At 37.2% G+C, this 72,089-nt stretch overlaps 2 protein-coding genes across 2 annotated transcripts; both read left to right on the forward strand.

The window, feature by feature from the left end:
• Positions 1-6,180: 6,180 nt before the first annotated feature.
• On the forward strand, positions 6,181-20,287 carry LOC145767329 (growth hormone-regulated TBC protein 1-like). The gene is made up of 9 exons (XM_082579131.1): positions 6,181-6,306; positions 10,543-10,703; positions 11,030-11,076; positions 14,065-14,149; positions 14,428-14,588; positions 14,820-14,980; positions 15,630-15,738; positions 17,448-17,633; positions 17,803-20,287. Exons 1-9 carry the CDS (start codon positions 6,224-6,226, stop codon positions 17,923-17,925), a joined length of 1,116 nt encoding a protein of 371 aa, XP_082435257.1. The 5' UTR covers positions 6,181-6,223; the 3' UTR covers positions 17,926-20,287.
• A 21,713-nt stretch (positions 20,288-42,000) lies between these two features.
• LOC145767180 (uncharacterized) lies at positions 42,001-59,031 on the forward strand. The gene is made up of 9 exons (XM_082578952.1): positions 42,001-42,253; positions 43,720-43,850; positions 44,304-44,433; positions 44,754-44,838; positions 50,579-50,728; positions 52,435-52,493; positions 53,053-53,205; positions 53,660-53,763; positions 53,981-59,031. Exons 1-9 carry the CDS (start codon positions 42,035-42,037, stop codon positions 56,244-56,246), a joined length of 3,297 nt encoding a protein of 1,098 aa, XP_082435078.1. The 5' UTR covers positions 42,001-42,034; the 3' UTR covers positions 56,247-59,031.
• Positions 59,032-72,089: the final 13,058 nt, after the last annotated feature.

The raw sequence follows: 72,089 nt of genomic DNA on the forward strand, positions 1-72,089 counted from the left end.
AAAAAATGACGCATAGCGTTTGACGCTTAAAATCGGAAAAATAGTTGACGGCGCTATCACTTCCGTCAACTAAAAAATAAACTGACGGCGCTAGCCTTAGCGTCAACAAAAAGTTGACGCCGTCAAATTTACGGCGTCAACGTACAACACTGGCTGAAGCTTTCCATTTAGCTGTTCATTCTTTAACTCGGATAAAACTAGGATCTAACTTAAACAAAAATTAAGTCTTAAAAATTGCCCACCTAGTTTTAAACTAGAGAGGCAAAGAAAGGGCTAGGGGGGCAAGCAAAGGGACTAGGTGGGCAATTGCCCACCTAGTTTATATATGAAAAGATGCTATGAGGCTACGTGCTTTTTTTGAAGGCTGATCTGACATAATTTTTGGCTGAATATACTAAAACTTAAGCGAATGGCTGATTATGCTATCACAGTTTTATAGCGGCAATAACTTACTGCTTTCCTCAGTCTGTTTTATAGGATCTACCAGAAATTCTACACGTTTTGAGGTGTGTTGAGCATCACACCATATCAACCTAATTATTTCACTCAATGGTTTATGATTCACAATAAGTAGATGTAGGCTAATGGGCCATTCCCAACAATATAAAGTAGGCACAAGGTGTAAGATGAAAAGTTCACTGACAATGCAACCTCTACGACACCACGACAATGCAGTTTGTTAACAATTTTGACTTCGTAAACAATGTTGACAAGTCAAAAAATAATCGCCCTAATTATTACAAATAGATTTTTTATGTTTTTTGCAGGATTTTCAGGGGTCAATGAGAGCCGCAAGAAGGCTAGCTTGGAGCAGCATGCGGCTCTAAGAGCCGCGGTTGGGAATCACTGAGATAGGCAAAACCCTATATTGGGAGCATCAGAAAGAAAAACCCTACAAGGGCACTTGGTCACGCAGGCTATCCCTCCAAAAAAAACACGTAGCCTACATTTTCTACATTTTGCAAAATTTTCTCTCTTGTGTTACTCGCTCAATTCGATGTTGTTAACCTAACTGGTGACATTGGAAACGCATCAGCAGTGAACTTAAAGAATAGTATAGGTGTTAGATTTTCAACAGGTCTTTGAAAAGCCTGCCTTTCGTTTTACTGCATTACTCCCGTTAATTTGTGTATTCGCCACCTAGCGTCGTTTCCCCTTCATTGTCATTGTTATCGCTGATTTGCAAATGGCAACAGTCACCATGAGATTGTCTATGGCAGTGGTTCCCAACTCATGGGTCGCGACCTAAGATAATTTTTTTGGGTCGCTTGTTTTTCAGGAATATTGTATCTTGGGCGAAAAAAATAACAATGAAAAAAATTTAAAACGTGATGAGATCGATCACAAAACTGGAAAATATAAACACAAGTCATGAAGCGTTTCATGTCGAGACATCGGAAAGCTTTGTAGCATGATCATAGTGCAAGTAGTTTTAACAATTTTCGCTTTTATTATTATTATTAAATGTAAACCCAACAAAAATTTCAGTCTCAAACATAAATTAACTTGACAAAGTTACGGGATATATATTGTAACTTGCACTATAGGCTATGTCACGAACGCTGTGTCGCACAAACTATGACAAAGTTTTCCACACGTTGGACCACGCATAGTCTGGTGTGATAAAACGCATCAAAGACAAAGCCCCAAGTGCTGTATGGACTTATTGCTTTTTCCACAGAGAGGCTTTTGCTGCAAAAAAGCTGTCTCAAGAGCTGCACGAAGTGTTGAATGATGTGAAGTGTGTAAACTTCATCAAAACATGTCCACTAAATCCGCATTTGTTTTCGTCTTTGTGGATTCTGATTATTATCAAGCATTGCCGTTGCACACAGAAGTGCGATAGTTGTCACGAGGTCGTGTCCTGAAGCGAGTTTGTAATTTGCGAGAGGAGATTGCTGTCTTCCTGAGGCAACAGAACTGTGTGAGATAAGCCGAGAAGTTTTTGCAAGAAGATTTCAAGGCAAAAGTACCAGCTCAGTGGCCGAGTGGTTTCGCCTTCGGCTCTGGTGCTGGTAGATCTGAGATCGATTCCAGGTCGGGTCAAACCGAAGACTTTAAAAATGGTACCGATTGTGTTCTATCCTGCATAGCGCAGTGAGAATGAGTCGGGTAATAATGTGATAACATCGTAAACCTGATATAAATTAAAAATGAGCCCTGTCGCTAAAAGACCTTAGCTGTTGTAAAGCGACAATAAATAAAAAACCATAACATTATTATCAAGGCAAAAGTTGCTTGCCTTGCCGATATAATTGACTCTCTGAATTCTCTAAATTTATATATGCAAGGCAACGGTTTTACGGTAATTGATCGCGCCGCAAAAGTTTTCGTTTTCGCTGCTAGTTTGCCAGCTAGCCGAACTTGTTAGCTACTGTAGTTTGTGAATGAAAATTGATTGAGTGATGTTTATGCTTTGTTAGCTGCTTCTCTGTCATGTATTTCTACAGGACTTAAGTTTGACAACTGCTATGGTAGCCTAATATTTACGTGTAGGTTGAATTCCATATTTGTAGCTTGCTAGGCTATCTCTCAAAGTTCAACTTACTGGTGAGCCTATTTGTGATGTAGGCTAATAATGTTTTATGTAGCTGAATGTTGACTTTCTACCGTGAACAAACGTAACGTAGTAGCCTATCTCTGGTGTGCGTAAATTGTTGTTAGGCTAATACTTCAAACTTAAATATTGCAGAGTCAATCACTATAGAATCCAGGGGCGCCGGAACGATTTTTGACTGGGGGTGCAAGATTACGAAAAAAAGGCACTTTTGCTTACTAAAAGGCCAATTTTTTTTCAAGTTTTAAGATAAGATATTGCGATAATGCTAATCTATCAGCTCACTATGCATTGAGTAATGATAGCCTACAAGTGTCCGGTATAAAAAGAAGGCCATCACGGTATGTTATAATGATGTAACCTACTGTCAAGCCTTAAAGCAGCCTGCGGCCATGGCCGCTAAGTAGTGCTTGAATGACCGCCGGTGCTACCTCCTCAATCGGCCAAGTTTGGCCGCCGGTCTCTTCTATCCAATTATTTAATTTCACAATAGAATGATCGTGGATTAACTGTCGAAAATGTACTGTAGTATCAAAGAGTGACGCAAAATTAGGTCAGCGCGTCATAATCGCCACTGTTGTATTGTGCGGAAATATTTGTTATTGATGGAATATATCCATCTGCGATCACCAGCGCTGTAAGTCTTGTTTGTAATTCCCGACGTTTATTTTAACAAAGTCTTAATTCAAAGTGCTAATTTAGGCTACATCGGCTGGCAATATTGTCGTTTTTATGTCGATTCGATGTTGTCGGACATTGAATCGTTGTTAAAAAGGAGAACTAAGTTAGTTGACATCCGAGGTGAAAACAGTTTTTGATCATATTTTGCAAAAATTATGCTTCTTTTAGTACCGGTAATGTCCTTCACATCATTGAAATATTTATTTTATTATCTTGTCGTCATCGTCAACACATGTCGAACGTTGTTTTTCGTTGCTAAAAAGAATTCTAGGGGAGTGGTGAACTTCTTTAAAATCAGCCACATTGGAGACACTCGTGCGAGTGTCGTTAGATGGTCCCGCAGTAGGCCTACTGGATTACAATCCGATAAAGTAGTTATTGCGTGGTGCAACGATTCTATTGTAGGACGTCGCCCAGGCCCAGACTTCAACAACGCTAAGTGATCATTTTAGCATTGTTGCAAGTTTAATTCTATTTCCTTGTGCTATCGTTATTTTTATTTTGTATTTTGGCCTCCAAGCACGCAGATTTGGCCGCCGAGAAGGAGCTCCCGGTAGGCCACGATGGCTGTCGAAAAATAAACGAGTGTTAAGGCCTGTTAACTGTGTTGCAAAATTTTGTGCCGTACATATTATTTTGAGGTAAAGATGAAAGATTATAATTAGGCTAAAAGCGAATAACAGAAATTGTTATATTGCAAAATGTGCAGTAGCTTACATGACTTTAAAAGGGCACCAATGCCCCCCCTGCCCCTCCATCTGCAGAAAAATTGAGGGCAGGGGAGCATCCGCCCCCCCTGCCCCCCCGCTTCCGGCGCCCCTGATAGAATCCTTTGCGTACAAGTGCATCATTTGGCATTATTGATCCGGTCATACTACCGGTACGTTTATTATTCTGAATTGTATGATTGATTGATTTGTGTCGTGAATTGTGGATTCATGTTATGTTTACTACTGAATTATTGACCAATAATTTGTCAGCCTAATGGAAATTAATTCTTGTCAACCGATCTTAACTAGGCCATGTGAACTGCCACGTTTCTTTGTTTTTAATATTGGTCTAGCGTTATGGTTGCACGGTAGCCTACGTAATAATTGTGAAAGGTAACATCGCGAATTTATTTATTCAGTGCGTCATTGGCCAACTTGTGTACCGTACAGTGGATTGAGAACTGTTAGTCAACAAATTTGATACGTTTATCAGTTCGACTGTTGTGCTTGGTGAATTGTGACTAGTGTCTTATGTTGTGTTATTTTTTGACAGAAAAACCGTATAAACTTCATTGCTGCGAAGTAGTCATTGGAAACCGAGTGATTTCTTCAAGTTGGCGTGCTTTAACAGTTGCTCAGTTCTGCCGGGTGGATTAGGAAAATCGTGACGTCACCGGCGCAATTAACTAGTACCGTACCTGTTGTGTTCGCGTCGCACACAACAGTAGGCCTACTGATGAGTTTTTAGCCCCCTCAAAAACCGAGATACGACAGGCTACTAATAAAATATTCGGAAGTAAACTCTTTTGTTTATAACTATCAATAAATTAAATTGATTTACTTTAGGTAAGCTATGAGGATCATGTGCCTTGTAGGCTATAATTTGATGTGGACTATAAGCTGTAGCCTACTAGTTAGGACCACTAATTAGGCTACTTTGTAGCCTACAGTGCCAGTTAAAAAAAATGTCTCTATAATATATATATATAGAGAGAGAGAAACCTTTTATTTTGTCTGCTGCGAAAAATAGTATACGGTACAAATATAAACCGGTAGGCTACAAGTATATTCCACAACAGACAGGAAGCAGCGAAAGACTATATTAGTCATCGAGTCAGCTGCTTCCCGTGTTTTTAATGTGACAAATGTAGGCTAAAGCATCGGCATTACGTTGCAAACAAAATAAGCATAAGTTCTGCAAAAATGTAAACAAAAAAGTGGATTCCTGTAGTTTCATTGTAACATCAAAAAATATCATGCCCTACAAAAGTAAGTTAGTATGAGAAAAAAAAACACCTATGCAAAAATAACAACTGTTAACTGCTAGCATAAAGGACGAAGCAAAAACACTAAAAGTAGGCCTATCTTTATAAATTCATACTTTAACAAATCAGTCAGTTTATAGGCCGACTTGAGTACAGTTGATAAGATTGCAGTCGTTAATAAGTAGTACGTAGCACAGGTTTGTGAGTAGTAAGCCTATACGTATAGTAGCCTACTAACAATGTTCAATCCGAAATAATCGTCAATGTTGTGACAATAAAAACAGTCACGGACCTATAGTAAGTAAACTTAAATTCCAAAGTCATCTTGATCTTATTGACTTTCAAGATCACACAAAAAAGTGATCTTCCAGATCACGCCCATCTCTGACTATACATACTGTAGTTTTTGTTTATCAAGTCTGTTTTCTATAATTTTTTTTTTTTGTAGTTTAGTTGTGTTGCTCTGGAGAATTTGGCAACTCTGGTTAGCGTCAGGGATACAAAATTTCTGTTGGGGAATGGGGATGGGGAGATTTCACTAAAAAGAGACATGTTGTCGTAGAGATAATGAGCTTTAAACAAGCGAAGATATTTCTAGACATACGGCAAGCTTTTAATCCAAGCTGTTTCAACTAACAAATCAATGAAAAAAAAGAGTAATTTTCTGGCTAAAGTTAGTTTTGCGTTGCATTTCATGACTTTGTGTTACTGCATTAGGCTGCAGTAAAGTACGGTACTGCCTAATGCAGTAACGATGCTTATCAGAATGCATCTTTTTTGATGACAGATTTTGTATGAGGATCGTAAAAACTTGGCTGCCTGGTTTTCAGAAAAATAAAGGAGTTTAGAGGCCTGTAATAATAGGCTATAATATTTGAAGTATGCGTTGGCCATTATAAAGGTAGTCAGGTTTAGTGATATAACAATACTTAACTAACTTTTGTCTATTCTTTATAAGAAGCCCGGATAAGAAATTTTATGAGTTGTAAAAAGTAACTTGTAGATTTGTAATGGCTGAAACTTCAAAGAATTCAAATGATTTGCATTCGAAGTATAATCGCACTTCCCAAGAAAAAACTGTGGGAAATATGAGGTATGGTATGATGACATTAAACACAGCTTTCTCTTGATTATATACCGGTATATGAGCAATTTCATAGAGATTTTATTGACAGCTTCTATTTAGTGTCACTTAAAATTAAGACACTCCAGACTGAAAAAAAGATACAAGAATGATCATGAGATTTGTATCACTTGTTCAAGTAGTGCTTTTCAGTCCAGAGTGTCGTTACAGTTATAATATAGTGCATAGTCAGATTTATTATTTATGAAAACATGCATTTTACCAATTTAAGACCCAAGGAATTCATTTTTGCACTTTAAATTATGCTAAGATGAACATTTCAAATGGTAATTTAGGTTTAAAGTTTTTCTTATTTTATTTTTGATACGCTAACTTTGGGGGAATATTTAAGAGCGTTAGGAAAAAGGTGCAAAAAAAATTTTTTTTTTTTTGAACAAAGCAATTGAAGTATAATACTTTTACTAAATTTGGTTGATGTAAGTTTTGCATAAACCAAAATATTCAACTTAGAAAATATCAACCCATATGATCAAAAACATGAATATAATTGAAACATAACTGATGCTTTGTCACAATATTCGTAGGGTTCCGCCATATTCTCGTGCGTTTCTTTATGAATTTTTGATGTGTCAAATTACCAATGTTTTATTAGTCAGCTGATATCACACAGCTAGTCTGATCAAAATTTTGTGACACTTGTGCCCTAAATGGTGTATTAACGTCTCACGCAGTGGTACACACTCAGTATGTGTGTGTACACAACACCAGAACACTATCTTACTATGTAATGCTACTAATATGACTCAAAATTACAAAGATTTTATGTCCATGATTGTATTATATGTAACACAGAAAATAAGATGTGCATGGTGCATAGATGTGAAAGTTGTCCTGGAAGAGAAGTTTTACACCAATTTTTAACAGAAAAGCTAGGAGGTGAATCTGAAGATGACATTGTTTAATGTTTATACACAATGGCAGTTCACTGATCGATCAACTCTAAAAACCTTAGTTTCTTCATCATCTTTCACAGACATTCTAACACAAGCAGTGGACAAGCTTACAGCACACTCTTTCATAGCTAAGTATCTGTCAGAACGCAAACAAACACTAAACTTTGAAAGCTGTACATTGCTATTTTGGATTTTGCAGAAAATTACAGGTTTGTTGTTCAAGATGAAGTGCAATCATTCCACTGAAATCAAAGTCAATCTCAATACATCCAGTGGCATTTCATTACAAGAATTCTGAAGATAAATTTGTCCAACAGTAGTATTAGTAGTAGTAGTCCAGTTTTAATCCGGTGATGTCCCCATTACCGAGGGTGGCTGGATCCAACAATCCATGTGTTTTATTTCAGATGATTTGTGCCATGATACAGCATGATTTGTCTACAAAGTTTTTCAACAAATTACAACTTTTGTACATCTTCAACTAAACGAAAAAATAAGGAAAATCGAATATTTTGCTGATGGATATGCAGCTCAGTACAAAAAACTACAAAAACCTGCTTAACCTCTGTTACGGTATCATAAAACTGATTTTTGAATGGATTGCTCCTAGACTTTTTTTGCCACCAGTCATGGTAAGTCTCCTTGTGATGGAATAGGAGGCACAGTGAAACGATTGGCCACTATGAGCAAGTTTTCAAAGACCTTACACAAACCAAATTCTCGATTTTGATGCATTAATGAAATTCTGTAAAGAGTATATACATAAAAGGCATACAGTTTTTTGACATTCAAAGCAATGAACTTCAAAGAATTCGACACAATAGAAAGGTATGTTCAAGGCTCCACTGTACATGGTACACAATCTTTTCATTATTTTGAACCAAAATCTTCTCACATATCTTATCACTTAGTGATGATAAAGAATTTACTAGAATACACAAATTCTTTGAAACTACTGCCTCTCTTTGACTATGTTGCATTCACATATGATTTATATTGATGGCTTGGCATGGTGCAAGAAGTTTTTAGGGACGAAGGAGATGTCAACATCAAGTTCAAGGCACCTCATGGACCATCTCAATATATCTATTGGCCGAGGGATGATTTCTGCTGTGTTCCTTCTGATCATATTTTATGTGTTGTTTTATCTCCTAGCCCTGTAACAATATCTGGACGCCACTATGTAATCAAAAAAGAAGACTTGAAGAAAATTGAACAAACCTTTAATGACCTTTTGTAGAATGTAGATACTTGTGTAGTGTGTACTGTGAAAACTGATTCTTAATTACCCAATCAGAAAATTGGCTTAATCAACCACTTAAAAAACTGCTATTGATGCATCCAACCTTAAAAGTTGATGAAGTGATTTGTGTTTGTGTTGTTTGTATTGAGATCTCTTACAATGTTTATGGTAGGGTACATATAAGTTTACTGAGTTTGTCATTCTGTTCTAGTTTAAGACAAAGGAATAAAATAAAGCAGAACTAAGGCAATAGGGATACACTGTCCTCAAATACACTTGCAAAAGATGTTCAAAGAGCATTTGATGTGCTCTAAGTCCTATGTTTTAACTTTATATATAGCCATTTCTTCATAACAATTTTAGTTAAATTACTGGTGTTTTTTAAGTTGATTATTTTGGTTTATGCAAAACTTACATCAACCAAATTTGGTAAAAGTATTATACTTCAATTGCTTTGTTCAAAGAAAAAAAAATTTTTTTTTGCACCTTTTTCCCAACGCTCCGAAATATTCCCCCAAAGTTAGCGTATCAAAACTAAAATAAGAAAAACTTTAAACCTAAATTACCATTTGAAATGTTCATCTTAGCATAATTTAAAGTGCAAAAATGAATTCCTTGGGTCTTAAATTGGTAAAGTGCATGTTTTCATTATGAAAATCGTTCAAGGTAAAGAGCTATTGCCAAAAAATGAAGGCGCGAAATGAAAAAATGGCTGTGCTCAGCTCCCAAAATCCTACTAGTGGCCGAAAATTCAAAGTGCTCTATCTCGGCCCCCAATGAAGATATCTCAAATTTTTTTTTTGCTATTGTCATCATTTTTTAGTATGTATAAAATATGTCAAAATAAGCAAAATCTGTGACTAGTGGTTACAAGAGGTGTTTGATTATAAATGGAATGCCCCCATAGAGTAATCTATGCTCTAACCCTAACCCTCGCTGATCGCAGTTTCTGCAAATATTTTTCCGCAGTTTCCGCTAACCCTAACCCTCGAGTTTGTTTGCGGAAACTCCGATCAGCGAGTTCGGCTTTGTGCTATTAAACTGCGATCAGCAACTTTGGCTTTTTTTAATTTTTTTCTCTCGATCTTTTCAGAGTACAAACTGAGGGTACGAACTGTTCAGGGTACGAACTAGGTTGCACCCATTTCTGATGAGGACACACGTACGTGTAGAAAACGTTTGGGATGTGTTGTCAAAGCTATTTACAAATTTAGACACAAAATTGTTGATAACCAAACTTGAAACATCTGTACTGTAGTGTATAACTGTATATGCTGCAATGAAGAAGCAAAACCATTGAGTACGGTAACATAAACATAGAAAACAAATACAAGCATAACTAAGAACTGAATATTTTAATAAAAACTTATAATACTTTGAACATATTCAGTCGCAAACCAACTCGATTCAACTGTTAAACTACACTAGCCCATACTAGTACAGACAACAATGCTATTCCTGCCTAGGTCATCTCCCAGTTAGTTTTAAAACTTAACAAAAACATTAGGTGCCATTTTTTGATTGAGACTTCACATAAAATATGTCACATTTTGTATTTATGGTTGTTTATGACAATATTTGGAGAACATTATAGATACAAGAAATACTGTTCAAATCTGTCTGCATTTTCAGTGTTGCAAACATAGCTTCTTAAAATTCACCATATGATTTCATGACTGGTACTGCTTCCATGCTGGCTCAAGGCAGGTTGGAAGAGAGTGATTGATTTGTGTAGAGAGTGATTGATTTGTGTCACTGTCATTAAGAGATTGTCTTTCCATTTTGTCTGGCCTCTGCCTTTCGACCAACCTGGCTTGGGTGACCCTTTCAGAAACAGGTGCTCTCATCAGTACAGCTCTAGAAGTCACTGAAACAGCCTCAAACACAACACTGAGCTCTACAGCTTTGACTACACTGGGTAAGCTAGGCTAGTTCAAAACCATGACTCATGAGGGCAGATAACCTTTGTTGATGCACAGTCTGTTTCAAGCAAAGATGGTGAGTGGTGACTGACTATAAACTATCACTAATTGAAGAAATTGTTTTTAGCCAGATTGATCCATATGGATTTGAAAGGACAGCTAATTTTGATTACAAAATGTATGAAGATTTTCAATCTGAGTATATATCAGTTTTGGCACGTCGCACAATGAGATGGGAAAAAGCCATGAAGAATGGTCTAAAACATAAAATAAAACCGGATAGAAAAAGTAAGTGCATGAGAACATCACAAATTTTGTGTAGAAGGTTCATCTCGAACTCAAATTTTAAAAAAATTGTCACTACAGTCAGTACAGTGGACTGATCAGACTTATACAAAATATTGAATTTTGCTTAATCAGAATTACTTTAAACACCAACAGAACAAAATAAACCGAAATTGCTGTTATTTTATCATTATAATAGTGAAAGGGCTGGAACCACTTATTTACGTGTACATGAATGGCCATTGCTTATGAAACTATGCAATGTGCATATCGTATTCACATTATAATAACTATTTAAATAAACTTAAACTTCTTACGTTTAATTGCAGCTAAACGTTTTTGTCGAAAAGGAATACCAGAAAGCTACAGACCTAAAGTAAGACATTTCAATGAGCAAGAAAGTGGTTGCAGTGTATAAAACACAAGATATATTTTTCACTTGTTTACAAAAAAAAGTATTTGTTTTACAAACTACTTAAAATTTTGTAATGAATATTTATGGTTATATTTTATTTTGATTAGAGAAGTACCGATATATCGGTATCGGTGATATCGGCCATTTTTTGAGTATCGGTATCGGCAAAATTTGGCCGATACTAAACACGTAAAAAAAGGCGTTTGCTGCGGATTTTCTACAAAAGCAAAGATATAATTTTTTTAAAGTAGTAACTAACGTCACATTGATGTAGAAAAATAACAACCTGTTCAAATTTTTGATACGTCGCACTCCCATGACTTCTTGTGCGCACGTTTTAACATTGGTTCCTTGCAGTGATTCTTTCACTTAAACAAAACGTTTTGTTTCAGCAGTTTTGCGTTGTTCGATTCTTAAGTTGTGTAAGGAGACTCAATTTCTCCAATATTTATCATTTGTGTTTCTTTTTTACTCTCAGCAGAATAGGCCTAACTTGTAACAGTTTTTCATCCATGCAACGTCATGAATTAAATTATATCTCAAATTGGCATAATGACGTGACATCATTTAAACGTAACAGAAATAGCAACAGCAAGTATCACTATAGATAAAAAACACAAAAATGTGACGCAAATCGGCATCATCAAAAGACGTAGATGTTTTCTTTGACTTGTCAGCAGCAAGTGGTGATAACTGTGGCTGTGGGAGTTCGTTGCGCAATGTGCAGCCTACTTACTCTGACATTGTTTAAGCTTGATGAGTTTATTACAACAAAAGGTGGAAATTAAATCACAAACTGATAGAACCAGCTCACTAAAAACAACCAAGCTACATGGGTTTTTTAAGCGTTTAGCAACGTAAAAACGATGCAAAATTATACATTTTTGGTACCTGGGTAGTCTTGACCTGGCAAAAGCTTCTCAACCAAACGACAAGCGCCCTTAGAGGTAGGAACTTTAACATACTGATATCCAGTGATGTACGCGCATACAAAAAATATTGACGCCGTCAGCGTAAACGCAAACGTTCCAAAAAACATACGCCGTATGCGTCAACGTAACTTGTAAAAAAAGTTGGCGGCGTCAGCGCATACACTAGCGTAAACTAATTTTGTTTGCTAGGTGCCAAACATTGTCACGGTATAAACCACTCGAAACAAACAAGTTATATTTTGAATTTACACGAAGAAACACAAGCATCTGAAAGTGTTCATCTGACATTTTGCTGTGTTTTGGTTCCAATATGTCTTTGCCCATTGAAAACATTCTTTCAACTGCAGCTCTGGAAGGTATTGGCGTGTTGTATCAAAAAAAAGACATTAAAAAGTATGCGTTGACGCTATGCGCTAAAAAACCGCGAAAACTTTACGGCGTAGCCTCAAGCGCAAACTATACAAAAAATGTGGCCGCAAGCGTTAGCGTAAACAAAAAGTCTACGCCGCAGGTCTGCGGCGTAGAATTTGCGGCGTATACGTACATCTCTGCTGATATCCAATTGAACGAACCATCAGATGTTAGGTTGTCCGTCCAATTGTGACCATTTCAGCATTCAGCCAGAGAGTTGATTATTACTTTAAATTTTTTTTGGTAATTACACAACAAACAAGAGCAATAGCAGTAGTGGGAAGTTGCATTTTTCTTTTGTTCCGAGAAACGCAACCTTGATGACGTCATGAACAGCGAAGCTTCTGATTGGTTGAGGGTTCGTGGTTCAATGGGATATCAGTATGTTAAAGTGCCTATCGCCCTTAGGTTGCACATTACTTGTCGAATAGTTTTTGTACGACTACACAAATGACTTGGTTTACATTTTACATCTTATTATCAATTATGATAGCCTATTTGGAGAGTTTGCGCAAACCCTTCATTAATTTTTCAGAAACCCCAATTATGATGTAATGTTTCTTCCCTTATACCCCAGTCCTCAATCACGGTGGCCTTTCATTACTAAAACCTACTATTATGACCCAACATTGAGTTGGGATTGGATTCTTGAATCTTCAAGTGCCAAGGACTTCCAAATCCGTCCATTGTCACTCATAATGACGTAATATTGCCACTTTAGCACCTAATTTTGCCCATTTGAAGTTCCCCTTGCTGCTCTATAAATTTCCAAAGTTGGTTGGTTTTGTGGCATATTTTGTTATTTATTGATTGTAAGCGTCAAACTTGAACACAACTAATTTTGAATTTTGGGGATTTTTTGGTTTTAGACTAATTTGTCACTGTGTCAGTCGCGGTGGTGCCACGGCTTGTGTTTTAGCACAAGATCTTGTGGTTTTACTTTTGATCTTGTGCTTTAAGTTTTACCTTATTTGCATAAAACTTATTTGCATAAAACATAAAACTTATTTGCATAAAATGAATTGGCATATTATGCCAATTCAAAGCTTTTTTTAATAGTTTTTATGCAAATAAGGTAAAGCTTAGCATTTGATATAATTACTTGCAAATACCAAAATTGCTTCTTTTTGTAACACTAAAGTATCGGCCAAAATATCGATATCAGCCTAAAAAAGTGATATCGGTATCGGCCAAAATATTGGTATCGGTACATCGTACATTTCTAATTTTGATGTATATATTGGCTGTGTTTTCAAATTTATTAGTGAAAATATGAAGACTGTTTTTCGAAAAAAAGTGTCTTTGTTTCATAATGTTTGCTTAGTGTTCTTCCATTCTGTTTTGGTATTTGCTTGACATAGCCTCAAACACAAGTTCACTGATGTAGAAGCGAATGCCAGATGCTCTGTTCAGCAAGCACATGCTGTTTTTTACATTGCTTTTATGTTGCCAGCCAATAAAATATTACCTTAGTGACATTGAAACTATATAAAAACCACAACCGGCATTCTCTGGGAGGTTAATGAGCTGGTTGCTTTTGATGGATTATATTGTTATTGGCAAAATTCAACAACGTTTTATTTATTTTATGTTTATTCTTGTTTAGGCTTGGATGGACATCAGCGGTGCTCGGAAGAAAATGGAGAGAAATTCTGGGCATTATCAAAACTTATTGTCGAAACCAAATCAAGGTCATTGTTTTGCAAATTTCTAATTCAGTTGCACTGTTATACAATTTCTCCCACTTTTGAACTACGGTACATATCTGTAATGTGATCAAATTCATGATCACATATATATATGTTTTGATTTATGAACATATGGCATTGTTTTAAAGTGAAAACGTGTGCAGTCCCTAATGGTGTAGTGGTTTGCAAAAGATGATGTTTGGGTAATTACTTCAAGTTGTCACCGTTACAAGTTTAATGAAAGGCCAGAACAGTGTCAGAAAACTGTTTTCATATCACAGATGCTGAGGTTGAAGCAACGCTTCAAGAGACAATTCAAACTGACCTCGATCGGACCTTTCCTGACAATATTCACTTTCAAAATCAGCCTGAGAAAAAATCAAATCTTAGAAATGTACTTGTCGCGTACGGGAGACATAACCCTTCGGTCTGCTACTGTCAAGTAAGTGCACTGCATCGGCGCTCATTGACAATCGACCGTTCTTTGTTGTGATTTCATGGTTAGTGTGACCGGCATATGTGACCTCTCAGCTTTGTAATCATACAAAGCATAGTTACTCCAGTTTGCAAGCATATTAGAGCTGAACATGCGTACAATTTTATTTTCAAAGTATCGGTGCGGATTTTTTTGTGATTATTGTTTTCTTAGCTAGCATTAATTTTTATCATGCAGGGCATGAACTACATTGCTGCATTATTGTTACTTGTTGTGAAAGAAGAAGAATGTTGCTTTTGGTTAATGATCGCTCTGCTTGATGAAATACTTCCTTCCTACTATTCCACCACCATGGCAGCTCTACGAGCGGAAATTGGTGTACTCACTGATCTCGTCAGGTGTGGTGCAATTTTTATTGCATTAGAAATATTCAAAACAGCGGTCTGCAAAATCAGTTGCTGTTTCTTGTTTGCATGTAAGACAATTGCATCCATTTTAAACCCAACTCTGGTATCATAATCCAATCCAAGACATATTTGAGAATCCTTCCTTTTTTAACTTGCAGCTTTATTTTGATCCATTTATCTTTACTTATTTCAAATTATACAGTGACGTATATGAACAATTTTCGTTCAAAATCATGCCTTTTAAGAGAAGCTTTATTAGTAAATTGTCAGGTGCAAAATAGTTACGTCTATAGTTTTGTTTTCATGTTTAAAGCATTCTCGATAGTAGATTTTACATGTTTAACATATACCAGTGTGGCGTTTGTGAAGGTCATCTGCCAGCGATGGTATAACTTATGACTGTAATCATGACGATTATTTCCCTCATCATTGCACATGATCAGGGAATTGTGTCCTGACAGCTCGTGACAAGCCGTTATTACCACAGCGAACCCGTAGTATTAGGTTGAGTCAGATCGCTCTATGTACACTTATGAAATAAGGATTGATGATACTACTACTAAAAGCGAAACTCAATCCATTACCAGTACATGGCAGTTACTATTGAGCTTGTCGTTATCGTCATTATGATGTGTTGTAGAAAAAAGTACCCACTTGTACAAGAAAAGTTTGACAACACTGGAACTTCGTGGAAGTTGATTGCTTCAAAATGGTTTATCTGCCTGTTTATTGACGTATTACCAACCGAAGTAAGTGATGCCAGATGCTATTTCAATTGCCGAGTAGTTTTAGAAGAATGTTTTTTCTTCGTTTTAGGTGCGGCACTAACTGCTGATAGTGATACTGTACTACTATTGTTAAAGTTAAGCATCAGCTCTTTTATCCATATTTGGTGTTGATTATTTTGCATACTGATGTGTTATGTCAGCCTTTTAAAATTATAAAGCACTGACTTGTATTATAAACTAGTTTCATAATTACAGTGCTGTTTCTTCATTACAAGCCAGTCATGCCGCTGCTGGCAGATGGCCTCCGCATATCTTTCCACATCATTCTGTCTTTCGCTGTTCTCATCCAGGTGATGTCAATCTTTTCTTCAATGTTATCCCGCCATCTTTTTTTCGGTCTTCCTCTGACTCTTTTTGTATATCTTGGTGTCTGTCACATTGTCACAATCAATAGGTATAGCTAGGGTTGCCATACCGTCCTTATTTCTAAGATTTGTCTTCACTTTGAAGGGCCATGTCGTAGACAATTTTTTGTCCTTATTTCTGATTTGAGTCCTCATTTTTTCTTATTTTCAACAACTACAAAAATGTTATCTTGTTTGTTCAAAAACGTTGATTTCAGTCCGTATGAAAATTTAATATTTTGTTTGTCTTTATTTTGGGGTCTATATGGATGGCAGCCCTGGGTAGGCTATAGCCCACGCGGTAGGCTACATTATGTGTTGACCAAGCGTACTGTTTTAATTGTATAATTCTTACAAAATGTTATTATCGGTTACTGTCCTATAGCGACCTTTGATTGCAAAATCGTTATTATGAAATGTACTTCTAGAAGACTCTGCATACAAGACTAGAAGGTTCCCCTTGGAACTTAATTGAGCAATTTGTCAGGCAGTATGACGTCACAATGATGTTTACTGGTAGTAAAGCTTAACCAGAGCAATGAGTTTTTATGACGTATCATTATCGTACTTTCGCAAAGTTACTGGTCAAAACAAACCGGCTATAAATATTGGCGTAATTATTACTAGCCTATTGAGATTGAGAATTGAATTTGAGTAGATGAGAGTTGGTGCTATTAGAAGGTGTGATCGAGATTAGAGTTGTATGGGAAGCTGTGAATGAAGCACGTTGAGGTCGATTGTAAGAGTTACAGGTGTTGGAATGTTTTGCTGTTTACTGTTATTTTGATTATTTGTTGGAAGTGCTGAACCATTCGAGTCCTTCAAGAATTTTCATTTATCATCTCACAAGTAGAACTATTTCACCATTTATTTGACTGTTTTACGTTTGATATCTCAATAAACTACGTCATTAATCTTTCCCAAATCTCTTTCCTGGTAAGAGATAGAAAGAACCGTGACAGTGTCCAATCTGTGATTATTTTGGCCCATCTGTTGTCTGTCCTTCTTGTTACATGTCCCGCCGCATTGCCTCTTCAGATTTGTTGCTGTTTCAATGACATCTTTGAATGTGTTTTGTTTCTGTTAACTTCATTTCTAATCTTGTCTTTTCTATTTGTGTTTAATTATAAGCTGTTTGCTGTTTACACTATTATTAGTTCTTCGTTTTTAACAGTTAATAACGTTATTTCGCATGTGGTATTTCCTTTTACATGCAACTGTTTGGCGGAATTTAAACCGTAATTTGGTACCGAAGGCTTGTAATTTTTGCTAAATTTTTCAAAAACTCAAAATACAGTTTGTCTTAAGTTAAACTTTTTTTTTCAGACTGTTCTCCGTATTTGGGACTGTTTGTTTTTTGAAGGCTCCAAGATTTTGTTTAGAGTTGCACTGACCATTATCCACGAAAAGGCAGAGGCTGTAGCGTCTTGTGGGGCCATGTACGACATGGTTGAACTTTTTAAGAAAGTTCCAACGGATAAATATGTCTTGGAGTGCCATGAGTTTCTACAGGTATGTTGTTGGTTATTACCAATTCGACATCATTGAGTTTTTATGATTCTAATACAGTATTATTTCTAAAAAAAAAATTATTGTTCTTCATCTAATGCCATGGGAGCTTAGCAAAGGCATCTGATGAAGTTTTTGTGCAACATTTCATGACTCTAATTTGTCTATGCAGAACTGCTTCACATTGCCCAACCCACTGCCAAGTAGTGAAATAGCACAGCTGCGAGAACGAAATATGGGGTTTGTCGCAGAAGAGGATGAAGCTTACAGAAAAGCGAAGGCTGCCAGAAAGTGATCACGGATATTCTTTATCTCCAAAAAAAAAAACTCCCATACCATCTTTGAAGTTTTACGTTTTTTCGTTACTTTGTCTAGTGTTTCAATGAGATTTTATAAATTATGTTTAATTTACCGTTCTATTTGTTGTTCTTTAATTAATTATTTCATATTTTACTCAAATTTGCATTATGTAACCTGAAGAAGGTGCTTGCATGCGGAGGATGTGTTTTTCGTATCTTATGTTTTCTTTAACTTTTTAGAAGAAAGCAGCATTAATTTAACTCAAATGTGCAAAATGTAATGTTTTAATTGAAGTATATTTTCACATATTTGCTTCATATAAGTAAATATTGTTGTGGTGGCTATCGGCAAGATATAAGATACCACTTGAAATCAGGTTACCATCGTTGGCCACCACAAGAACGACTTGCTTCACTCAGTGTTTTTTTCTTTAATTTTAAACGAGTTTCATGAAGGCATTGATTTCCAAACAGTATCAAAAATTCATACATTTAAGAGTTTCATGCCCATTTTTCACTGTAAGAAGTTTAGGGGTCTTTAACCAAAAAAGAATCATTGACTCACACGTTTAGATAAGTCTTATTTTAAAAGTTTCAATTTTTTTGTGTTCCGACAATTTGCATGCTTGTCATACTTTGGATATATTTTTGATTATATTGTACACATCATCTTCAACCCAGCAAAGCTTCAACGAAACACGCGAGATTAGAATTTGGATTCATTGGAGATTCGTTCATGATCCAATTAATTTCTTTTTTTGCCACTTTTTCCTCACATAGTGGTCCTGACAGCCCCCCTAAGGGCGTCCTAGAATATTTGAAAAGTCGGATTGGTAAAGCTGAGTTTTTTTAGACATAGGAATTTTTTTCAGTCGTATCTGAGCGGATTTTCTTCCTCAAATAAAATACTTGCACAATGGTGATTTAAAATTTTAAACTATATAAAGCGCAATCAACGACAGAGCTTTGTTGCCAGTCAACACTTTCCCACTTTGATTCATCATACTCAAACGAAACCGATAGTTTTTCAAGTACTGTGTCGAATTTTTGGAAACTGAACTCTGTTTTTTTACTTTGTTTATTTTTTTTGCTTTTCTTTCCCATTTTCAACATCTGTTATACTGCACCTTGTTCGTCACCTCTCACTGGTTTTACGAAACATGACCGTGAGATTTTGCATCGGGATGTTCAACAGACCAACAGTTTCAACGAAAAAGAGGAATCAGTTGTTGTATTTGAGTGGAGTTTTTTCACATTATTTAGCACTATGCAAAAAAAGCTTTAAAGCAAAGTTTACAATTACATTAGTACATAATTACCCAAATATCACCTCTTAGAAAAGTTTAAAATCACATTAGTACATAAATACCCAAATATCACCTCTTAGAAAAGTTTAAAATCACATTAGTACATAATTACCCAAATATCACCTTTTAGAAAAGTTTACAATTACATTAATACAAAATTACCCAAATATCACCTCTTAGAAAAGTTTACAATTACATTAATACATAATTACCCAAATATCACCTCTTAGAAAAGTTTACAATTACATTAATACAAAATTACCCAAATATCACCTCTTAGAAAAGTTTACAATTACATTAATACATAATTACCCAAATATCACCTCTTAGAAAAGTTTACAAATACATTAATACAAAATTACCCAAATATCACCTCTTAGAAAAGTTTACAATTACATTAATACATAATTACCCAAATATCACCACTTAGAAAAGTTTACAATTACATTAATACATAATTACCCAAATATCACCACTTAGAAAAGTTTACAATTACATTAATACATAATTACCCAAATATCACCACTTAGAAAAGTTTACAATTACATTAATACAAAATTACCCAAATATCACCACTTTGAAAAGTTTACAATTACATTAATACAAAATTACCCAAATATCACCACTTAGAAAATTCTTATACGGGTTAAGTTGAGCTGTGCATGAACACCCTTACCTGCCGACATTATCACAACATTTTGTTGCTGAAATGTGGGAAATTGAAAAGAGAGCTAGCATGTATTGCACTTCATTAAATTTGGTTTACTAGCACTCTGTACTGTGTGTTTACGACTATCTTACTTGAATTTGAACTGTGATGTTTTTAATCAACAGCGAACTACATGCCGCTGTAGTTTAATCATACAATTAATTTTATTTGCAATATCAGCTTGTGGAACTTGTTCGTGGTTTCGAAGTTTTTGACTCTCAGTTGACATTACATTGTAATGTCTTAAAAAGTTGCAAGCTTTTAGTGGTTCATGTAAAAGTATTGTTTTGCATTTTATTGTTTAGTTCAATGACGTTCAATTAAAAATGATTGTTTGGCCATCATTGCTTCTTTCATTTGTTCCGCTTCACAGTCACGTTCGTTTCATTTGAAACCGGGCATTACTATAGAAGAATGTTTTTAAACTGTCGCAGGTTTCTTTATCACTTTAGTACGTTCATAATAACAGAGCATTATGAATGTACACTAGTCCCAACTAGCGAAAAACTACCATTGTTTCAACGTTGATTCTACATAGAATAGCAATTTTTGCTAGCTGAGACGGGTCTACAATATCTTGCCAGCAGATTGACTGTCATTGGTTGTTACGAGATGTCGCGTAATTTTTCTTTGGTTGTCAATAAAACTAATTTGTATATCCACTATGCAACCCAACAGTCGTCTGTTCGATGCCCGCCGACAGTGCACACCCGTTTTAACAAAAATGTTATCAATCTTTTTGGAGAACAGAAAGGCGAACTTCATCCTCAAGCTAATAGGCTAGGGTAGCAACACACGATACGAAAATAACTACATCAAGAAAGTAGTCTATCTCAGTAAGCAAACAATTTTGAGCAACGTTTAGCCAGTCAGCTGAAAGTTTAATAATTAAGTTGTGATAGGCCTAACGTGCTCTCAAAATTTTTTTTTTTTTAAACTCATTGGTTACCGTACTTCACTTGTTAAAGGCATACTAAATGAAAATTTCAAACCGGAATTAAGCATTAAAATGAATATACTGAACATTCAAGAATACATTTCAAAAACAATTACCGAAAAAAAAATGTTTTCAATGGCGCTGGCAAAGTCCAGTGTTTCATTTATTTTCATTTTTTTCAAAATGACCAAAACGTGCAAACACTGCTCGAGAATACGCAATAAACGACAGCAATAACAAAAGCCACGTTACCACATCTGATGTTTTGAGCAAACTGTCTGCTGTTTTGATGTTGAAATGTGCTGTTTTGATGTACATACATACATAGCCTACAGTCAAATCGCCCGCAGTAACAATTATTGCGTGATCGGTTGATTGCTAGTCTTTTGTTACGTAGACTGTACAGTCGCACGCTTCGTTGCTCAGGCCCAATCTCTCATTGAAAGCTCTGACAAAAGCACGCGCACAATGGTGGTCAGACCGCAATGGGGCAAAATTTTATTGAAAATTGTTTTATGGTAGCATGTTAACCACAAAGAACGTGGAAAATCGCCAAGTCAGGTTTTTCCTTTACTATCCCTTTAAGTACGTTGCTACATTTTCTAACACTTTCAACCAAAGTGACTCTGAGATAGGCAATTTCCGGCACGCATTTCAGTTCTGGCCAATGTTTTCATACTTGAGTAGCCTATCCTCATTTTATGCCACACACAATTGAACTTCCGCTTCTGGCTTTTATTGTCTGTGAACAACTCTATGTATTGAGTAACGTTCTGACTCAAAGCTGTTTTATCCATTCACGATGTAAACGAACTCGTGTGGTATCCTATGTTGAGTTCTTTCTATCGGCACCAGGCTTGAGGATAGGACAGCCTATTTATCATATGCTGCCAGCGGCGGGCATTGTGAGAAGGTTGTTATAGGCCACTAACGAGCCTCGACGCTGTAACTATAAATAACCACAGTGTCAAAACATGTAAGTTAGGTAGACTCGATTTTATCCTCACTAACGGGTATGACCGATTCTTTTATATTTCTTCTCCATCCCGCTCTCTCCATTGCATCTTCCTTCAATCCGACCTTGTCTGCATCATTCTTCACCCGTTCTTTTTGGACCTCCCTGTTTCCTTTTACCATCAAAGTCAATGCCTTTCTCAGAAAAATTCTTTCTTCCCTCCTCGCCGATCCATCTTAACTCATTTGCCCTAGCAAGTTGGTCTTCCTCATGGGCTCCGTTAGAGGGGGGCTGCGGGGGTGATTACCCCCACCAGTCGGAGTAACCAATGCAAACCACACATGCAACATTTGCTGCAAAAGCTTCGAAGAAATTTTGGCATAATTACCAAGATTAGACCCTGTCTAAATTTGTCAAATTTGATCTGCTTATACCATTCTTTAATTGAAAGTAACCTGAGGTATTGCATTACGACTTGGAAATATGGCAACGAAGGACTTATACAAAAACTTCAAAAAATCTGTGACAAATTTTATCGTATTTTTCGTCCCAACAATGATAGTTGTAGCAAGATCCCGATATCAATTGAGCAATTGTTCAAACTGGAAATTGGTGTTTTCGTGTTTAAATTTCACAACAATTTACTACCAGATTGCTTCACCAACCTTTTTAAATATGTCAAAGAGGTTGGTTTGGTTTTGGTTTTGAATCTTTATCCTCGGACTGACAAAGCCTTGATAGGTTATTCCTGGTACTTGTTCGCATACTTGTAGAGGCACTTGACGCAGGGCCGGTTACCGAGATTGGCAGAGTGAAGTTTTCCGATTGTTGAAGTCTTGTTGCCGAGAAATTATTCCATTCACTAGATGCCGCTGAATGGAGAGCAGTCCTGAAATGCGTTGCTCAAACGCACACCCCGAGAGTCGAACCAGCGCCGTGTGATCTTGAGCCGGGCGCGTAACCACTGAGCTATCACAGCTTGTCTACAAGAAACCATGATAATGATTCTCTAAACATTCCATACTTCTCAAAAACGCTTAGGCCTACTCAACATTCAATAGAATTCACAGGTGCGAAAACATGGAACGAATTTCCTTCTTCAATTAGAAAGACTGATACAAAGTCACTTTTTATTCACAAACTAAAACAACATTTAAGCAAAACGGACACGCAATAGTATAGATTGAATAGAAAGATAACGTAGAAAGGCTTCTTGTGAAGATTTTAGTAGAAATCCGAAATTATTTACAAGACTAGGCTTACCTAACAATACCGGTAATATCGATTGCTTGTGCTGTACTTTTCTGTTTGTAGATATTAACCGCAAACGCAATACTCCATAATCAACACGACACGTTGCAAAAGGGGATGAGAGCTTCATCAACACCATGAGGTCATCATCATCCATCATCAACATCATCATCTACCAGCTCATCCATTTCATCATCCACCAGGACAAGAAACAATAACTTAAACTGGATATCAAACCTCAATCGTCTTAGGCTACTGTGTGATGTGCAGTCTAACCGTAGAAAGAGCTCAACACCTGCTCTCCTGGGCCACATTGAAACGGGCTTTTGCCTGAGGATGGGTTTCTTTTATGTCCGGTTTTCTTTCTCCATCCTATTATTATGACTGATCATCCACATCAATATTGGAACTGGCAAATTCAATCCACAACACTTTTCATTGGGCTGTCATTCATTACTACATGTGTGCATCTCTCTGTTTTTGTTTTATTTTTTGCTATCTGTTTTTTGGGTTTTGTGGCCGTGCTAACTACTGATATATAGCCTACTACATAAGTTTTCATTCAGGCACGTTTTAAACCTTTCAAGGTTTTGCCACCTTTTCCCGTTCGTTAACGTGCTGGTAGGTTTATATCGATTTTTGTAGTTGGTATCTTTTTCGTCCCGGACGCGTTAATGACGAAAAATAAAATGATTGATTGATTGATTAAAGCTGTTGCTCATGCCATGCAACAACAAAAGTGAATGTAAGTAGGACGAGGTACCGGTCCGCTAGTAGCATAGCCGTACGAGTCAGGGGGGGCAGCCGCCCCCCCTGTTGTTTCAAAACATCGCGAATTCGGGCAAAATCTTGCAATTATTAGGGCAAAAATTGCTATATGAAAAGCTACAAAATTGCATGAATTAAGAAAAACTATAAATTAATATCTTTTACCTATCAAACTAAGTACAGCCTCTTATTTGCACAAGAAATGTGCCGCAAAATCTTCATTTGGCCACACAATATTGATGTATTGTATTGCATGGTGATCAAACTGTAGTAAGAAATGCATTTAACCAACAGCATCATGCCAATTTGGGCAGCCACCAAAATATGTTTCTAATACTTTTGTGAAACTGCCCAAATCAAAACGCAAAATTTGCTATATATATAGCTAATTTTATTAATTTTCACAAATGCATCGTGTTGATTTGGGCAGCTCAAAACATGAAATTATTTGATAAAACTGATTAGTCTGTTTATGCAACTGCCCAAATTAGCGTGAGGCAGTTTCCCCAAAATGAACAAATTCATTAATTTAAGGCAGTGGCTTTTTTGTGAACAACCACAGTAATGTAGGTTATATATGATATCGGTCATATAGTGTTTCAGATTGAAAGACTGGAGCCGGTTAAATAGTGTTTCAGATTAAAAGACCAGAGCTGGTTAAATAGTGTTTCAGATTAAAAGACCGGAGCCGGTTAAATAGTGTTTCAGATTAAAAGGCCGGCGCCGGTCAAATAGCCATTGCCTTAATTTTTCCCATTTACATAACTGTATCGTTTAGATTTGGGCAACAAAAAAATATGAAATTATCTGATCATAGTCTATTTATAAAACTGCCCAATTGGCATGATACAGTTGCCTCGCATCAAAATTTACAAAGTCTTTAATTTTTTTCATAATAGCCTATCCATAAATGCATCATCTTGATTTGGGCGACTACAAAATATGAATTTATATAAATCTGGTGAACACTTTTATAAAACAATTCGGGTGGAGAGGTTACAGTACTTTTTCAACCATAAACAGACATAGCTATTACCAGGGCCTCCAAGAGCCCTGCCGGGCCCCGGTGCAGATCTTGCTGCCGGGCCCCCCAGCGCAACATGTCGCGTGATATCTCACAAATCACAAGCAAAATTTGCGGTGCGCGTTAATCCACAAGGCCAATGAATACATGGTGTTCCGCACAGTGTTTTTATTTTAAAACCAGACCTATTTAAAAATACTACAAAGAATACATTAGGTTAAAGTATTACCACTCCACTATTTCACAAAGAATGCAGTATTGTAGTGGTGTTTATGACTTTAAATTCACAGATACACACTAGTTATACAAAGATAAAAGGCTGTGGCTATAGTTACACTATGTAGTGTAACTATAGCCTCAATAGCGTTGCCAAATAAAGAATTCTGCTTTAATTTGAGGAAACGTTTATAGCTGTTGAAAACAAAAACTTGTATTTTGGAAAAAATGTTTAGTCATGGTCAAAGATCAAAACCCTAACCTTATTCCTAACTCTAACCCTTACCCCTTCCTAACTTTAATCCTAACTCTGGCAACACCTGATTGTAACCATGGCAAAAAGTGGATAAAAATAGCCACTTTGAAGATAAAAATGGCAACACTATCCGACATGGCTGACATACAAGTAGCATTGCATATGTGTGCATACACCTTTACATAAACATACCGTACAATATCATTTCTGACCTTAAAATCAGCAGAGACTAGGAGACCAAACTTGGATGAATGCATTGCTATTGTTCATGACATCAAGAAATACCAACTTTATTTCAGGATCAATAGGCAGCTTCTTATTTTTACTCCTTTAGTTTTCTTTGCTTGTTTGAGTGAAACTGCATTCACGCATGATGGAGGGTCACTTTCTCTTCATTTCTACAGCAAGTGGTCAGGAGAAACCAAAGTTGAATATATTTCTATTTTTAAGTCCTATCAATATAAATGCACCTACATCTATCACTATACTATGTATCGAGACCTTTACAAATACCCTGCATAATGACAGAATGGCTGTTTTGAGTCAATATTGACACTGTTCCTGAAATTCAAGAGTAAGATTGGCTTGGCCTGGCTGGAGAAGACTGCTAAAAAATAAATAGTGAAAACAAACGAAAAGGAAAACTTCTTCGAAACAAATGTTTGTTTATATACTAATCATTAGTTTTGAAAATCAACACCTTTCTGCAGTGCTGGAAAAAGTAAGCTGCATTGCAATTAGGACACTTCTGATTCTGTCTATAGTTGAAAGAAACTGCACTTCAACAGAAGTATAGATCTATGATTTTTACTCAAAAAATCACACTTCCACTAATCTTTTAACTTTTTTTCGAATTTTGTTAGACTGTTATGACATTTGGCCCTGCTACAAGGACAAAATTATTTTCCTGCATTGCCTCCATGAAACTTGCTTGCATTCCAATATAGCAAAATCATTCAACAAGTCCTAAAAACTCAAAAATACTGTAACTGTCTCAGGCTATATTAGACAAGTTCCATGATTTCAGTACATGTAATTAGTATCATATCCAAAACAAAAAATACTTGAGCATTTCTGTACTGAAAAAGTGACAGTAACGACTTCTTGCTAAGTATTTTAACAATATTTCAATACTTTTTACTATTTTCTGAACTCTTAAAATATTACGCTAAACAAGATTATATATACAACTAAAATTGTACCAGTTCAACATGATCAGCCTACACATAACAGTCACTGCTTGCTTGTGTCATAAATTGACAAGATGTCAGCAAATGCATAGAATACCTTCTGTATGACTGTAACCTAACCTGATCAATCAATTGCTTATTAAAACATGCCGTACACGTACCTAAATATTCACATTAAAACACCCAGACTAACACTGAAATTAAAACACTAACACTGAAATAAACTAAAATATTCATTCATACCCATGAGGGGGCCCAATCGAAATATGAAAATACCGCTAATATAAAAAAAATAGGCTATATTATGCAAAATCGACCTGAGCATGCAAATTAAAACATTTTGTCGGGCCCTTTGAACTAAAAAAATTAAAAATTTTGTAGTTTTGAAAAAGGGCCTACCCATGAGGGGCCCAATCGAAATATGAAACTACCGGTAATATAAAAAACAATATTTTATGCAAAATCGACCTGAGCATGCAAATTTAAAGATTTTGTCGGGCCCTTTGAACTAAAAAAACTGAAAATGCTGTAGTTTTGAAAAAGGGCATACCCATGAGGGGGCCCAATTAAAATATGAAACCACAACCGGTAATATAAAAAACAATAATTTATGCAAAATCGACCTGAGCACGCACATTTTAACATTTTGTCGGGCCCCCTGAACTCAAAACATTAAAAATTCTGTAGTTTTAAAAAAGGGCATACCCATGAGGGGGCCCTATCAACATACGGAACTAATATAAAAACAATATTTTATGCAAAATCGTTGAAATCAACTTTAACGCGTGAATTTAGATATTTTGTCGGGCCCCCTTGAACTCACCGGGCCCCGGTGCAATGCACCGGTTGTCCCCCCCTCTTGTGGGCCCTGGCTATTACCGGTAGCTAAGCAACACCACAACATTTAACAAAAAAATGTTACAGCCTAGATCTGTTAAAAGTAATGTTAAGGTGTAGCTTAGCTTTGTTTGGTTGAGAGCTTCATCATGATTCATGAACACCATCATGACATCATCATCCACCATCATCTCATCCATTCCATCACCCACCAGGACAAGAAACAATAACTTAAACTGGATATCAAACCTCAATCGTCTTAGGCTACTGTGTGATGTGCAGTCTAACCATAGAAAGAGCTCAACACCTGCTCTCCTAGGCCACATTGAAACGGGCTTTTGCCTGAGGATGGGTTTCTTTTATGTCTGGTTTTCTTTCTCCATCCTATTATTATTATTATGACTGCTCATCCACACAGGCCCGTAGCCAGCCGGGGGCCAGGGGGGGCCTCGCCCCCCCTTAAAAAAATTTCGCCCCCCCTGGAAAAATTCCAACATTCTCGAGCAACAGCTACAATTGTAATGATTTTGCCCATCTTTCCCGTTACAGAGCTCCAACCTAGGCCCAATTAACTACAATTGTTTTGTTTAGTTAACAGCTAAGATGATTAAACAATTTCGCCCCCCCCCCACCCCCTCCTTTGGCAACCTCAACATGTTCAATTCAACCAAGGCCAACACGTGTTAGGTTGGTAGAAAAATTGTCAGAAACTGTGCAAAATAAAAATGTTTTGAGAAAGAATGATAACCTAACAAAGAGGGAATGGTTTTCCAGCAGGCCTACAAACCGGTACAAATTAGGCTATTTGATATCAGCTGTCGCTATTCTCGGTACCATATTCTAAGGGTCAGTGATAACCAATTTGTGCACTGATAAACCAAATTTGTGCAGAGATAAATCGCAAAATGTGCAGTGGTAAAGCAAGTGGTTTTTGTAGACAACGCATACAAAATATAAACCGTAATCTTTTAAGCAGTGTTTATTTTTTCTCTTCAATCAGTGTAAATAAATTTTGTTTCTAGTTTTCTAATCTGTAAAGTGTTCAACCTTGCAGCAGATATTGCTACATTTGGATCTAGCACTGCCGTTTGTGAGTGTGGATTCTCAGTGTTAACAAGGGTTGACGCTCCCACTAGACGGAGCAAGTTAAAAATCAAAACAGGCAAACTTGGTGCTTATGGCCTTTGTACATTCTGTATCGAAATCTATCGATTTAGACTTGTTTGTGAGACGGTTTGCATCCAAACATCCGCGACTGCAATAGACTAGCTCACGGGTGTATAGGCGGAATGTAATCATATCTATCAAAGTCCTCGGCACTAGCTTCTTCGAGCCAGTTAAAGTTTTTGCTCATAACCAGTGGCGTAGCCAAAGGGGGGGGGGGGGGGGTCTTTTTATGTCTCTAAAACAAAGTTTGCCTAACTTTAAACGAAACTGCAAAGAGCGAGTTTTGCCATTACCAAACATTCAAATATCTTAGCCTGGAATTAGCAACAAGAAAACATAGAGACTTGTAGCTTTATTTCCGAAAAATGCCGAAGAAAACATGATCTTATCCTTTTGCTATGCCACCGGACAGCACCATTTTACAGGAATATTCATACCCACATTTTTGTTGAAAATACTCTCAGAATGCACCAAATTTAAAGTAATTTTTCAAAATTTTCTGGGGGAAGCCCCCCAGACCCTCCGCCGCTGGGTGTCGCGATAAGCGAAACTTGCCGTCAACCCCACCTCCTTTCAAAATTCCTGGCTACGCTACTGCTCATAACAAGTAGCCTAACGCTATTTATACAACAAGTCAACAATTGCTGTGTTATGTTGGTCATTGTAATATGGTTGCCGTGATTTAACTAGCGGATAAAATAAGAGACCAGTGTTGGGCTTAACACTAATCTGATATATTGCAATTTTTGTGGATACCGGTATTTAAGAGGTTAAAATGCCAAAATCATTTAAATTTTTTTGGCCCCCCCTAGCTCTGCGGTCTGGCTACGGCCCTGCATCCACATCAATATTGGAACTGGCAAATTCAATCCACAACACTTTTCATTAGGCTGTCATTAGTTACTACACGTGTGCTTCTCTCTGTTTTTGTTTTATTTTTTGCTATTTGTTTTTTTGGGTTTTGTGGCCGTGCTAACTACTGACATATATAGCCTACTACATAATTTTTCATTCAGGCACGTTTTAAACCTTTCAAGGTTTTGCCACCTTTTCCCGTTCGTTAACGTGCTGGTAGGTTTATATCGATTTTTGTAGTTAGTATCTTTTTCGTCCCGGACGCGTTAATGACGAAAAATAAAATGATTGATTGATTGGTTACTTTTATAAAAGGGTCTGTCTGCTACTATTCGGCGATTTTTTGAAAATCCAACGACGCCTTCTGCAAATCCGACGATTGAATATTATTCAATATTCAGACATTGAAAATGTAAATACGAACTGTTAGACTAATTGGGTTCTTTGAATCCTACGTCACCGTCTGTATGCAACCTTAGAATATATTAGTTAATTTTTGTCATCAAATTACCTAGCCTAACTATATTTTTAGAAGTAGTGCTGCCAGACCTTTTTATTTTTTGTACTAAAATTCGTATCATCAAAACTACTTTAATTGATTTCAGAACAAAGTTTATTTGAACAGAAGTAGTATGTCTGTGTTTTATTACATTTAATTAAATTTCTCTATTGTTATGTACTTTTTTCTGAATCCGTATGGTCACACTGAGCAGGTTTCCTGCAATGTTTATTTTTCTGAGTCTTTTATGACATCACAACTGAATATTTAAGTGGGGCTGTTTTTTATTTGTGGTGTGTAAAACAATATTTGTTACTCCTATCTACCATGCCAAAGTGCAGAAGCATTGAGCAATGCACATGCACAAGCAAGGTATCTTCAAAGAGGAATTCAGTTCTTCTATCTTGATTCCTTTGGTAAGAAATTCTAGGTAGCTGGTGGCGTAGCCAAGGGGGGGGGGGTGCCCCCTTTGGCACGTGTGTGACGTCACGATATTGAGAATGATGCTTTCAGTCTATGCCTCTAAAACAAAGTTTGCCTAATTTTAAATGAAATATGCAAAGAGCGAGTTTTGCCATTACCAAACATTCAAATATCTCAGCCAGGAATTAGCAACAAGAAAACATAGAGACTTGTAGCTTTATTTCCGAAAAATGCCGAAGAAAACATGATCTTATCCTTTTGCTATGCCACCGGACAGCACCATTTTACAGGAATATTCATACCCACATTTTTGTTGAAAATATTCTCAGAATGCACCAAATTCAAAGTAATTTTTCAAAATTTTCTGGGGGAGGCCCCCCAGCCGCTGGGTGTCGCCATAAGCGAAACACGTCATCAAACCCCCCCCCTTTCAAAATTCCTGGCTACGCCACTGCTGGTGATCTTGTTATGTCAGTTTTTTACTGTTATCATGCACCGCGTACATTATATTTGGGCAATTTCTATAAAAGCGTGGACATTTGGCCAAATTTACGTTCTGCCCCCCCAAAATGGTTTGGTCTCGTACGGCTATGGCTAGTAGTATGTGCCTTAGGCTACGTTTACATGACGTTTCATTGCGCCCGAAATTAAAATTTTTCGGTTCGGTTAGTCTGCCAGACTCGTAGTCTGTTTACATGCGATGACCGAAATGAGGTTCCTGGCGGTCTGGATTTCATGTCGGTAGTTTCAACAGAAATGAAACCGAAATGAAGCGGTTGCGGGTGATGTAAACACACCGCAATGAGATCCTATAGCAACGAGATTAGCCCTTCTGCTAGTAGTTTGTGGTCGGTTTAAGTATTTATTTGTAGTGTAGTAGGAAGCAGTAGCGTAGCCAGGAATTTTGAAAGGGGGGTTTTGACCACCCTGTTCCAGACAATTGTTCACCTAATCAAACGTCATATAAAAACCGTTCAGGTCTACTGAATCTTACGTCATGGAATTTTTCCTGAAACTGAGCCAAAATTGCACCATCGTTCGTAAGACTTGTGTCAAACCTGTTTAAACATGAAATATTGCATCATCACCTTTGAACACCTGTTTGAATTGCGTGACAATGTCTTTCACTATTACGTCACAGTACTGCGTACGTGAGTTTGAGATATTGATATCTATTCTGGTCATTCATTTTAAAATTGTTGCTTGAAGAGGTTGGTCGCATGTTTAACTGGTTTGCTTAGTGCTTGTCAACTGGACGAAAATTTCCGTCTTTTATCTAAGTAATCTGTTCTGTAGTGACAAGTTTTAGTGGTGTACGGCGTTGCATACCATTTTCGACAGCCAGGTGGCTAATTTTACAGAAATACAAATTTGAATAGACGTTTCAAAGGAGTGTTTCTTTTTCGGTCATTACATGCAGACGAACGGATTCGGGAATCTTATGTTACAATTTTCCCACGAAGAGATTATGGTTTACCGCTGTGACCACACCCAGCGGCGGGGGGCCTCCCCCAGAAAACTTTGAAAAATTACTTTGAATTTGGTGCATTCTGAGAGCATTTTCAACAAAAATGTGGGTACGAATATTCCTGTAAAATGGTGCTGTCTGGTAGCATAGCAAAAGGATAAGATCATGTGTTCTTCGGCATTTTTTCGGAAATAACGCTAAGTCTCTGTGTTTTCTTGTTGCTAATTCCTGGCTGAGATGTTTGAATGTTTGGTATTGGCAAAACTCGCTCTTTTAATGCAATTTTGTTTAAAACTAGGCAATTTTTTATTAGATTGAAAGCATCATTCTCAATATCGTGACGTCACACGAGTGCCAAAGGGAGGGTTTGTAACCCCCAAACCCCCCCCTTGGCTACGCCACTGGTAGGAAGAATGAACTTGAACATTACATCAGTGCAATAGCTTTGTGTTTTTGAAATCATAATGATAGATATTTTCAACTGGGACTTGAATAGTTGTTGTTTAATTTAAGTGAGCAATTAGCAATTGCGAATCAGCAATACAACCAATCCTTCTAAGTCAGTGGTTGAAAGATATGTTATATTTGCTATCATGTTGCTTATTGTAAGCCTATAGGCTAATAGCTATAGGAAAGAAGTAGAATGGATGTGGAAGACGACATGAGACTGGCTCTGTCTAGTGTCTAGCACGCATCCTCGAATTTCAAGGTTAGCTGCAGACCTACCAGGTCAACCATCGCGTTGATTTGTCAATAAATGCAAGAAAAACATTTTTAATGCTGCCTTTTGTTGTATAATTTGTTAATAGTATACTTGCATTTAGGAAAGAATATAAGTGGGGGTCGCGCTATCTACAATTTTTTTTAAAGGGGGTCACCAAGACAAAAAGGTTGGGAACCACTGCGGCCTAGATGCTGAATCTTTTTCTTTCACTGCGGATGTTATGGCACAGGTTATCGTGTTGCATTCATGCAATTGTAAATTAAGTTATAGAAAGCTTTCACCTTAACGCTTTTGGTCTTTTAAATCAGGGGTTTCCACCTGGGGGCCACGGCCCACTAGTGGGCCATTAGCCTTTTTCAAGGAAGCCATGAAAAAATTTGAAAAATAATATTTTTTTTAATTTATCATTTCTATGTCCATTCCAACACTAGGCTATATGACAAAAGAAATAAATTAAAATTTAATAAAAATACTAGTGCATTTTGCCCAAATCTTTATGAAATGGTCTTTAATTCAATCTGAAGACAAAGCATCACAGTGTCTTGGATATTCAATATGACATGCGGCTTGCTCTTTCCACCACCAAACCAGCAATTAAGTCATTGTCAGAGCAAAAACAAGATCAACCGTCACATTAACTGCATATGTAATAACTCATTAATGTAGGGTAAGACGGGGCAAAGCGGGACACTTTTCGTAAAAGCGTAATTTCAGCAACAGTGATGGTTGGATTTAGTTAATTTCTTTTCTAATCGAAAGCCTTAGTTGGTCAGCATATTTGGTTCGAAGATCAAGCGAAATCTTTCTACTGTTATAGTAGCCTACAAATGAAAAAATAATTTTTTTTTAAATGTCCCGCTTTGCCCCAGCCGTGGGGCAAAGCGGGACATTTCATTTTTTGCAGGATTTGGTACTGTTTGGCCGCTTCTTTCAAAGACAACTTCTTGCTTTTCACATCTTCTGTTGCTTTCGTAGCCTAATATTGGTATCCGTCCATTTACCCATTTCAGTTTTTCTCTGATAGCGACGAACCATTGTCAGAACTAAATTGTGTAGACCTACCGGTAGGCTACAATATAAATGAATGCTGACAAATATTTTACAATCTTGAAGGCTAAAAGAGTCGTAAACAAAAATTAAATCAACAGAAGAACCACAGATACAATTTAGACTTCTAGAGTCTCATGTTGCCCTAATGCACTGTCCCACTTTGCCCCAAATACAGCTGTCCTACTGTGCCCCAAAGTATAGCCTTTAGAAAATAACATCTTTACTGAAACCTGTAAAGTTTTAGGTAAAAGTTGCTTTTGTTACCAACAAATACTGTCTCAATGTCTAAGATAAAAACAAAGCTAGGCCTACCAACAAATTCGCTTATGCTAGCGAATGTAGTACCGGTAGCTACTTTTCCATCTCTTTCTAATAACAAACCATGCCAAAACACATTTTACTTCCTCACGACACGCGTTGTGCTCTGCCAGTCACCATTTTTCCACAGCAAATACAGTTTATAGTTGCCTAACTAGTGCTTCCGGTTACAGGGAGCCAAAGAATACAAAACGTGAGAAATCGCGATGTCCCGCTTTGCCCCGCGTCCGCTTTGCCTAGTCTTCTCCTACTATCATATGTTTATTGTGTGTTGTATTTATAACATTTTAACTACCGGTTACTGTATAAACAAGTTCTTTAATTAAAATGACGTTTCTTAATTTTTTCAAAAGGTTGAAAAAATAGGGGGGCCATTGATTTTTCAAAACTTTCAAAGGAGGCTACGGTGTAAAAAAGGTTGGGAACCCCTGTTTTAAATCTAACCATTTAGCGTCTCAAGTGCAAAATTTGGAGGACTTGAGCCAAGGAAGAATACAGAAAGAAATTTTTGCGTACGTCTGCTTGTTTTCCAGTCAAAATTGTCTAAATACCTCAAAAAATGTGGCAAATGTGAGCAAAAGAGCTTTTGCTCGCGATTTTAGATTCGTTGCAAATTTTTTTGATTTTAAATCGTGCTGAAAGGCAAAAAATTTTGCGCCTAAGACGTTGTATAAGAAACTAAAGCTTTCAGTACCGGTAATGCGAAGGAGGGTCTGGGTGGCGACCTCCCAGAAGTATGTATATCTGATGCGATAATCCAATAAGTCCCCTGTCGATGTCAAAACATCGTTCCCGCCCCTGCTTAAATTACCCCCCACTCTCAGAAAGTGTTCGGAGCCCCTGGCCTTCCTTACCTGCATTTCTAGCATATCCATCAGTTCCTCAATCTTTTTCTCGTTTTACCACACACGTTGCTATTACCGTGTTGCCCTTTCCGTTCTTTTCAAAATTGCCAGTCACTCTCTGTTTGTACCTACTACCTATGTCTCGCTGCCGTACAATTAATATTCATGCACAGCTGCCGTATCCTACAACTTTACTCTGTCAATCTCGATGATCGGCCTGTGTCAGTGATTCAAAGCTTTTGCAAGAAGCCAATTTGCCAGGATTAAGCTCTCAAAGAAGCTTTTCCTGTCCAAGGATAAAGATTTTCACGATCAATTCCACGTAAGGCTATCAAGAGATCATGGAGCTATGACAATGGGTTCAAGAGTCGAACTTTCCTGTTTTCAATCTGGAAAAGATCAAAGGTCACGTGAGTTCAGTTTTTTTATTTTTTTATTTGTGACCATTAATAGCAAAATGCAATAGGCCCACACGTCAACGTGTATTGTTGGACACAAATTGCAAAAAAGAAAATTTTAGCAAGACCAAAATTTTTAAAAAAAATCAGACGTTTTTTTGAGATGGTGGAATAACACTCCGCCACGGCGCCATCATTAGTTACTCAGTGGCCGAACGTTCGACTGGATATACAAAGAAAGCTCAATGTTTAGCGGCGCTGGTTCGGGACAAGGCGTAACTTTGAGCAACCAATTTGGGTAGGCTACTTTTAAAATTTAGAGTCTAAATATCAATTGTAGGGAAACCATCCTTACGTCAGTAGCTCAAAGCTTTTACAAGTATACAAAAATGCAAAAATAAATAACTTATCAAAGGTGTAAACAGTCTGAAGATAAAGATTCAACCAACCAAGTATTGTACTTTCAATAAAAATTGCGCTTAAAAAAATGTAAACTGTGTCTGGCAACACTGTGTAAAACAATAACAAAGCAAAGCAGCTATCGATTGGCGATGGATGCTGACTTTGGTGAGATTTCTGCTTTCACTTTCATACTTTTTGGTGTTGGGCCTAAAGTCTTAAATAGTAATCTGTTGAAGGCGTCGTCTTTAACAGTGATTCTGAATATGGATGATATCACCTTCTTTGGGTCATTAGTAGGGCGATTTTTTTTAACTTAAAAAACTCAAAAAGGTGACTTTAATTTTGCGAAAAAATAACTTTATTGTACAAAAACAAGAAAGCGAAAGAAATAGCAGCAATTCAACATAAAAAGTATCTAAATTATTTTCAATTTGTGCTCAAATTATAATTAGCCTACCCTACACATTAAATATGTAATGCTTTACATTCTCTAGCAGGAGGTTTCTGTCAATCAAACACTTTAGCTGTTACAGAGAAAACAAGTGGCTAAATATAGTTAACATAATTTCTTTAATCAAAAAAATTACTTGAACATTTATGAAATTTTTGGAATACACGTGATATGAATAAGCATGGGCTTGTGCAAATAGCCCCGATAGCTCAATTGGTTAGCGCAGTGGTTCTTAACCTTTACTAACCTACCGAACCCTTATGCTAATCTGCAGGCTTTCGTTGAACCCCAAATTTTCACTGAGCCACAAAAACAAAAATCTACCACATTTAACCCTTTGAAGGTTGGGCTCTTGGAATCTTGCTCAGTTTGGGGGGGGGGGGGGGGCTGTCAATTCTTCTTATGCTTTAGAAGTGTTATCTCTGTTATTTTTTAAGGCACTGTTTCAAAATTTGGAATTCACTTTGTAAAATTATTCACGCTGAGCATATCCGAAAACTAAAACTATGTGAATTTTAGAACTGCTCAGATAAGTTGAAATGTTAAAGTGACTTATGACTGTAATTGCAGCGTGAGTTTACACATTATTTTTTGGTACAGTAATGAAGATTAAATTATTACCACCTCCTTACATTTGGTAATTCACCTGATTCAGGGTACCAAAGATGTCAGTCAAATAAGCCAAAGTAAGGATAAAGCTTAAGTTCTCAAAGTGTTTTGAATGGCGATGATTGTGACTTTTCAAGTACTTCAATAATTGTGTACGCAAAGCGAAAACGCGATTCATCTCTTTCCCCTTTGATAGCCATCGTAGTCTACTTCAATATATGGTAGTGAAGAATTTTGAATTTAACTCTATTTCTTCACACAGCTGCATAAAAATTCGATGATTCAAAGCCGTTTCACCGTTTCAACAACCCTACTTGACTGTTACAACAACAATTTTTGTTTTCAACAACAATTCTACAACAACAACAAGAAGCTTTCCCAGTCCGAGGATAAACATTCAATCAATCAATCCGTACCGGTCCCACAAATTACTCATAAGTACCCATAAGTCGCGTCGAATTACCCATAAGTACCCATAAGTCGCGTCGAATTACCCATACGTCCCATAAGTTGCGTCGAATTACCCATAAGCCCCATAAGTCGCGTCGAATTACCCATAAGCCCCATAAGTCGCGTCGAATTACCCATAAGCCCCATAAGTCGCGTCGAATTACCCATAAGCCCCGTAAGTCGCGTCGAATTACCCATAAGCCCCATAAGTCGCGTCAAATTACCCATAGGCACCATAAGTAGCATTGAATTACCTAGAAGTAACGTCGAATTACCCATAAGCATGTATAGTGTAGAGTGTAGTCTATAGCCGTCTAGAAGCCTAGTAGTCGGCTGCATAGCCGAGTGGTGAGGAGCACTGGCTGGGCGTTCCAAAATATAGTTCGACACCGCTCAAGAGCAGGACACTTAAAGGCATGCTTAAAGGTGGACAGTGGACACAAAGATTGGCTTCGTTGCCTTCCCGTTCGCTTATGTGTAATCTGCAGTTTGCTGCAGCAGATGGAGTGTTTTGTCCGATAAAACACCTTAACATCGGACAATTTTCCCTATGAACCAGGTGACTGCAGCATAGCAATCGTTCTCGCACTCAGCCAGAGACTTAATTCTTGCCTTAAACTTGTTAATTAAAGAAAAAAAAGAATAATGGCAAGGGTGGGAATCAAACCCATGTCACCAAATTCAATAGCCTTTGGCTTAACCACTCAGCCACGCAAGCGCTCGTGAAATCTTCGCTTAATTTGGTTTATATGGGTAATGTTTTGAGAACGCTCACAATATTATTAGTTTAGTTTGTTTTTATTTCTGACCATCACAACGAAAAAACAATATACGACAAACTTAGCACAGATCTATAAAAGGTAGATGCGACAAAACGCGGACGTTATAACGTGCACGATACAATCAGTTTAACATGACACGATCGCAAGTCGCAACAGCAACCTGCAGATTACATATACGCTGACATGAGGCGTAAGTAATTCCACGTTGCTTATGGGTAATTCGACGCGACTTATGGGGCATTTGGGTAATTCGACGCGACTTATGGAGCTTATGGGTAATTCGACGCGACTTATGGGGCTTATGGGTAATTCGACTCGCGTCGAATTACCCATAAGCAACGTGGAATTACTTACGCCTTCATGTCAGCGTACGGTATATGTAATCTGCAAGTCGCTGTTGCGACTTGCGATCGTGTCACTTAAACTGATTGTCCTGCTTTGGTATCATGCACGTTATAACGTCCTCGTTTTGTCGCTTCTACCTTTTATAGACCTCTGCTAAGTTTGTCGTATATTGTTTTTTCGTTGTGATGGTCAGAAATAAAAACAAACTAAACTGATAATATTGTGAGCGTTCTCGAAATATTACCCATATAAACCAAATTAAGCGAAGATTTCACGAGCGCTTGCATGGCTGAGTGGTTTAGCCAAAAGGCTATTGAATTTGGTGACACGAGTTTGATTCCCACCCTTGCCATTATTCTTTTTTTTCTTTAATTATCAAGTTCAAAGCAAGAATTAAGTCTCTAGCTGAGTGCGAGAACGATTGCTATGCTGCAGTCACCTGGTTCATAGGGAAAATTGTCCAATGTTAAGGTGTTTTATCGGACAAAACACTCCATCTGCTGCAGCAAACTGCAGATTACATATAAGCAGACAGGAAGGCAACGAAGCCAATTTTAGTGTCCACCTTTAGGCATGCCTTCAAGTGTCCTGCTCTTGAGCGGTGTCGAACTATATTTTGGAACGCCCAGCCAGTGCTCCTCACCACTCGGCTATGCAGCCGACTACTAGGCTTCTAGACGGCTATAGACTACACTCTAAACTATACAGGCTTATGGGTAATTCGACGTTACTTCTAGGTAATTCAATGCTACTTATGGTGCCTATGGGTAATTCGATGCGACTTATGGGGCTTATGGGTAATTCGATGGGGCTTATGGGTAATTCGACGCGACTTATGGGGCTTATGGGTAATTCGACGCGACTTATGGGGCTTATGGGTAATTTGACGCGACTTATGGGGCTTAAGGGTAATTCGACGCGACTTATGGTGCTTATGGGTACCTATGGGGCTTATGGGTAATTCGTGGGACCCATCCGTACCATAGTAGTAAAAATATTAAAAGTCTTGGCATTACCTGTACATAGAATGTAAATTCATCTCTCCAGTAGCAATGAAAGATAAGTAAATAAGGGAATTAGGCAAAAAAGTATGCTAAATAAAGTGACCTAACAAATGAAAAGTAACCTAAAAGCACAAAAAGTGCATATATACCAAGGGAATTAGGCAAAAAAGTATGCTAAATAAAGTGACCTAACAAATGAAAAGTAACCTAAAAGCACAAACAGTGACTTTTGGTAACTTTATGACTTCTTAAATATTGACCCCACAACCATGAAATTTTGGTTCTACATTTCTTTTGTTAATTGGTACAACCAAAAAAAAAGTAACTTTAATGACAAAAAATTGCCCTAGTCATAAGAAATACAGAGCAATGTCAGGCATTGTCAAGGTTACCAGCTTCAATTCAGACTAGTATTGACAGAGTGAAGTTTCCGATTGTTGAAGTCTTGTTGCCTGGGAAATATTCCATCCATTAGATGCCGCTGAATGGAGAGCAGTCCTTAACGTGCGTTGCTCAAGCGCACATCCTGAGAGTCGAACCAGCGCCGCTTGATCTTGAATGCTCTTCATTCAAGAAGTTATCGCGCTAACCAACTGAGCTATCGGGGCGGATTTGCTTATTTGGATGAATAGTTTCATTTTCCGAGTTCACATCCTTTGATTGGATGCTTATTTTGTCTTACACCAAAGAATAGGATAATGCTTTTCAGCGGTATGTGCAGTAGGCTATCTGTCAGAGAAAAATGTTGGCATTGGTGATGCTAAACTGTTCGATCTGTAAGCTCCATACCAAAGCTAGTGCAAAGGCGTCTACACCTGATAGCTAGTTTGCATTAGCTTTGTTTAAACGATGGCACATTAGAAAATGGACAGAATAGTTCAAACATTGCAGAACTATAGATTTTTTTTAAATGATACTGTTAAAAATCGAGCAATACTTCGTCTGCAAGAGGCTGTGGCTAAAAATGCAAATGTAAAACTCATGTTCTCTGTGGTGGTCGGTTGGTTTTTGAATCTTTATCCTCGGAATGACAAAGCCTCGATAGGTTATTCCTAGTAGTTTAGCATACCGGTACTCGTAGAGGCTCTTGACGCAGGGACGGTTACCGAGATTGACAGAGTGAAGTTTTTCCGATTATTGATGTGTTGTGGCTGGGGAATTATTCCATTCACTAGGTGCCGCTGAATGGCGAGCAGTCCTGAAATGCGTTGCTCAAGCGCACACCCCGAGAGTCGAACTTGCGCCACGTAATCTTGAGCCTGGCGCGTAACCACTGAGCTAACGAGGCGGATAATTGAATTGGTGAAAATTAAATGAACAGCAAAATGTTCATCGACTGAATCTGACAAATAAATATTGCTATTTAATTGTCACTTTTGCTACATAGGCCTGTAATCATCTAAGAAGATGTAAAAATTGTTTAAACGTAAAAATACATTGCATTTTACTTGCTTAGGCTACTAAACATGTCTTCTTTTTAGGTGATGAAAATATGGTAGGCCTATAAAACTGGGCTAGTTATACAGAAAACTTGTATAACTTGACTGTGACCGACCTGTCCCAGGAAGATCTCACTGCAAGAGTATTTGACATGAACTCTATTCTATCTTATATTATGCAGATTGCAGATGTTTTGGTCTGTATCATTATTGAATTCCTATGACATTTTCTTTCACTGGACACTTATATACCGCCACAAAAGTTATCCAGTTTTTTTTGAACAAGACAATACAAGCTATGAACAAACATGATTAAGCTAACGTATAACTCAAAGTAAAATGATGCCAAATACCAGTGTATATAGTGCATTGTGTTGATACAGTGAGCTGTAGACATAAATATGAAGTTTTTTTTTGCATAATTTTGTGAATATTTGGATTTCCAAGAAGCATTCTACATGAGCAGGTACACTGGTACATGGTACAGTGACAAACCTATTTTTTTGCAGCTAAGTTTTCTCATCAAAGGAATTTTGATCAAATGGACAATTCCTCTTTAAATATTTTGCTTCAAATAGTCCTCGCAGACAGCAACTCCAAGTAATTTGAACATACAACTTCAACACATACTTGGCACCATCACAAAGCTTTAACAAGCTACCTTTATCTATCTATATATACAATTTAACGTCCATTATTTCCTGTATTGCGGGGGTTGGATGACAACGAATGTCTACTTCGTGTGAGGGCATTTCTCTTGTGATGAGATATCTCTGTGACAAGTCAGCCGCAGTCAATTATTTTGTGTAAGAATGTTTTGTGCCCGTTTCTGAATGTTGTAAAACATGTTCTTCAGTCATCTAATGGAAAACCTCTTAGCTAATTTTACCAATGTCTCCAAGCTAATGTGCCATATCTCTAGTTTGTTTTTGATTTACAGCAATTTTAGAAATTTCCTAAAAGCATCATATCAAAACCTTAATGTAGCTACAAATGCTGAGTTTGAAGTTGATATGAAATGATTGTTTTTGATGGAACAAGATTTGATCAAAATCAATGCAAAATTAAAGCTCAGAATGAAAATTGTGTTAATAATTTAATAGACAAACCGAAGATCTCGAAGCAAAATATGCTGCATGGGTGTGATGGCACAACAAATGCCAATGTTGAGTGTTTGAAACAAAATAGTGTTGGTACGGATGCTGACACGCCACATTTGTCAAAGAAGATGCCGCATACAACTGAACCTCATGAAAGTGCATTTGAAGCTGCAACTGTGTTCACAAATGATAAGACAGCTTCTGAGACTCAACATACTGAGCTGAACACTCAACCTGTTTTATCTCTTGTTTTAAAGAAGAAAAGCAATATTGTGGAGAAACAATTTGGTGAATCATGCATATCTTTTGTAATTGAAGCTCAATCGATGAAAAGAAAGCAAAGCGTTCTTCCCTGTGCATTGCCAATTCAACATAATTCTCATGGGTCTAAACAAAAAAAAGTATTTATGTCATGCCTTGGCTTAGTAAAAAAGGTTACACACATTCTCACTGGAACTTCAACAAAACAAAGTCGAAATTCTAGAGGTTCTGTTGTTTCACCATCATCAAAACCGGAAGTCAGATCTCCGCCAACAGAATTAAAGGTAAACACATACTGTTATATAAAATATTGCATATTTATTTATAAAAGTATATTTCATGTACATCATAATTTGCATATACTATATATATAATTTATTTGCTACAGTGCAGTAAGATTTTTTTGTTTAATAAGATAATGCTTTTGTTTCATCATATTTCTATCAGTTTTGTCAAAATTTCTTACTTTTGTGTTCATTTCGCTTCATTTAATTTGCTCAATTTGTCATCTCTAGTGATGTAATGCAGCCTGGAAGCAGGCCACTCCATGCAGAGTGCTTAGATGTAATAATTTGTATTTTCTATAACTAGTGTTCCATAGCCATTGGCCAACTAAGAATGACTTCTGAGAGACAGTGTATGTTTTTATCAACAAAAAGTTTGGGGAGTGTTAAATACTGTATAAATGGAAGAGTTTAGATAGGGAAATAGTGGAGTTTAATTGTCAAATAAACCTTTCCTAGGTAGTGGTTTAAATTGGAGTTGTGCCATTTGTGTTTCATTTCAGGACTATTAGCTATGTCAAACAACATATCTTAGAAGTTAATCATCCAAACTGAGATGACATTACATAAAAATAAAGTGAGATTATGCCAAAGTTGTGTCATCAATTTTGCAACTACTGTAAAGAGATAATTGTAATCAATTTCAAAGCATTTGTTTTAATCTTTGTAGAGTTTTCACATGTTTTTCAGTTTTACATCAGTTTCTAAACTTTGGAGGTGAAAAATTACCCAAGTTCAACCTTATTTTTTTTAATGTCTTGAAAATTTGTCGTACTGTATTCCGATAGGGTCTGCTACTGTTCGATGAGTCCGATTCGGTGAGTTGCTAACCTCTAACCCCTAACCCTAAAACGGCAATGATAATTAGGCTACGGTACCCGATAATTTTTAAAAAAAAATTGAAAAAATCCCCCGGTAAGGGATCCGACTCACCGAAACGGGCCATTCTGATTCGGATAAACTAGGATAGCATTTTAATATAATTATTATTTAGTTTGTCAAGCTAAAATCAATGAGAAGGTTAGCTTCTTTATTTGTGCAACTATTGAAACCCTTCTTCTTGTGACCAAGGGATGGGAATATCTAGTCTTTGATTAAAAAATGTAGCTAAAACTTGCATTTGGATAATCATGAGAACGAAATCCTGTTCATTTGTTATCTAAATATTTTACATGTTTTTAAAATACCACTAGCGCAATGACACAGTGTCTCTGCACTGCAGTAAGTTCTGTAGGTATTAGCTGCAATGTTATCTTTGAATTAAGTGAGCTTGATTGCAGTTGTGTGATGAATGTATATACATAGTTTCATGAACAGTATGAACAGTTGAACACCTTTTGAAGAGTGACTGATTTTCTTGTATTTTTGCTTACTACAGTAGATTATTTTTCCTGTGTGCCAGCAACATTATTATGAACTACCAGCATCAATTAACAACATTTTAAAAGTAATTGTTATTCTTACAGTTAAAGAGCAATTTTCAATATTACGGTACCGGAAAGCTGCCATGTCCTGATCTTGGTGAAGGATGGTTTTTTGAACAGATTGTTCGTCTGCATGGAAAGAGTGCTGGTCAATACGATGTTTATTACTACAGGTTAGGTTATTTTTGTTTGTTTATTTTCGCGCACTGCTTATAGTAGTATCTTACTAAGGCTTGTAACTGTCATGAACTCATGATATTACTTGACATCAGTTTTTCCAACTGTTGTTTGTTACCATATGTGATAAGATTGACATTCACAGTGTGATAGCTACTTGTCACTATATGCCTGAATTTCCATCTCGACATTATCCTAATCAGTTAAAATGTCTTTCTAATCTGTTTTTTAATTCATTTCTTTAGCTGAAGGAGTGAGTCTGAAAATCGCTTGACTTTTATGCAATATTTGCACAGTTTAGAACTGTTTTGAGCACATCAAGGCAAATCTACTAGTAAAACACCGTATTGAAATCGAAATTTCTTTGAAAAATGTATTGTAGAGAAGAGTAGAGTCAGCCTTACTTAAAGTTGTCAAGTTGTGTGTTGATTGCCTTGTTTATTTTGCAGTCCAAATAAAGTTCGTTTACGGTCCAAGCTAAAGCTTCAAGATCACCTGGGTTCCCCTACTTCTTTAACAAGTTTTGATTACAATTGCGGCAGATTTTTCGGCCCCAACGAAAAATCAGTTTGTAAAAAGGTTGGTGATACATTGTTCATATTTTATTTTGATTTAGTCATTCTCACATTGCTTCTTGAAGTAAACAAAATGTATAAACAACGGTTTCCCCATTAACAAATTAAATAAAAAAGATGCTATCTCCTTCATAAACCTTTCAATAGACGGTTTGTCAATGCTTCAAACCCAGGTAGCAAAGCATATATTTTTTTACATTGATTCATCGTCTTCAAACGTTAAATCAATGTAAAAAGTAACTGATTTGCTGCTTGGCTAGTCCATACTTAAATCATTAACAAGGTTCGATTGGCAAGCAAATATCAACATGTTTGTTTGGCCAGGATGCACTTCTAACAGGCAAGTTGAAATGGTGCAAGGATTCCAAGCCGAGAATATTTCAACAGAACAAGAGAGAAACCACTGAAGGTTGTGAAAACAATTTGTTTTGTTTTATCTGAATTATATAGCCTACTTAACTAAGCTTTGCCAGTTTTCATTCTTGATTGCAAAGTAAGCATAAATTATATTATAAAATCTTTGCAAAAGGAAATTACTGGTGTTGCTTTTTTATCTTGATTTAATCTTAAGGATTCTCTTAGTTTCAGAAAGATTTTTATTAACTTTTGAAACAAATCTGTGGCAAAGTATCCTAGTTTTTGAAAAATCCTAAATCAGCAAGCTCCAATGCATGATATGAAATTATCAATTGTAAGTCAACAAATGAAAGCAACGACCATCCAAGTTGTAGTAATGCAAAAAACAACTTGTGATTGCTGGGTAATCAAGTAGTAGTAACATCCTAACAAACGTAAGTTCAATAAACGTTTATTAAGCAAATCAAAACTGTGGATTAGCCGACTATTGTATATAAAATGAACAAGTGTACGTTAGCACATCTAAACACAGGATGTATATTGACCAATGACCATAGTGGTCAAACTAACTTCATTAAAATACACCTGAATATTCTGGAATGACCTTATTTGCCATTTACATGGTGTATGTGGTACGGTATGGCATTGTTTGCAGGTATTTCTCAATCAATGTTGGCTTTTGCCGTTGAAAGCCAAGCCAATATGAGAGCTGTTACTAATCGAATAGGAAGTAGCTGTTGCAGGCACAATGGGAGTAGCTCACTCGGCAATACGTCCCTTGACTGCTTCCTGCATGTTGCTATGAGTTGTAACAACGGGCGCAAAATAAAACAAGATTCATTGATAACAAAGCCCAACGATTTTTTTCTTATGGTTTCCGAGGTGTTTCAACGATTTTCGGGTACTTTTAGGGCGCTGAATACAAATGCGGCGTTAGTTTTTTGGAATTGGTTCTACTTTTTGAGATATTCATGGTTTCAATATTTTATGAATGTCTGATAACCGCATACATGTAGGCGTCTGAAGTATGGTAAATTGATAATATTGTGATAAAGTTAATATGAAACCATTCCAAAGGAGTGTAAACCTCATTGCAATAAGATAACTAAAACTTTTATCTCAATATCGCTCATCAAACTCCAAACATCAAACTCGCTCATCAAACAACAACAGACACTTTTTGCTGACGAAGGTATCCTACACGTGGCCCAGAATTTAAGCCAAACAAAGCTTGATAAACTCTTCATTCCAGCTTCTTGCACAGACGTAGACCATAGACATATTATGACCATACGGTTCTCAGTGGCAAAGGTACTGTAGGTGAGGTGATTGAGAAAGATTTAACAACTTCAGTTCAGTTGTTTTTATTTCTGACCATCACAGCAAAAACAATACGCAATACACGTCAACATAGCAAAGGTCGAGAAAAAGGTAGAAGCGACAAAACGCGAACGTTAAACGTGCTTGTGGCCGAAGTGAAATTTACGAATTCTCATCTGTTGTAGTGGAGCATCTTCAATGGGACAAGAGTATTTTTAACACAGTTAGTTACTTATTTTATAGGGAAGCAGCTTATTTTATAATACGTTTAACTATTCTTATATTTCTTTTGCGTGTGAACCTTCTTCGCCACTCCAATTGTCGAGGGGCTCTGCCTTTTACCACCCTTGAGCAGTGACGGCGACTCGGTTCTAGTCTAGATGTTTGGCTATATTTGCTTCAGTTTCTATTAGCATGGCATCATCTGGGCAGCAGCAATCTCGACTCGTTTTGTTCCATCTGTGGTGAATATATAACACAAAAGTAAAAACAAATTGTCAACCTGGCGTCAAATTACTGTATTATCTCAGACAGAAAAATTCATTATTTTTTACTTCAATTCAACGTTTGCAGACGTTGAATCAATGTAAACATGAGGGCTTTTGCTGTCTGGGATACTGTAAGTGTGGTTGAAGGTAAGAGAAAAACTTGAAAAATACTGGCTATCAAGATAGTAAAGATTGATACGATTTCGTCGCGGTTGAGAGTACATTGCATTGTTTTGACGATAAGCAACTTTCGGCGTAGAAAGTATCTCAGTCAGTAAATGAGTGTGTCGTTTAGTTGTCATTTTTTTGCAAAAACCTTTCGGTTTTCTTTTCTCCTGTTGTCAGGGAAGTTGATCAAGCTGTTTTTGATAAGATAATTTGTGTTGAAGTTGTTCTCTGACGTGTACTGCATGCGATGTGTTTCAGTGTGTGTGTGTGTTTTTTATAAACCTCTGCAGCAAATGTACCGTTGGTTTGTCTGGTGATCTTCACATCAAGAAATGTGATTTGCTTGGATTCGACATTTGATAAATTGGTTGGAGTCTAATATAGTAATGATGGAAATGATTGCGTGTTTTGTTAGCATAGCGTAAGTGTGTCATCTACATCTACATATCGAAGCAAAAGTTTTTAGAGGGTGATAAAAAGTATTGACAACTAATTCTTCGATGTATGACTTGAATAGATTGGCCCAAACCGGCGACAGTGGAGATCCCATTCCTGTTTCAAGGACTTGTCCATACGTTGTCATTACATCAAAACAATGTACTCAACCGTAACGATAGAAATGTGCTTCCGAAATCGTATTAATATTTATTATCACAGTAGGCAAGCTTCGTGGTTATTTGGGAACAGTTTGAAACTTCTTGGTAATTTGATTTTGTCTTGAACATTTTTTTGTCTCAACTGCTTCCACTTGCATTAAACTGTTTGAAGGTTTTGTGTTATCCAACGTGGAAAGCAACCGTTCTCGCATGCGTTGTTCACCATTGAAAGTAATGTGTTTTTACTTTTTTCTCTTGCCTTCAACCGCACTGCAGTATAAAATTTCCAAATTTTTATTTTTCCCATCATTCGCTCTGAGGATGCGTATTGTCACGGTACGCGAAGCGTCAGTGAAGCAATAAAACAGCTTGTAAGTTTTTGCTTTTACATTTCCGTTCATCAGATGAACGTTGCAATTATTACCACAAAAGTTCAATGCAGTCTCTGCTTTATTAGCCACAGCTGCCACCCAGACAATAAAATTTGTCATTTTTACATTGATTCAACGTCTGCAATATCGATTAGTTTAAATGAACAAAAAGTTAAGCTTGCTTAAGAAAACAGTCATCGTATAGAGCAGGGGTTCCCAACCTTTTTTGCTGTTCGTACCCCTTTGTCAGGTCAGAGCATTCTTTGTAGCCCCAAAAAATTCTGATTGAATTTTTTTGGGGCTACGAATACTACCGATACGAATACTACCGCTACCGATATTTCACACAAACGTGCAAAAATTACCAAAAAAATTAAATGTCAGTTATTTTGTTTGTCACTTCTTAGTGAGATATTTGCTGCTGCTTCATTGATAAAATTCGCTCAAACGATGGTTCGATTTTACTCAAGGCAACACGTAAATCATCTTCCAGTTGCAGACGATTTCTGTACTTATTCTTGATATACATCATGGTCGAAAAGCCACTTTCACAGTAATAAGTTGTTGAGAAGAGAATTAACACTGTCATGGCTTCCATAACAAGACTTGGGAAGGTTTGATAGCAACACACCAAAAATCTTCTAACTTTGATTTGTTAAATAGCAGTTTCAATTTTTGGCAGCTTTTCATTTCGATGATGTTCTCCTTAAAATTATTTTCCGACATTTTTGTTAAATCAAAAAGAAATGGATTGATAATCCAAAGCTGGATATAATTCAATTCCCCAACAAAAAAGTAACCATCGAAAGAATCAACCAGCATCTTTAAATGGGAAATAATTTCATTTTTGACATTTTTCAGCAAAGAGTTATTAGCAATTTGATCAAGACAAGGAAAATTAGCAAGGTTTTCATTTTGAGCAGCAGCGAGTAAAAAAAATACATTGTTATGAGACAGTAAGGCTACTTAGCCAACTAAATAACAACAATTATTTGTAGATAATTGTTTTTTTCAAAGCAAAGACCGTAATGGCATATTATCATTTACAATTCCAAAATAAAACTATACTGTGAAACCTGTTTAAACAGCTGTTCTGTGGCCCAAGGATCTTCGTACCCTTTGATGTTTAATCTCGTACCCCCAAGAGGTACGAATACCCCCGGTTGGGAACCCCTGGACTATAGAGGGTAGGCTTTTTCGGAATGGCCCGATTCGGTGAGTCCGATTCGGTGAGTCCGATCCCTTAACGGGGGATTTTTTCAATTTTTTTTTTAAATTATCGGGTACCGTGGCCTAATTATCATTGTCGTTTTAGGGTTAGGGGTTAGGAGTTAGGGTTAGGGGTTAGAGGTTAGGAACTCACCGAATCAGACTCACCGAATAGTAGCAGACCCAGGCTTTTTTGATGTTGAGCTGTCTTTTGCTGCAGGCTTTTGCTTATTGAAAGACTCTGAGTCTCTAGCTACAAAAAGGATAATTTAGGGTTTCTGTCTAGGGGTATGATTGCCTACAAAAATTAAATGTAATGTTAAATGTATTTTTTGTTAATCATAGTTATTCGGGAAATTGAGAAACAATTATCCTGTCTAAATCTAACCAATTTAGTTTATTGCTACGGGTGTCAGAAAAGCGACATTTTTCCGTCGTAAATTTTACCTTCTTGTTCGAGAGTCGTTCGGTCTCTTTTGTTTTTGAAAGTCTATTTTTAAATGGAAGCTTTTTGATTTATATACGTTGCGAGTATTTTTCAATACCCCGCTTATTTCATAATATGGTGTCTTTTTATCAGTAATAGTCTATGGTGGGAGTTATGAAAGCGAAACGGTTACACAGTTGTCAGTTATGTCGTTTCAGAAATACGGATGTGGTGAGCTAAATTCCATGAGAGCGGCATTTGTTAACAGGAAGAGTGGTGTAAATTCCGTGAGAGCAGAATTCAGGTTTTGAATTTTCACAGTTGAAGTGCATTTGCAAATTGCAGTTCTAATAGGTTTCGGCCAGATGTTCTCATAATTTAAATTTGTTAGTTAGAAACATGATATATTACATGTTACAGACGCACCTTTAGGCGTTCATGAACAGGTTTTTTATCTACCCCTGAGTAGGACTGAACTGAAGCTTGTTTTGGTTGTAACATGAAAAAGATCCTTGGGGTTATAGAGAAAAGTGAGGCGCTTTTTTCCACATTTTTGTTTTCCTTTGATTTTTGTTAGTACTTATGTCGAATAAAAAAACGAATAAAATTGATTGAGATTGAAAGTGAAGTTGAATTTATTGAATACGAGTAGATGAAAGTTGGTGCTATCAGAAGTTGTGTTCGCGATTTGAGTTGTATGAGAAGTTGCGAGTCAAGGACGTTGAAGCCGATTCTCAGAGTTACAGTTGTTGGAATCTATTGCTGTTCACAGTTATTTTGATTATTTGTTGGAAGTGTTGTACCATTCGTTAAAATCCTTTAAGAATTTTCATTTATCATCTCACAAGTAGTACTATTCGACCATTTATTTGACTGTTTTACGTTTTATATCTCAATAAACTACGTCATTAATCATTCCCAAGTCTCTTTCCTGGTAAGAGATAGAAAGAACCGTGATAAAGAGCATTTTCCAAGAGTAAAATTATTTCTCAAGACTCAGAGATGACGCAGATTATTCGTTGCGACACTTGCCATTGTACGTTACGACGTTTTTAAATTGAACCTTTCTTGCCGTACATGTTATTGATCAAAATTTAAAAGAGGGCAGCCGTCTTGATTCCATGCGAGCCAGGAGTAAACTTGCACTGTACATCAACCATCGTATTCATTACTTAACAATTTTTTTCAGGTTTTAACATTTGAAACTTTGCAGGTTTTGCATCACCTGTTTTACCATTACGAAGTTTACCACAAAAAAGAAAACCTTTGGAGAAGTTAAAACTGAAATGGTGCAAACGCAGAAAGTTGTACGAAAGCTGTAAGCCAAAAGAAGACCGGGCATTGAATGCCAGATCAACAAATGGTCTGTACTACTGTTGAAGTTGTTTAAATATCTTTGGAAGTCCCAGGGAGGGGATATATCAGAACTTAGAACCGTTATTTTGCGTTGTTAAAGTGCCAAAACCAATTTATATATTCGAAGAACAGTCCGAAAACGGCATGATATGTAAATTAAACAGCCTATAACCTTTTTTCTAGTTTCTAACGTGATTATATGTGAATTTAATACTAACGTGCTGATGTAGACTACTAAGCGTCACAAAATACAACATGTTATCATAATAATCACTGAAGTCTACCTTCTTATGAGAGCAGTAGACTGGATCAACTCCCATGTTCCTTTAATATTTCCATAGTCAACTGCCGGCATGCACGAGAGTTGTGTTTCAAGATTACCTTGCAATAACTTCAACATAAGCGACTCATGCAGTAAAGTCAATTCAGTATGACAACAATGCTATGCTGCTAAAATTTTCAGCATGCTAGGATTAGACATTGCTAGTTTTGTGCCGTTCATTAGTTGCGGTACTAATTCAGTCTTCGAAAATAGCAAATTTTTACTGCGGTAAAATCATTGCCGTCGTAAAATAACGAGTTGTAAAATAACCTCAGCAATTGCCGGAGTAAAAATTTTTAACACGTTTATTTGCCGTAATACAAACTGCATTTTCGAATTTAATAAATATTTATGGATTCTAAAACTTTATGCGCTTAGGAATATGCAAAAATCACAAGACGAAATAGTTGCTTTTTAGAAAAAAAATATTCACTTCTCAACAAAAAAACTATTTCAAGGGACTACTGATAGCATATCAATTTCAACATCGCCCTTAATAAATTGGTCGAAAAATGTGCTTAACTTGTAGAAAACCCTATACATTGTAAATCTTTGGAAAGTGTATGAAAATTGCAATCAAACTATGGCACTTAAATAGATGAAAAACGTTTCTGTAAAAAAAATGTCTAAGAAAAGCAATAGTTTTACCATTTTTTAAAGTTTTTACCGCCAGTAAAAAATTTAGTAAGTCTCAAGGGAGAATTTATATCATTCCTAACATTTTGCTCGCATTGTCGCCATCCCTTACCCATATAAGTGATGAGAGATTTTCTTCCACGGGTGTATATTAAAAAATAAATGAATTTTGAATTTATGTACTTGAAAGACTAGAAAATCAAAGAAGCAAATGTTAAAAATGCCAAAGCGACAATCTTTATATTTGCGACCAAAACCGTGAAACATCTTTTATCATTTATCGATTTAAGTCTCACAAATTACGAGTATCTTTGGTTCACCCATGGTTCACCTAGTTTTGTTTCAATTCAATGGTTTTGATCTTTCTATCCACCACTCACGTCAGGAGTTACAGTTTTCCTTCTCACGACGGACGCTGTTTTTTTCTCGGTTCAGCAATTGCTGGTGGACATCGACACTTTTTTACATTGATTCAACGTGTGCAGGCGTTGCATCAGTGTAAAAAGAATTGATTTACAGACTGGGTTCACGTAATCAACAGGTTTTAAAATTTGCTTGGGCACTTTTTTTGCCAGCGCAATTCACGTTTTGTTGATCACTTCAGCAATTGCCGACACCACATTCGAAGGCTGCTAATTGATATAATGTAAGTTTGCTTCTTTTTTGGGCTAGGAAATTAAAAAGGAAAGCATAGAAATTAAACACTGAAATTTGTCTATGGCTTATAAAAGTTGTAATAAGTGTGTTCTATTTAGCTTGTCAACTTCTTCCAAGTGCTGAGAATGAAATGGGATATGAAGTTTTTAAACAAGAGGTAAGTATCTTCGAAAATTTAACGAGACTCTTCAGGGATATTATCGCTACTTTTGTTTTGTAAAGATAGGTCAGCATAAAACAGAAAGCATAAAGCGGGACTACTTCTTGACTGTGCGAACAAATCACCACTCACTAGCACAGCGTGTATTTTTGCTGCAGCCGCCTGCATATTGCCAAAAACTTATTATAAAACTCTATCTAGTTAAGATTGTTAATCTGCGTATAAACTGAGCAAAAATTCTGCAAATGCAAATTACAGTTCAACCTGTGAAGCATCCAGCACCGTCTTTCTCCAGGACGTATGTCGTTTTCGGGTAGAGTTCCAGAACTGGCTTCGAAAAGAATCGTGTAGTTTTGACTGAAGGCGTGTCTCATGAGCTATATTGTGTCCTCTTCGTGGTGTTTTTCATTGATTAATTCTTTTCAAAATGTAAACACTTTGTTGTTTAATTTTTAGTAATCAAAATGACAGTGTCTAAACCAAATTAAAACATCAAATTTTCTTGATTGTGCTTTTCGCTTTAATTTATTGAATCAACTTTAACGTGATATGTCAGATCAAAAGAAACTGTGCTGGCATTGGTAATGAACTATTACCCCTAGAACTGATCACAATCAAAGCTTGGGAGTTACTCTCGGATGAGAAGAAAGCCTTCTATTTTTCCGGGCCTGCCTCCGATCCGGGGGCGTCTAAGTTAAAGTCTCTACCCGTAAGTTGAATGATCTTCTGCTACAGCTGCCCATGCACGTGATAGTTTAGAAACGTATGTCTAATTTGATGCAAGATCTTTGCAAACTTCTAACCGTTACAGATCTTGTTCAAAAGTATTGTGGCTGCTTGCAACGGCTTTTCAGAAATCTTAACTTAAGCTTGCTCCATAATGGTTTTACATATGGTAGGCTAGTGCATATTGACTGGGCGACACAGTATCCTTTTGTTCGTGATAACTTCCTGTTGCTGAAAACGCTCGATGCGTATTTTCCATGTATAACAAACTGAATTTAAGTTGCTGTTGTAGCAGCTATCCCAGACAGCAAAATCCGCTATTTTTACATTGGTTTTTACAACGTCTGCAGACGTTAAATCAATGTAAAAATGACGGATTTTGCTGTCTTGCTATGTGTTTGGTTTAAAAGTCATTGGTGGTGATTGTGTTTTTGCAGTTGTCGTACAGGAAATTGATTCCGGGCAAGCGACGTCGCAAACAACGATGTGGTTGTTGTGCGGCCTGTCTTTCAGTGAACTGTGGAAAGTGTGCCACTTGCAGGTAACTCGATTTGTGATGTACAATTGTACATTTGTGACCGATGTCAACTGTGTGCATATCGATGCTCCATGCGAATGAAACCATCGGGCGAAGAAAACCTTTCATCTTTTTTTCAAGTTTGGTAATTCTAAGTTTTTGTTTGAAAGTGGAAGTTGTCGTTCAATTACCTATTGTGACATCATTATCAACCGCATTTTCACTTTACGTTGATTCGTAGGGACATGAAGCAGTTTGGTGGGAAAGGAAAGATGAAGCAGAGCTGTTTGTACCGAAGATGCAAAAACAAGATACTTCCTGAAGGAGGGGAAGAAATGAACGCTCCTCCATCTTTCAAAAAACAAAAACGTTCATCTTCAATTGATGCTCCATTTAGCTTCGCTTGTTCGTTGTTGCAGGAAAATATTGACACTCCACCACCTGTGGAACAAAGTGCTGAGTCATTGTCTTTTTCTTCTCCATCTTCGGAAAATGCACAGTCAGCGATTTGTCCGACGACAACATTGTCATTGGCGCATGCGCAGAGTGATCAATTGATCACAAGCGTTGTTTGCACAGAAACAAATTTATCTACTGCTCTTGATCATGACACATTGAATGCACACCTGCGCACTTCATCGCCGTCACAACCTTCTCTTCAATCAAGCTCTTCGCCAAAAACCTTTTCACACTCTTCATCAACTTCCTATCTTGTCAATCAATCTAATGAAAATTCTTCTTTTTCATCTGAGCTGCCAAGTAAATTCCAGCCTGTCTCTGAAACTTTGACTGACCCTCTATCTGGAGATAACAACCACTTCCAGTTCACGTCTTCGCAGTGTGTAAAATCCACTCGATCTGAAGCAACAGATGAGAGCAAAGTGGTGGCTGAAGCTGAAAAATCGATCGAAAAATGTTCCTCCGATAGTGGTTTCAATGACATTGTTTCACGCGCGGGCATCATGCCACCAAATAAAGACAACCCGAGTACTTCGGTTGCCCGTGGATTGTCTTCTTTAAATTCCAAACCAAATGATAATGAAACGTTAAAACTGATTACAAAGTCTTCCGCTGAATTTGATCTTGGGAAACTAGACGGTTTAAGAGCTCGTAGCGATGGAAACGGCGACGAATTAGAAAATATTCCTAGTGAAGCCGAAGCTAAAAATGTTGGCTTACATAAGAAGTCAGAAACTGAACCGTTACGAGTTTTTGCTTCAGACGATAATTTGCCAACTTTAAGACAATCACCACCTAATGCAAGAACCGAAGTAGACTCATCAGCACATGAGCTTCAACTTACTGTTCTTGATCCTCCAACTTTAAGACAATCACCACCAAATGCAAGAACCGAAGAAGATACTTCAGTAGACTCATCAGCACATGAGCTCCAACTTACTTCAGTAGACTCATCAGCACATGAGCTCCAACTTACTGTTCTTGATCCTCCAAGCTTGGCTTCGTCGATATCATCACCTTCAAATAACGGCAAAACAGACGACATTTTAAGTTGTGCTCAGTCTGAAACTCCAATCATGAAAACGCCACCTCTCACATCAGCGAGCGATTTTCCTACCGTTATGATGTCAGAAAGTTGTTCTACGGTGAACTCCGCACTAGAATGTTCGTCTGATAATTTGCAGCTTTCTGGCCTCAACATCTTGTTTTCTTCAAATAATTTATCATTTTCAAATGTGGATGCTCAAAATTCACCATGTGGTGTAGACGAAAATCCGTTACCTAAACCGGTTATGTCTGGCGTAGACCAGTTTGAGCCAACTGCATGCCTTTCTCTTGATTGCAAAGACAGAGAGACGGGACGAGATTGGGAGAACGTAATCGACAAGTTTTCCTTCCCAGAATCAAACAAATCTATAACAACGTCCGCCATGAATTCACCTCTATCGGTGGCTACGACTTCAAGACAAACTTCTGTGATAAAATCTTCCTCGGAGCTGCCTTGCTCAAAGAAGTCTCCAAAGCCGTTTATAAATCCTTTAAAAGTTTTAAACACGACGACTCATCTAAAATCATTTGTCAACCCTGAGGTTTTGAAACGGAAGCGAAGTCAAAATTTATCCTCGTTAGAAATTGGCATCACTGAACCTTATTTTAGTCGATGTGGTGTCCGAGATTTAGCAGCTTCGTCAGCTTCACCATCACCTACGATAACACCAACTATTATTTCACTCTCTGCTCAACCTACACAAAATAGTCTTTCTCCATTTCTAAACAGGAAGAAAAATTCTGAACTGACAGCAGCTTCGGAAAAAACCACCGTCCCGTCATATTTCGATGCCAATCTTTCTCGAGATGTCACAAATAAGGTCTCTATAAAGGAAGATATCGATAAAAATAAATCTAATTTAGTTTATAACAATACCCAAATGGAGACTCATACAAAAAGTGATGCTTCTCAAACAGTATCAAGGTTTAAACCTTCTTCCGTGATTCGTAAATCTACGAAAGGAAATTATGCAAAAAAGTTCAACCTTCCGTTTTTTTAACTCGTTTTGTAGCGCCCACACGCTCTCAGGAATATTGGCGGAAGTGTTTTTTCTGGTGTACTTTAAGAAAGTGATCTCATAGGTCGGCGAATTACTTTTGCTTTTATCATCCCCTTGGCCAGTTTTTTGAAGGCCTAACCCAGACAGCAAATGAGCTCTATTTTTACATCGATTTAGCGTCTTCTAAAGACGTTGGTGCATCAATATAAAAGGACTGATTTGTTGGCTAGGAAAGCTTTGCCTTGTCTGTGCTACTCTAATGCTATACTGTTACAAAGCGGCAGCTACTGCCAACGCGCTGTATATTGAATGAAAGATGCTTTTTGACTGTTCTTCATAGTTTTTGCCATTGTTGTTTTTTGTAGTAGCCTTGACTGTTTTCAATCATGGATTTCGTTTCATGCTCTTCTGCTACAACTTTTTTTTAATTTGAAACAGTTTTTTCTATTTAATACCGGCATTCGAAAAAAAAAAGGGTTCTTCAGTGTCACGATTTGTCAGTAACATCTTCTGCTTTGACAGATCGATCACCGAATGTTTAGATCGCCAAACTTAAGTTACAAATACAAACACGTTTCTGTGTAACACACTACCAACCTATGTTTAATTGCTTATACTCCATTGTTCAGTGGCAGCCAATCATCAACGTCAGTTAGAAAACAACGAAAACTGCTATAAATATGCAATATTTATAGCACTGACGATGAAGACAGTTTAGCTTTGGAAAAGTTTGCTGAACATGACTTTAGTATATACATTTTCGATTCTTTAGTTTTTGATTAGATTAACCAAGCGTTCCGACCATTTTGCTCATCTGTTGCTGTTTTTTTTTTTCAAAGTGCAGCTGTACATAAATGGTGTTATTCATTGTCGCAAGTAGAATGCTGCGTTGTGATTTTGCAATATTTAATTACGTTCTAACAACGTTTTAATATTTTTGTATCAGAATATCCTTGCCTCGTGTTTTTCATTGTTTTATAGGTACAATATTGAGAAGTAACATACTGCATCGCTATTTTCAAATACAATATTTTTCATGCGTTTTAAACTGAATTGTTAATCTGACTTCCCGATCCTGTTCTTTCCATCGCGACACTTTAAAAAAGTATTGCTGCAACGTTTTGCATGCAAAAGTAACAGAGTGAAATTGTAAACCTTTTTTTTACATTTTCAGTTTGTTTTATAGAGAGGTAGTTAATTCAAAATAAAACAACTGACAAAATCCGTTCTTTTTATGTTGATTTAACTTTGATCGGATGTTGCTGGCTGGAAAGCTCAAGATCACATACTGTAAGAAAGGATGCTGTAAAAACATAAAAGTTTGATGCTTTATTCATTATCGTTGAGTTAACGCTTCTACAATGCTTTACATGATCATTTCATGGGGAATACTTTTATTTCTTGTCCGCCTACACTAGTGCCATATGCTGCTTGGTAAGTAAGAACTCACTTGGAGATAAGGTATGACAACCATGTGTGCTCGTTGAACGTAAAATAAAATTTTACAATTCTGTTGTGCCTTAACTGGATTTGTAGATATTTTGTCATAACAAAAACCCTTCACGTGCATTAACTTGGCGTTGTACTTTTTAATATCTAATGGAGAACACATCATCACCATCATTATTTTCAGCTTGTAGCCCACTGCTCAGCAAAGTACTTCCAAACACAACATACTCCTTAGAAAACCAGTCGTTTTTGACATTGATCCAAAGTCTGCATACGTTGAGTTAATGTATAAAACATTTAATTAGTTGTTTGCAATTGTTTAATATCACATTTTGGTCACACGTTTTGGTGACTGCACACCATAACTTTATTAAAGGTTTCATACAGCCTGGTTACTGTCATTCATTTTCATTCAACGGCTGAAAACAACTTCGAGCGATTTTTCACGAAAATACGATTTTAGAGTTTACTGTAAACTGGAATCGATAGAAACAACTCTAATTGTTAAACTTCATAAACTCGAAAAATCAATCGAGTTTGCAGCCCTCAGTTGTCACGCTGAAAAACGTCTTTAAAATAGTGCCTGCCCCTGGAAAGCTTTTAAATCAGTGTTGCCAGACCCAGAAACATAATTTTTTTATTTTCAGAATTTTAAAACTGAAAATTTTCTGATATCTGAGATTTTGGCATTAACATTTCCCCAAGTATTGCAACAATTTTCTATCTGGCAAAATTGTTTATAACCTGAAAATTTTCTGACATCTGAGATTTTGGCATTAACATTTCCCCAATTATTGAGACAATTTTCTATCTGGCAAAATTGTTTATAACGCTTTGCCAGCGACTACCGTTGTGTTGCTGTCCTTCTTGAAAGAGTGATGCTTTTGCCGTTTCACGTTGCACAGTTTTTAAGCTGCATGCACCAACCTATAGGCTATAGTGACCCAGACAGCAAATTAACAGTTTTTTTTTATATTAATTCGTATGCATACCTTGAATTCAATGTTATAAAAGGTTGATTTGCTGTCTGGGAAGTAGAAGTGCAAAGCAATTTACCATGGCCTTCTGTCAACAACATTCGGGTGTTTTTAGTTGCATTCAAAAGTATTTTTCACCTTTCTGTCACTTGTGTGCTTGTAGTATGTTTATTTCTTGATTGTTCTGTTTATGCGCCTTGATTTGTCCTCGACGTTTTGCAGTAGTTTTATCAAAATTAAGAATGCTTGTTTGGGACAAACTGATTCCTTTATTTTTTGTTTTTGAACGATTTTTCTTATTCGTAGTCACTTAAGACAGTAGTTCCCAACCGTTGGGTCGCAATCCAAAGTTGTGTCACCAGATAACAATTTTCGGTCGCTTGTTCTTTTTTTTTTCTCCTTCAATCAAGTGGGCTACTGTAGTTGTTCGCATTTTTATTGCAATACAGCAAAATCCTACAAGCTTAGCCTAATCCTGACAGTTTTGCATACTTGTAGAAGCTTTGAACCAGTGATGCAGGCCCGATCACTTAGATTTATAGATTGAAGTATCCGATTGTTGCCGGGAATTATTCTATCCATTATATGCCGCTGAATGGTGAGCAGTATTTAACGTGCGTTGCTCAGGCGCACACCTTGAGAGTGAAGCTGCATTTATAGATTATTTCTTATTTTGCAAGTAGCCTACCTCCTTTCGTTCTTCATTTTGCCTTTAGTCGACCTAAAACGGTAACGCCTAGAACATCACACAACTAAGGCGAAAGAGAAAATTGAAAACAAAAAACTAGATGCAAAATTAAACATCTCGCTTTTCCTTTCATCACAAGTATAAAAGTAACTACTTTCAATTCTGTCATTTTCGCAAACCATAATTTTTTTTCGATTAGTTTTCTTTTTTCAATTTCTCTTTCGCCTGAGTTGTGTGATGTTCTAGATTTTTCCACCTAAAACGCTATCAACACGTACCGGTAATGTTGCCAGCATATTTTTTTTTCTGGGTGCCTTCATGGTAAGATATTAGGTTGTGTTTTGGTTTCGAGATTTTCTAAAGTCTTTTCTTTTAATTTACGTTGCTTTGAAAAAGGTTTCGAAACCAGGGCTTAAAGGCACTGTTGCTGAATGGTCATGATAAAAAAAAAGGTAATCTACATATTGCAACTACGCCTCGTAGCCTACTCGTAACAAATAGGTCCTATAATAAAAACGTTTAATCCAGGCTACTTTTCACTGGTCTAAAATGATTGTTTTTGTGAAAGTTCTATCACTATAACAAACTACACACTTCATAGGAACCAATTTGCTTGGTCCAGCATTAACGACTGATGGGTCCACAATTTACGTTTGAACCCTGAGATCAATTGAGGTAGCCTACCGTATTCGATGGGTTTCTAATATCTTCTCTTTGTATTACCGAATCTAAATCATCCTTTTAACAGCCCTGGGTCCAGTTGAAAGGTGAAATTGTTCGCATGATGTGGACAGCTTTCCTCAGGTCAGCAAAAGAGTGAAACGTCTCAAACATTTTGAAGTAAAAATGAAACTAATTATTTCGTCGGGACGAAAGTCAATTGCACAGCACAAAAATGAGTGGTTGACTGTTTACCGCATTAACATTTGGTGGACGTTCTCATACTCCAACACGTCATGCAGCCAGACAGCAGAGCAAGGGGAGGCCAACTTTTCGTTAGGGGGGGCCGAAAAAATTTGAATGATTTTGGCATTTTAACCTCTTAAACACCGGTATCCACAAAAATTGCAATATGTCAGTTTAGTGTTAAGACCAGTAGCGTAGCCAGGAATTTTGAAAGGAGAGGTTTTGACGACCGGCGGGCGAAGCCCGACGGCGTGTTCGCCTAAGACGACACCCAGCGACGAGGGGTCTGGGGGCCTCTCCCAGAAAATTTTGAAAAATTACTTTGAATTTGGTGCATTCTGAGAGCATTTTCAACAAAAATGTGGGTATGAATATTCCTGTAAAATGGTGCTGTCAGGTGGCATAGCAAAAGGATAAGGTCATGTTTTCTTCAGCATTTTTCGGAAATAAAGCTAAGTCTCTATGTTTTCTTGTTGCTAATTCCTGGCTGAGATGTTTGAATGTTTGGTATTGGAACAACTCGCTCTTTTAATGCAGTTTTGTTTAAAATTAGGCAAATTTTTTTAGACTGAAAGCATCATGCTCAAGCATAAAGAGACTGAAAGCATCATTCTCAATATCGTGACGTCACACGCGTGCCAAAGAGGGGGGGGGTTGTAACCCCCCCCCCCTTTGGCTACGCCACTGGTTAAGACCAACACTGGTCTCTTATCACGGCAACCATATTACAATGACCAACATAACAAAGCAATTGTTGACTTGTTGTATAAATAGCGGTAGGCTACTTGTTGCGAGCAAAAACTTTAACTGGCTCGAAGAAGCTAGTGCCGAGGATTTTGATATATATGGTTACATTCCGCCTATACAACCGTGAGCTAGTCTATTGCAATTGCAGTCGCGGATGTTTAGATGCAAGCCGTCTCACAAACAAGTCTAAATCGATAGATTTCGATACAGAATGTTCAAAGGCCATAAGCACTAAGTTTGCCTGTCTTGGTTGTAACATGCTCCGTCTAGTGGGAGCGTCAGCCCTTGTTAACACTGAGAATCCACACTCACAAACGGCAGTGCTAGATTCAAATGTAGCAATATCTGCTGCAAGGTTGAACACTTCACAGATCAGAAAACTAGAAACAAAATTTATTTACACTGATTGGATTGAAGAAAAAAAATAAACACTGCTTAACTGCACAAATTTGGTTTATCACTGCACAAATTGGTTATCACTGACCCTTAGAATTAAGTATGGTAAGTAATGGGTATGAATTAAGTATGAATTAAGTAGGCTATGGTAAGTATTTAAGAATGGTAAGAACTAAGTATAGCCTAATTTGTACCGGTTTGTAGGCCTGCTGGAAATCCATTCCCTCTTTGTTAGGTTATCATTCTTTCCCAAAACATTTTTATTTTACACAGTTTCTGACAATTTTTTTAATAACCTAACACGTGTTGGCCTTGGTTGAATTGAACCTGTTGAGGTTGCCAAAGGAGGAGTTAGGGGGGGGGGAGCGAAATTGTTTAATCATCATAGCTGTTAACTAAACAAAACAATTGTAGATAATTGGGCCAGTTGGAGCTCTGCAACGGGAAAATGAGCAAAATCATTATAATTGCAGCTGTTGCTCAAGAATGTTGGGATTTTGCCAGGGGGACGAAATTTTTTTCAGGGGGGGCGAGGCCCCCCCTGGCCCCCGTCTGGCTACGGGCCTGCATGCAGCTACAAGCGTTAAAATGACCAACTTCGGGTCAATCACTTTACGTTTGGTGTGTATCAGTAGGCAATACTAGCCTATCACTGTGAGTCAGTGCAGTGCCGGATTAAGGGTCTGCTGGCCTGTAGGCACATTTTATAAGTGGCCCAAAAATCAGGGTTGCCAACTAATAAATTAGAATTATCAGTGTTGCCAAATCATTGCCACAAAGATCGTTGTTGCAACTATAACACAGGGTACCGTGCAAAAACTCGGTCATATGCGATTGAAAACGCGTTAACTAGTTTGTGGAAGTCAATCTTACGGAATAGATCGCTTTCAACACACAAAAGTGCCAGTATACCAAGACGTTGCTGACACATTGTTGATCGTTTAACGTCTTTAATTCGTTTCAGTTGTAAAAACGAGCGCTCCCCCGAGCAGTTCGTAGTCATTAGAGACAAGTACATTCTAAGTGCTACTTCAGTGTTCGGAAATGCATTATAAACACCGGTAGTGTGCAGCATTTTAAACATGTTCTGGGCACTTCCTGTTGCTGCTGTTTCATCGCGTCTTTGCTCTTTATAGTCTTTATACCAGCACATAAACTGATGAAATTCTGATGGGAAGTCGGAAGACAGGTCCTTTGAATACACACCAACCAGACCTATAACAGCAACATCGATGTCTGTAACAGACATGGAGTCGTACTCAGTCGAAACCCCAAATCTCTGCAGCACCATGGCATATGCATCGATACGTTTCTGTAGTGCACTCTTCAGTTGGTCGATGATCACATAAAACGTGTTGATTTTAAATTATTGCTGGCCCGACATTCCTTCCACATCATCTGTAGCAGCTCTATCACTGTCATGCTTCTGCCACTGTTTCAATTCATGTGTCATTAACATGTTTCAATTCGTCTTTTTTAACGATTTTTGCAATCTTTAATTCATCTGGAAAAACATAGCTATTAAGATAAATAGGCTACTTATTAGTTTAGAAAATAATTATTTTGAAAACATGACTTAATTTTTACTGATTTTAAACTGGCCTGGATTTTTGACTGGCCTGCAGGCACGTGCCTACTTTGCCTAATGGTTAATCCGGCACTGAGTCAGTGCTGTCGTTGGAGTGCAAAACTTCCTGAGATCGAGGCATCCAATAACATTCTCTTAGATGTCAATGTTTTAGTCAAGCTTGTGCCGTGTTTGATTACAATGGAGTAGCATAGTAGGCCACATGTTCTCTCATTGCCGGTGACAGACTGGTTTTAACAAGAGAGTGTAATCCTATTTATTTGATAAGTGGCCTATGCTCTGCTTTGCTGTATTTATTTGCCTGTCACCACGAGAATTGCAGACTTGAATGTAACGTCGTTCGAATTTAGTCTACCCCGATAGCTCAGTTGGTTAGCGCGTGGCTTCGTGGGCGAACTAGCTTCAAGATCAAGCGGCGCTGGTTCGACTCTCGGGGTGTGCGCTTGAGCAACGCATTCTAAGAACTGCTCTCCATTCAGCGGCACCTAATGGATCGAATAATTCCCCTGCAATAACACTTCAACAATCAGAAACTTTACTCTGTCAATTTCGGTAAGGGACCGTTCAAATATTACGTAACGCTTTTTGGTGGAACGGAACCAGTGGTGCCACTCCTAGTGTTTTTCCACTAGATCTAGTGTTTTTGGATTGCATCTAGTGATCTAGTGTTTTTTTTGCTATCTAGTGTTTTTTTTTTAGCGATTTAGCGCTATGTTGGTGTGCATAAGTTTGGACAGTGTTCAAAGTAACCCCACCAGCCACCTCATTTTTGTTTGGCTGCATCAATGTGTTTGTAGTGCTTTTCTAAGTGGACAGCGAGTTTTTGTCTGGTTACACCCAATGATGACCAAAGTTGAGATATTTAGCAAAAATACACACACATGACTGTAAGTAGTGTTCAAAGTAGACAAAAGTAGGTAGCGTAGCCTACCTTGTGGTAGGCTTACATTTCGTCGGCTTACATTGGATGAGTGTGGAGTTCTTTGACTACACTACCTCAGAGATTGTGAGAAATATTGCGTTTTTGACAATATATTTGCTAAGGCCAAATTTGGGCAAATTTTGTTCGCCCTTCCAAAATGTTTTACTCTCCTACGGCTATGACTTCAGGGCTCTCACTTTCAAGGAAATTTAGTTCTATTTTGAAATTTTAAGGACTTTTAACTCTCACTAACGCCATTGGCTGTCATTTTTGTACATTATGCATGTAAATGATCGTGTATTAGTGTTTTTTTAGTGAATCTTGTGTTTTTTTGTGAATCTAGTGGGTTTTTTTTGTGAATCTAGTGTTTTTTTGAGTCAAATCTAGTACTTTTCCATGACAAGAGAGTGGCAACATTGAACGGAACCCAATGAAACATTCCAAAAACTCGAGGAACCCCTGTTCAATAATTTAATTACCTTATTCAATTCAATTCAATTCAATTTATTTTTCTTTGTCGGAAAACAACAGCAATGATAAACTGCAATTTTACTACAATTACAACTTACAACAGCAATTTTACTACAATTAGAAGAAAATATGACAGCAATGATAAAGTTACGAGAATAAAACCAACAAAAGGAAACGGCGGCAAAACCAAAGAAGTTTAAAACGTGCATGCGATGTAAATTTAAAGGATACGTCGATGAAAGTAAATTTAAGCACGGCCACCAAACCTAACAGTTTAAAATAGATGAATTAGTTGAAAGAATCAGTTGGCTCCACATACCTAAAGCAACTGGAGGTCTGACAGTTAATGAAGCCATGTGGGGACGACTGAACCTTACAACCAATACAAAAAAAGAAAAATCAAAAACACGAGCATTTAAGAATAAACGTACGGTGAGCTTATTATACAAAAAAACTATGTACAGTGTTTCCCTTTTAAATAAAATGAAGTGAAGTGTTCACAGCAACGACAGTGGTGCAGTTTTAAAATGGGAATCGATAACTGGAGTGTTCAGGAATATACATTAAGTTAATTATTGTTTGAACATGGTATTAAAGTGATGATCATAAATGATGAAAAATGTAGTGAAGAGGATGTGAAAATGGTCTTGATGGCATGAGGGTGACTTCGGTATCGGAGAGGGATGAAGTTTCTTGGCGTTTTTCAAATGAATTTCCAACTCAACTGCTGGAGAGTGATGCAGCTTCATTGTTGAAGTACCGTGCTCTTGACAAACAAATCTACACAACAAAGTAACAGAGAGTCAAAAGGTTCTTTGAACAAGTACAATATACGTAGTTAGGCTAATTAAGGGCGTATTGCGTTGGTAACATATTAAATCGTTGTAACATATTAGCATCTAATAGCAGTTTATTGAAATTGAATAATTTTAGGCGGTGGTGGCAGACGCACGACAGTGACTGCTGAAATAAGCTAAGCAGATACTTGGTGTCAAACAGCAGTACTTGAAAGATTAAATATACAAAAGTTGACGCATGCTAATCAGCTTGAATTTCAGTTCGCGGATGGGTTTTCAGTTTGCTGCAGAATAATGAAAATGTTTCGATTTCAGTAATGTTTTTGGGGAGATCGTTCCAGACTTTAACTCCACTAAATTGGATGGATTGTTGGGTTAACCTTTTGGAGTAATAGGGAAGAAAAAATCGATTGCTGTTTCTGGTTGATATGTGATGCAAGTTGCTGTTAAGTTGAAATAGTGAGTTAAAGTTTTGTTTATTTTATGCAAATTAATTAATTTGTTTATTTTAGTTAGATTTGTTTATTTTATGCATTTGATTAATAAAATTAAATTAAAATACTCATGTTCAGATTTATTTATGTACAATAAAAATACAAACTGTAAAAAACCTAATAGCTTACTGGCAAAACAAAATGATCTCTAACATGTTCACGACAATTTGACCCACCGGTGTACCCTACAAACGAACTGTCTAAAAGAAGTAAGACCTCCTTGAAGCGAAGAAAACATGTCGACAAAATTTGGCGGGAAAGCAGAAAGTTAAAGGTTATCGCACCACAAGAAAACAACAAAAGTTCGGGATCGCAGCGAACGTGTTAAAGTGTAGAAAATTTATTAACTCTGTAGTCTGTAGTGGCAAACTTAATCAATATTTTAATGTATTTAAACAATATGCATATAATAATATAATAGACTCTCGGATTTGAATGCAAACTTGCGGAACCCCTAGACTTACTGGCGGAACCTTACGGTTCCGCGGAACCCTGGTTGAAAACCACTGACTTAAAGCCTGAACTATAGCCTATCTAGAGCGAGAGCCAGGTCGATTTATTTGACTGTCTGGGTCAGTAAGGTTTGACAAGTGTTTCTAGACTGAAATTTTGTGTAGATTTCAAAAATAAACCTCTTACTTGCACTAGCCTGACCGTTTTTGTTATATTAAGCATTTTCCGAGATGATACCTGTCAATATCGCTATATCCGACTAAGGGTGCACCATTTGCCCCCGACCTTTAGCAAAAAGCCTGAACTTTTTTTTGCTTATGAGGTTATCTTAGAAAACAACTTTTGCAAAGTTTCATTTTGATTGGACAAAGTTTAACCGCCCCACCCGGCCATTTTCTAAGGAGACTAACGGCATTTTCTTCACATTATCGCCACTAGATGGAGCTGCTTACAAGATGCAACTGCATATTTACTTTGGAAACATACCCCTCTTGATTCTGCATAATTAAAAAAAAATTATCTGAATTGGCCGATGGGAAGCAGAAATATGGGCAGTTTTGTACTCTCCCCTAGCGCAATACTGCCTCTAGTGGCCAAAACACAACAACAATTATCTCCTTAAATGTCCATCCAATTGAAGCAAAACTGGTGTCTAACCCCCCATTTTCAAGGGTGGTGAGTTCATTTTTGCTGTTAGTTTTAAAGATTCTATCCACTAGGTGACAGAAAACTTGCTTTTCATAAGTTTAAGCTAACGTAACCGCTTGGACTTGACTTCAAATATGCAAAGTTTCAACAAATGCAACTCATTGAGATGTATATCATTGAAAACAAACAAAAAAAGAACAGTGCAACATCTATTGTAATTGTGATAGATATTGTACAGCAATAACCTTACACGAATTTCACGTCATAAAGGTCACACAGGTAATGAAACAGTAAACTCGCAATTAGATTGTCAGATACCATGACGCTGAATCTATTTTCCTATTTCTATGGTTTGGTAATTTTTTTCGGGAATTCTTTACTACTTGTAAAATGTTTTGGTATCGTTCTTCCTTGAGAGCAGTCCCATGAAAATCCTGGACCAGTTTGACTCCTCGCTCTGCTGTGTTATTAACCACACTGATGTTATTCACAATTGTTTTTGCAATTTTGTAAGTCTCATTGTCATCCCAGCTTTCGATAGGTTCACTTAAAAATGCTGAGTCAATTTTTAAGATTTTAAAAAATGACCAAGAGTCTTCTCCAATATAGTCCTGGAGATCCCTGGATGTGTCTGCTGGGAGTTCAGGGAAACAAGGTTTTCAAAATCCAGAGCCAAACCTTTTGTGCACACACCGTCATTTTTAACTAAGATCATTTTTTGTGTCATCAGTTCTTTGGTTGAAGTTTTCACACTCTGACTGAAAAAAGCCAACGGTACAAGCTCTTCTGTCAGATACCACATATCTTTCCAAAACTTTACATATCTTCCAAAACAGTCCCATACCTTTATGAACTTATTGGATGCTTTTGCAATGAGCTCACCTACGGGGTCAGAAGGTTTGTGTACCCCTGATACCTGGATAGCTGGGTAGCTGGATAGCTCGTACCCCTAGCAACTTCGTACCTCCAACCCCTGACAAAAGGATTGGCAGTCTTTCTACTTTCTCATTCCCTTCTAATGTATCCATAAGCTTACCATCCCAATGGATGTTGGCAACTGATGGAGGTTTCCAATTTCCTGCAATCCTTTCAGAGATTGTTTGAACTGCTTCAACCCGATATCTCTCAGTGGTAGTGCAACTTAAGTTTACTTTTGACATATCACCATCTGCTGTATCGATGACTGCATGCAACACAGCAGAAGCAGCAGAAGAAAATTGTTGAAACTTTGCCGCTTTGTGAAATTTGTTGTATTTTGTTTTATCCCGTCGTGGCTAACTGCTCCTGAACCATCAACTGCTTCAAAAAATGACCAACTGTTCATTGACTTCTTCCTTAATTATGAAGCAATTGATGGTGTCATTGTGGGTGTAGCTCTGAAAAGTTTTGGAAAGATATGTGATATCTGACAGAAGAGCTTGTACCGTTGGCTTTTTTCAGTCAGAGTGTGAAAACTTCAACCAAAGAACTGATGGCACAAAAAATGATCTTAGTTAAAAATGGCGGTGTGTGCACAAAAGGTTTGGCTCTGGATTTTGAAAACCTTGTTTCCCTGAACTCCCAGCAGACACATCCAGGGATCTCCAGGACTATATTGGAGAAGACTCTTGGTCATTTTTTAAAATCTTAAAAATTGACTCAGCATTTTTAAGTGAACCTATCGAAAGCTGGGATGACAATGAGACTTACAAAATTGCAAAAACAATTGTGAATAACATCAGTGTGGTTAATGATACAGCAGAGCGAGGAGTCAAACTGGTCCAGGATTTTCATGGGACTACTCTCAAGGAAGAACGATACCAAAACATTTTACAACTAGTAGAGAATTCCCGAAAAAAATTACCAAACCAAAGAAATAGGAAAATAGATTCAGCGTCATGGTATCTGACAATCTAATTGCGAGTTTACTGTTTCATTACCTGTGTGACCTTTATGATGTGAAATTCGTGTAAGGTTATTGCTGTACAATATCTATCACCATTACAATAGATGTTGCACTGTTCTTTCTTTGTTTATTTTCAATGATATACATCTCAATGAGTTGCATTTGTTGAAACTTTGCATATTTGAAGTCAAGTCCAAGCGGTTACGTTAGCTTAAACTTATGAAAAGCAAGTTTTCTGCCACCTAGTGGATAGAATCTTTAAAACTAGCAGCAAAAATGAACTCAACACCCTTGAAAATGGGGGGTTAGACACCAGTTTTGCTTCAATTGGATGGACATTTAAGGAGATAATTGTTGTTATGTTTTGGCCACTAGAGGCAGTATTGCGCTAGGGGAGAGTACAAAACTGCCCATATTTCTGCTTCCCATTGGCCAATTCAGATGATTTTTTTTTTAATTATGCAGAATCAAGAGGGGTATGTTTCCAAAGTAAACATGCAGTTGCATCTTGTAAGCAGCTCCATCTAGTGGCGATAATGTGAAGAAAATGCCGTTAGTCTCCTTAGAAAATGGCCGGGTGGGGGGGGGTTAAACTTTGTCCAATCAAAATGAAACTTTGCAAAAGTTGTTTTGTAAGATAACCTCATAAGCAAAAAAAAGTTTAGGCTTTTTGCTAAAGGTCGGGGGCAAATGGTGCACCCTTAGTCGGATATAGCGATATTGACAGGTATCATCTCGGAAAATGCTTAAGATAACAAAAACGGTCAGGCTAGTGCAAGTAAGAGGTTTATTTTTGAAATCTACACAAAATTTCAGTCTAGAAACACTTGTCAAACCTTACTGACCCAGACAGTCAAATAAATCGACCTGGCTCTCGGTCTAATCCGTTTTAATTACTAAGTAGAGACATAGAGAGTAAAGAATGTGTTAGCTGTGGACAGGGTGGTTTTATTGAGTTGAACCGGGTGGGCTACTGCTTACTAAACGTTTTCAGTAGGTAGGCTACATAACGTTTTAATTCCAAAAAAAGAATAGGCCTACAGCTAAAATTTCATGTCTTAAACTTAAGCTTTAGGTGCATACAAACTAAGATATTTTATCAGCACGTGTTTCCACGTCATAATTTTGATATAAACTGGCAAAACGGGCTTTGTAATGGAAAAGCGTCACGTGGGGGAGGGAGGGTTGACAAAAACGTTACGTTGGCGTCACATGGGGGAGGGGAGGTCAAAAATTCGGAAAAACAGCGTTACGGAATATTTGAACGTTCCCTAACCGGCTCTGCATTAAAAGCAGAGCAAAAGGCTCTACAAGTATGCAAAACTACTAGGAATAACTTTTCAAGGCTTTGTCAGTCCGAAGATGAAGACTCAAAACTACAGTAGGCAGTGATGGGAATTATCGCCGATAATTTATCGGCGATAATTATCGGCGATAAATTTTTATCGCTTATCGTTATCGCTCAATTATTTTTTTCAGTTATCGTTTATCGTTATCGCCAAAGGCAATATTTGATGATTTGATTAATTATCGCCGATAAATTTTATTTCGGATCAACACACAAGTGGAAAGAACATGTAAAGTAATATTTTTACTAGCCACCTAGTTAATAAAACTAAAATTGAAACCAGTTCTTCTACAGTGCCTGAAGTGTGTGTGCACAGGACGTTGTCAGGGGAGGGGGCACGCCCCCCCTACAGCGACGGCCCTGACAACACAATAATTTTTAGAGTTGCAAATTGCAATGCAATGAAATGCATGCAACGATTCTGTTGTTGTTTTGCTGCAATCGGCAATCGCGAGTGAATTTTACAATTAATAATAATAATGTTATGGTTTTATTTATTGTCGCTCTACAACAGGGGTCGGCAACCTACGGCTCGCGGGCCGGATCCGGCCGGCCAAGCAAAATTATCCGGCCCGCAGCATTTTTGCAAATTGTAGTTGGCGGGCCAAAACGAACATCCCATTATTTTATGCTGCCATTTGGTTTTACATAACAGAATTAAGATTACTAAATGTTATGTAAAACTTTCGCAATTTTTACTTTTCCATATTTATCCGTAACGCTCACTTGTAATCACGTAGCCTGTGTACTTATGCCGCAACAATGCTTAGTTAGAGCATTGTCGCCATTTTGAATTTCCTTGATATTCTTTCTCTGCGAACTGCATTTTAGAGAGAGCGACGTTGCAGGCCTGACAGATAGTTTGATAGATTTGAAGTTTTAAGAATTAGTTTGTTTGAAGGTTGATAATTTAGAAATATGTGTAGCTTAGGAAGCAGGAATTGGCCTTTTTAGTGACAGCCGGTCCAGACTTTTAAATTACTTTATTTTTTAGAGTTATAATTTACTCCCAGTTCCATTTTTCCGTTTTTTTCAACAAGTGATTCTTGTCTTTGAAGAATTTGCTGCTTGTTAGAATCCACCAAGCATAGGAAATTATCACAAAGCGCCTTTGTACCCGCGACCTATCGATCACGGGTCGCTTTGTTATAGTAAACTAGGTTTGGGGCAAAATTTAGCTTAAGCTTGCAGAAGGTAGCATCAAGGTACTTGGCAGTTTCACCTTGAAGTCCGGTTATATTAGCCTATTTACTGCATGCTAGTTGCAGGCTACATGGGTTGCGTTAGTAATAGTCAATTAACCGTATATTTAACGGCAAGTTGAGAACACACCTTACTGATGACCACTTGCAAGATGTTATGATTCTTGCCTCATCCAACCTATCACCTGACCTTCAGAAACTTTCTAGCAGGAAACAACATCAAATATCACATTAATGTTGTGCTGTCAATAAATAAAGTACTTGGTGTTTTTCGTTACCAATTGTTACTAATTTTCTTTATATTAATCTATATAAGCCTATAGTAGCTAAATATGGAGATACTCTGATAAGAACGCCAATTTTAACAATATTATGAAAAGTAAAGAAAACGGAAGTGCAAATGGAAAACTTGTACGGCCCGTTGACATCTGCGCAGTTTTGTTTTGGCCCGCGACTGAAGAAAGGTTGCCGACCCCTGCTCTACAACAACTAAGGTCTTTTAGCGACAGGGCTCATTTTTAATTTGTATCAGGTTCACGATGTTATCACATTATTACCAGACTCATTCTCACTGCGCTATGCAGGATAGAACACAATCGGTACCGTTTTTAAAGTCTTCGGTTTGACCCGACCTGGAATCGATCTCAGATCTACCAGCACCAGAGCCGAAGGCGAAACCACTCGGCCACTGAGCTGGTTAATTTTACAATTAAAATGTAAGCGCTCAGGCGACTTTGTTGTAAACAGCACTTTAAGCAGAAAGCAAAATACAAAGTTTGGAATTTTTTATGGTGTTTTCATTTGATTTAATTATTTTGCCTACAGCACGTAAGCGGCAGTGTAACTCAATTGATAAAAGCATCCAACTGGTA

Source organism: Aplidium turbinatum, chromosome 3, assembly GCF_918807975.1.
Source record: "Aplidium turbinatum chromosome 3, kaAplTurb1.1, whole genome shotgun sequence".
In the NCBI taxonomy this organism is placed as follows: domain Eukaryota; kingdom Metazoa; phylum Chordata; class Ascidiacea; order Aplousobranchia; family Polyclinidae; genus Aplidium; species Aplidium turbinatum.

What these genes read in the sequence shown, in the direction of transcription:
- LOC145767180 (XM_082578952.1), top strand. Translation starts at nt 42,035, where the DNA reads ATGAAAAGAAAGCAAAGCGTTCTTCCCTGTGCATTGCCAATTCAACAT. An exon ending in ATGAAGTTTTTAAACAAGAG is followed by an intron (nt 52,494 to 53,052) that starts GTAAGTATCTTC and finishes GTGATATGTCAG; the next exon opens with ATCAAAAGAAACTGTGCTGG. An exon ending in GGAAAGTGTGCCACTTGCAG is followed by an intron (nt 53,764 to 53,980) that starts GTAACTCGATTT and finishes GTTGATTCGTAG; the next exon opens with GGACATGAAGCAGTTTGGTG.
- LOC145767329 (XM_082579131.1), top strand. Translation starts at nt 6,224, where the DNA reads ATGGCTGAAACTTCAAAGAATTCAAATGATTTGCATTCGAAGTATAAT. An exon ending in AAAACTGTGGGAAATATGAG is followed by an intron (nt 6,307 to 10,542) that starts GTATGGTATGAT and finishes AATTGTTTTTAG; the next exon opens with CCAGATTGATCCATATGGAT. An exon ending in TTGACGTATTACCAACCGAA is followed by an intron (nt 15,739 to 17,447) that starts GTAAGTGATGCC and finishes TTTTTTTTTCAG; the next exon opens with ACTGTTCTCCGTATTTGGGA.